Source organism: Dicentrarchus labrax, unplaced genomic scaffold, assembly GCF_905237075.1.
Source record: "Dicentrarchus labrax unplaced genomic scaffold, dlabrax2021, whole genome shotgun sequence".
NCBI lineage: Eukaryota > Metazoa > Chordata > Actinopteri > Moronidae > Dicentrarchus > Dicentrarchus labrax.
In genome coordinates, this window is record NW_026136714.1 from 4521723 (window position 1) to 4580314 (window position 58592).

The following is a 58592-nucleotide window of genomic DNA, read 5'->3' on the forward strand; positions in this document are numbered from 1 at the left end:
ATGGTCAACGCAGGCTGTGTAGTTGCTCTGTTGTCAGAGATGTGTCTCACTCTGCAGCATTTGTCAGGATTAGACAGGAGTAATCCCTAACCAAACTCCAGAGGATGTAATTTGGAGATATGTGCTGGAACTGAAACTGTGTCGGCTTACTCCCACAAACCCCATCTTCCACCCCATCTGAGCCATCTAACTCCTTTCTGCCAGCCCTCAGACACGTCCAATATTTTGAAATGGTAGAAAATGTAAAATATGGACAAAAAAAAAAAAAAGCTGGAAGAGGTAGAGCTGCCAAGTGCCCTTCAACTCACTTTCTCATCCCCCCCCTGAACAAACCCTCCTCCAGGCAGGTGGGGTGCTCATGATGTCAGGCCCCATCGCTGATATCCGTTCTAATATCCCTCAACACTTGGCTGTCGCATCACCACCCACCATTAAGTCATCGCTTGTGCCCGACACAGGGGCCGATCTGTGTGCTCTGGCCCACTCCCAGCCCCTGTGCCTTTATCACACCCCAACCTCTCTGTGACAGACAGGACTGATCTCCCCTGCAGCAACCCTCCACCCTGCCAGGAAAAGGACAGCAGTGGAAAAAGCCCCCCAGGGCCCACTGAGGATGGACTCATGAATCAAACATGCGCCCGAAGCTTCCTTCTTATCACCGAGGTCAGCCCAGGCATTAATACGCCATGGCTCGAGGGAGCTACCTACTGTGACCTCCCCCAGTTTCCCTGAACAGAAGGGCACAGTCCTCAGGAGCCGGTCCAGTGAGAGAGGGCCTCCCTGCAACACAGTCACTTCATATTACATCCACACACTGAGAGAGTGGACGACAGAGAAAGATAGAGATGAGAGAGAGCGAAAAGAGGTGCAGAAATGAAGCATGAAAGATCAAAGAGACAAAGAAGGAGAGGAAAAGAAAAACAATATTCCTTGGTGCAATGCTGGGCAGGGAGTAACATGTGGGTAAAATCGACTGTGTATACAGACCCTTTCAAACACCACCAATCTTCATTGGCCAGACGGGGTGTGATATATGTGACTGTCTGCCAGCGTAAATTAGGCAGTCCAGCCCGCTGTGTGGTAAAGCATGACGGGGCCGGACAGTGCACTAACTCAGGCGGCCTGGTGCCATGCACACCAGCTTCTCTCTGCTTTGCCGTGCCATAAATCACCAGCTGGGGGAAATGAATCGCTGTCCGTCCGAGCTGGATGCACCAGCTGGCACCGCCATCACCTGACCAGCAGGAGCCCATGCCGACACTGGAGCGGCTGAAATCAAGAAAAATGAGGCATGGAGGCAGACAGAGCCATACCCCTGCGCTCTCTCATTAGTCTCCTCTGGGCTTCCTCCACACTGAGCTCGTCTGAAGTGAAAGGGCACACAAAATATATTTCAGAGTGTCACCTGAGGGGGAGGAAAAAAAAGGGAAGAAATGATCACCCCTGGTCTCCTCACAAATCTATGTAGAACTGAACTGGCAGACAGTATTAGTGTTTCTGAACCCAGAGCTCTGGAAGACAGCAGGAGGGACTGCAGCTCAAGGGAAAAGTAGAGGCTGCGTGTGGGGGACAGCTTTGTGTTCACTCTTATTTAATGGAGTTATTTTACTGAAAGTAATGACTCAACCCTATTGGGACTTCCACTCTGCATTCAGATGTAGTTAACGGAAAAACATGTTGATGAATAGATTTTCACTTTTCAATATTGCTGAGTTGCTGCTGGAGAGCCCACTTATATGCTGACCGCTGCGATTATGAGAAGCTGTGTGGGCGTCAGAACTGAGGCACTCATCAGGAAAATGGGTTGAAATTACATCAATACAGCCACATAGAGAGTTGGAGAGATCTAAAATAATACATACTTGATTCTCCACCATGGACACAGGGCTGCTGTTTACCTCTGATGTCCCGAATTATGGATTCAAAGCATTTTTGCATTAATCTCTACATCACGTTAGAGAAAGCAACAACTTTTCCATGAGAGGGCAATCAAAGTCAGAGATGGATACATTTGCATTATGAAAATAGGGCAGTGTAAATGAACAGATGCAGGCTAGATTGACATTAAATTTGAGGCTTGTGGTACAACACTGGGCTGCTGCGAATGATTGGCAAGGCCAATTTCCTGTGAACCCCCACAGCAGTTTTAGCCTAATTTCATTGGTCCTGTGGAGCAGCAAGTCTATCACTGTCTCAGATATAGAGGATTAGCTCCTCTTTCCTGCTCAGATGAATTTGCCTGTCATGGCGTGGTGATGAATGGCAGGAAGGCTGAGGAAATGTGCTGTGGGCTCATTGGAAGTGGCAAGGTGAAGTCTGGCCTGGCAGCCTGCCCCAGGCTCGAACCTCACCGTGGTTGTGACCCCCCACAGATGTCCAGGTGTACGTTCACATATCGGTAGCCAACTCATCAGTCGGCTGGTCAGTCAGTAATAGACCACAGCATCAGTTTGACATCTGTTTTGACAAGGAATCCGATTTCATCAGCGTGTCTCAAGGTCCCCGGATACAGCAGATAGTGTCCACTGCTTCTCCTCCATTCAAATGAAAAGGGTATGTTTAAAGGTCAGGCGTAGTTTAAGCACCTGCACCTGCCTCCAGCTTAAAAGAAATACATTTTATCTTTTTCTGGGTAGCAGTCTATTAAAATTAAGCTCAGTTCAACATTTCAGTTTCAAATTTAGGAGATGCAAGTTATAGAAATGTGATTAAATCAAGCACAGTATTATTATACACTGGTGCAGAGATAATAGTTCTTTTTTCATCAAAGCATTCCCATCATGCCTCTGTGGATGCAGCTCAATAGCAACAAAAACAACAGCTCTCCATTTCCTGTCCTCTTCTCTGCAGCTGTTACTGTCACCACCTTCCACCCCCTGCCCGACCCTCACCACACCTCCTCCATTTCAGCTGTAATCATGTAGCCATGCAAATGCTGTGCACTGAGAGGTTCGTGTTGCCCTCTCCGGGACATCATTCCCAGCTGCCTGAGCCCTTGAGTTGACCACCCAGGGGAGGGAGAAGAGGAAGTCATTACTGCTATCACAGTCAGGCGCAGTCCCTACACTGCCAGACAGCCCCTCCAACTCATAAAGTCCTTGACGACTTCACTAAAACATCCAATTTCAGTCGGACCCCATTTATAATGACGAATAGAAATCAATCACTCCAAACCACTGCACACTCCTCCTGAATCTGTCTGCTTATTTGGCTGCCCAAAATGGCACAGGAAAAAAAAGGAATCTTTTTTTCCCTAACGCTGGTATCCTATCCACATCTCCGGGATATTCATAATTCATCATCTTCGATTCCTGACATCTGCCACTGATTGTGCCGACGGGTTGGCTGGAATTAGCCACTCCTGGGAGCGGCGTTAATGTGCTGGTGGGCCAGCACATGCAACCTGGCTGGGGAGGGGTTGCGGGTTGGGTGGAGGATTGAGGCCGGAGCGGCAGGAGCCTTTCACACTCCTAATGTGTAATTAGGAGCCATTTTGGAGTGCTGCCTTCCTCCACTGAAATTAGCTGCCTTTTATTAATCAGGCAGACCAGTTCAATGGCACGATGGGTCCCCCTATAATCTAACAGAAAATGTTGTTCTTAATTACAGAGGGGGAGAGACAGCACAGAGAGGGGCTGCAGCTCCTACATGATCCCCATGGGTTCAATTTCTGAACTGCAGAACGCAGGCAAATTTAACATCTACTGCAGCATAAGAGTCCACATACTGTGCTAAAAATAATAGTCAATATTATGTCAATCATTCTTCCAACCTGAGAATTACAGCCTATGCTTTTGCTTTACATAATGGGTATATACATCATACCAAGCATGCAGAGAGCAAACCCCTCACAGCTGCACAATCCATGAAACCATTTGCATTTGCCGAATGTCAGCTCCACTTGAATGAAAGATCATACATATTATGTGATTACAAGCACTGGTCCTCCTTTGGAGAGTTAAGTGCTGTGACCCTGACCACGCTCATCAGTGCCAATGCCCTCATGACTACAGATGAGGACTAAATACTTTAGTGTTCATCCTCAGTGGTTGTGATTTTTTCCCCCCTCCTTGCTACACATCTAATGGAAAAGATCACAAGTACATGAAAAGCGGTCCAGGCAGAGAAAAGTAATCACTGGATTCCTGATATGGATGTAATACATGATTGGCAACGACAGGATACTTAAAAATGTCTTCAGCAACTATTGAATCATTTTCTGCTTAAAACAGAAATCAGTAATCATCTCTTGAACCGTTAGAGCTTTTTGAATTCATTATCACTTCCTTAAAAATGAATACACTTAACTACAAAATACATAGCAATGAAATAAACTGAGAGAAACATCAAATATGACATTTAAATGTGGTCCATGTTAAAAGATATCTATAAGGTATTTAATATGACATTCAACAAGAAGATAATCAATTCAATGTTTAATACTAACTGAAATGTAATAAGATATATAATATGATAAGAATCAAAAAGCTGTCTTGCTTTAAGTACAAGGTGATCAGTTATTTTGAAAATCATCTGCAAGTCGATTTTTTAACTGCCACCATTTCATTAGCATTTTATAATCACATCATTATTTGTGTATAATCTGTACAGTATAATCCGAACACACTACATTACAGCAATCCTCCACACATCCTCCCTCAGACTGCTGTATTTGCTGCATCAAAAAGTGTCTTGTTTTCTTACATTTGTTTCCTGTCCTTAAAAAATCCTTTCTTCACAGATTCTGTTGGCTAATCAAAGAGCTGATTTGTTTCACAATTCTTTAAAATTGCTTCCTCCGCAGTATTATCCCCCTGTAAGTGAATGCAATCATGCAAAATGGCCACTTTTGTGTGTCTAGTGTTTAACAAAGCCTGATGCATATTTATGAATATTATTGTAGTGCCAGCTATCCCTATAATCTTCTTGGAAAATGCAGGAAATAAAACATGACAAAATCCTTAAAATGCCTACTTGACTATAAGGTTTTTTCTGATGACCAAGGACCCTAACAGCTGCTAAACAAACAGTCATCACACAGAGAGAGGATGATGAAGACCCCTTCTTGTCCCCTGATGGCACATCAGCAGGACGATCACAACACTGATGTCATCTCTTGCTGCAAGGCCGAGTCTGCTTAAGCATTCGACAGAGTGGCTGAATGAGAGGATAGCCTGCCACTCAAGCCTTATTGATGGAATCCAGAACAAAAAAATCTGATGCAGGGTCAATGAGTGAAGGTCCTGGCCTATCTCTGCTCAGCTTGAAACTGTGTCCAGTGGAACAGCAGCTGTCACAAAGTGCTCACACGGGCATGGACAAATGGGAATGAGAAATGGGGAAATGTCAACACAATTTATGGATATGCAAGGACTGAAGGCCAAACTGTGACTGAATTATACAACACCTTCTAAACATATGTAAACATATACAGGGGGCCAGAATAATTTAACTCTGGAGTTATCAATAAAAACAAATTACAATTTTAATCAAATAAGTAACCAATCATACAAAACCAAAGGTAACTGATCATTACTGTCTTATTAAGTCACAAACCCAGTGGTTTCAGTGGTTCAACTATTTCTTTCCTATTGAGAAATATAGTTAAAACCAAGACACAGTATTTTTAATATAAATATATGTCACAGAACGGTAATTGTACTGCATCAATATCCCATCTGAAAATAACTGATTCAATTAACCATGTTTCACTGTCAGTAGTGGAGGAAGTGCTTAGATCCTTTAATTAAAGCTGGAGTGCCGGACTTTAACATACAAATGAATGTCCGTTACATTTAAGCCCAAGCCAAACAAGCTCATACAATGCTGATTAAGCCTATCACCGCTAGGTAGTGGTGCGTTTTATCAACCAGCAATGATTGGGTTGCCAGAGCTGAACGGGGGAGCAACCGTAGCGACGGATAAAGGCTGTGAACCAGTGTTTTAGTCTTGGAACGATGTGTTATCAGACTTGTTTTGTATGTAAAACCTTACCTGAAAAGTAATTAGTAACTACAGCTCTTCAAATATTTCTAGTATAAAGTATCTGGAAATGGAAATACTCAGGTAGCACAAAGCTGTACTTCAGTACAGACCCTGGGTATTTGTTACTTTCCATCACTAACCATGGACCATGGTTGTGGAGGAAGTGCTCAGATCCTTCACTTAAAAGGAGCGGTGTGTAGTGTGTTTAGTGGACTTCAGCGGTGAAGCTGCAGATTGCAACTAACTGAACACCTCTCATGTTGGCCTTTGTTGATGCATTTTGATGTAGTAAGAAGTAGAGGAGATGCCAATTTGAACTTTTTTTATAAACTGTTGGGTAGATTACATCTTTAGCAAAGGATCATATCTCATAAATTAAAAATAAAATGTTTAGAAATAAATAAACTTTTATAGCTGTTTAAATTAATGTAATGGAGTAAAACACAGTCTCAATGTCCTAAACCCTACCAATCAGCTCATTCAAAGCTGGTGTTATCCTTCGTCTGCCTGCCCCCGACTCCCCCATTAATACCGATAACTGAATTTAGGGACATGTCCTACTTCTTTGTGTCTTATAGAAAGAAGCCACAATAATGGCAGAAGTAGCACTGTAGCAGTTGGAGTGTTATAATTAGCATTCAGAGTGAAAGCAGGATCATGTGACCATTGGCAGAGTTTCTAAGTTCTGGCCCAATGGACAGAGAGTAAACTCCACAGGGGAGTCCCCGGGGAGCGAGACATGCTGGGTTTGAGAGGGGTTATTGGACTGTGCTGTCTCTCTGACTGTGAGCCACTGGGGACCGGAGCAGAGGTGCCTGATGGTGCACTGAAGCCTGAGTGTGACACCTGGGCTGTCTGTCACGGCCACAAACACAGACAATGTGACACTTGACGGGATAGGAGTTGAGGCTGCAACACCAGAAGTCAAGACCCAGCTGACAGTAAGGATGAGAGGCGTGCGGTTCAACTAAATAATTTCCCCGACACACTTAAATCCAAGCCTGTTTGTCTCCTTCCTCCTTTCTCTTTCTCCTCCTTTCTTCAGTGTTCATGGCCCTTTAAATAAATCAGGGTCCTGAGGAGGCTGAACCCATCAATTAGAGTCGTCTGATGAGACTGTGTGTGTATTAATCAACAGTGTGAGGCGTGTGACAGGCTGAAAAGAGACTGGATGAAGGGCTGCAGTGCCAGGGAGCTTTAAGAGGAGCTCTGACGAACAGGCTCTTAAGATGAATTTCCCAGTCTGCATCACTAAACTAAACTGATATCCAATTATGTTTCCCTACATCGACAAGCTAACGGAGCAGCTGTGAGCAGCACAGTCTCGCAGTGTTAGAATTGGCCAGGCGCGAGGCAGAGAAGCCCAGGACCTTGAAGGAGATGTCACAAGGAGGCCGGAGTCAGCCGCTTGAGTGAGCGATGGTCCACACGCTTGCCTGAAAGCATGACATTGCCGAAGGGGGAAAAACACCATTTTATCATTCAGTGCGATTCGCACCCTCTCTCCCTGTCAAACATGCCATATGTCCCCGTCACAGGTCGTCTTGCTGGCTTATCGAGTGTGACAGGGCTATTCACACACTGCTCCCAATCAGACACCATCTCCTGCAGAAAAAAATCACCACCATAGCACAGTGACAGGCTGTCAGGCAGAGGGCACCAACCTCCACAGGGCCTTGGCTGAGAGTCTGCCCATCTGGGGGAAGGGGGCAAAGGCCAGGGGTTACGATGGGAGACACAACGCAGGCATCCACACATCCACACACCTCATGCACACTGAGACTGGTGACACTTTTTCCTTTGTTATTCAATCAGCGACAAGGCAGAACTGAAACTCGAGTTCATACGCACCAAAGCATCAAACAAAAGCTTTAATTAAAAGGACTAATAAAGCTTTTATATGTGAGAACTTCTAAGTTTAAAAACAACTCTGTTTCATGATGAGTCTACATGTTGCTCTCAGCATCATTAAAACAAGCAGCTCAGCTCACAGTTTATAAAACTCTCTCTAAGTGCTCTGGGAAAGTTGACATGACGTTTCAGTGGATGCTGTAGATCACTGTGACTGTGACTGTGAAACAGGTCATTTGCCTGACAGGAAACAAAAGTGGTATGTAAACCTCACCTGGGACTTTACATTGCGACCTGGTCACCAGTCTATTTTCCTAACCACTGGACCATACAAGCCTCTTATGTGTTATGCCAATCTGAGGCTCCAAGGCCGAGCAGAGGTCACTGAAATCCATACGTAGGGCACACAATCTCATAGCTTTGAAGAAGAAGATTTGCTTCTCTCAATGCACTTCTGGAGTCTGCAAATGTTTACTTTGATGCCAAAGAATCTCAGCGGTACTTAGCCACTTGGCTCCAAACACAATAACACTGCAGATGCTGAATATATTCACTAAGTGAGCAATCAGTTGCAAAGTGGGCTGAAAATTACACTTATCCCCCCCCCACCCCCAATGATGATATGCATAGAGAAATAAGTCAGAGAGCAAGAGAAGGAGCAGAGGGGCAGAGGGGCAGAGGGGGAGAAGTGGTATCACCTGATCGGTCTTATCTTAAAAAGCGGCGGGATGTGTCACCTCAACTCTTCAGAAAAAGAGATAGAAGCCTCCTGGCACATTTTTATATGAAAGATTTCTGTGAAATGATTGCTAATCTATGCAAAAAAGCAATCAGTGACTCATTCATAATGCATGAGCAATGAGATACCAATTTTGCAACGCTTTCGGATTATTAGATGTTATCGTGAATGCAGCAGATGAAATATGAACACTCCTACCTGTCCCATTGTAATTACATGACTGCAGTGGTCGAGAGATACACTGGGAGAGGGGAAAATGTGAAGAAAGAAACATACAGAGAGACAGACAGACAAGCAGAAAGAAACATCCATTACTATCTGCAGATAGCTCTAGATGGGAATATTTGTTTCTAACAGCTTTATGTATCCATTTGTGCATTGATTTATCAACCTAAAAGCTGTGGTTTTAAGTACATCTGGCTGACATTTTAATGGTCCATCAATCACATGGTGTCATGTGATAACAGTTTGAGATCATCCTCCTCCCAGAGCCTCTGAGGGGAAAAAAAACGAATCCAATAAATTGGCTGCAATCCCAGGGAAATGATGAGAACCTATTTCTAATTCAAAGCAAGTTCAAAGTATGAATGTTAGATAAGCTGCTTCTCAAATTAATGCAAATCAAATTTCATTTAGGATATTTTTGTTCTATATAGACCCTAATGCACTGAATATATTCCTGTGCCAGTTTCTAAACTACAGTTTAAAGCCTGACAGAATGAAAAAAAAAAAAATCACAATCCTTGTTTGGATTAGTGGCTTCAGATTAATAAATGCAATGTATTATTAAAAGTATAATGTATTTCTTGTACAGGAGCCATAAATGCATACACATAATAAACAAAAAGAAATAATTAAACTGATTTAACACATTTCCTCTTGAAGAAAAATACTCCCAAAATACTGGACATTTTTTCCCAATCAGTTCATTTTAACAAAAACAATCCAAACAGGCAGAGATAAAGTGATGAACTTTGACCTCCACAGTCTGATGAGGTTGTTTCCAACACAACTTCACCTTCAACTGGTCTCACATGAGACGGACACTGGCAGAATAAATCACAGGCTCTCTCTTCTTCCTTCTTCTGTTTAAACATTAAGGAAAAAAAACTTTTTTTTAACTTCAGTGTGGTGTTAACGTGTCTGGCTTGCACCTGGAAGCCTTGTGAAAAGAGCTGACAGATTTCATACTTTTACATTCTGGGCAACTTCGACACAAGGGATTTGCTCTTAAAACGGAGCACAGCAAGGATGAAGGGTGGTATAAAAATCAATGAGGCTTTTCAAAGGCAACAAGAAAAACCAGCGCCTTAGCCTGCAATTAAACAAGAGCGCTCCTGGCACTGAGGAATGACAGAGTATGTTGCAGGTGCCCTCGACTTCACAGAATCAATTACTGGATCAATAGAACGACATGATACAATTCCATGATGGAAAATGGGACGTGGACAGGGAGTCGCTCTGTGTCATGTGTGATGTTTACAATAATACAGCTCAAGCAGGTCTATACACTGTGGGCCTATTTCATAAACACGTCTGAAGCCCAGTTCTAGACCAAACAGAGCCTCCAGGTGGAAATATTTTGTCTAAGGGTGAGAACTGAGAGGAGGTTCCCCATCTGGGGGTTGGGAGCCCCACAAAAAGAAAAGACTGAGGGGTCACAAGATGATTAACAGGACAGGAAAGCAGAAAAAAAACATTTCTACCACACAAAATAAGATTTATTTTTTGTGCCTGTCCTCTAATATTGGTCTTTTTAGCTAAAGGCTAAACCTCACTCTGTCAGACAGTCGATCCACCTCTTGGTCCAGAATAAAATACCTCAACTATTAAAAAGGTCCAGCGTGTAATTTAGAAGGATCTATTGGCAGAAACTGAATAGAATATGTGTAGGTATGTTTTCATTAATGTATAATCACCTGAAAATAAGAATTGTTATGCTGTTGTTTCTCCTTCACACTTGTAAGGGAAGGTTGAAGCGATGGAGTTGCAATCTGCAATTACACCACTAGATGTCACTAAATCCTAAACCTTTAAATGGATTACCGTAAAATTCTGCAGAGATATTTATGGTCCCCACAGGGATGGGTCTGAATTACTTTATTATTCCAACTTTTCTTCTAGTGCCACCATGAGGTTTACATTTTTGGTCATGTGTGAAATATCACATTGTCATGACTCAACTACTGGATGGATTGTGTTGGAATTTTGCACATGAACTGTGACAGTTCTTACTTTTCTCTCCAGCAGCAACAACATTTTTTAATATCCAATATTTTTTTGTTTTTTTTGTCTAAATACTGCCAAACTTATGACATTCCCTCAGCTGTGCTTTGCGTTTAGTGGTAATGAGCAAAGCATGCTAAAAACCTAAACTAACCTACAGAACATGGGCATGTTTGCATCGTAATTTTGAGCACATTAGCATGCTTACATTAGCATTTAGCTCAAAGGACCACTGTGCCTCAAAGAGCCGCTAGCATGTCTTGTTTTCTTTTATGATTTACTGTATAATTTTACATCTTTGTGTCTTTCAAGATTATTCCAATATAATACGGCGGAAAAAAATAATTCTTCACTATTGGTAAGGGCTCCCAAGTGGACACTGCTTTGTTTGAGGAGCCTAAAAGGTTGAGAACTCCATGAAAAAGGTGTTAAACCAGTCCAAGATGGTACATTTTAAAAGCTGTATGCATATTGTAGGGAAAGTTTATCATTTACATTGGATAAACAGATGTATTTATCAGGAGCTAGGACTGAAACAAATTGATGTTCATCCCTAAAACTAAATCCTCCAAGTTCTTTGACAGCACCCTTGCACCCTGCTGTCTTAATTGGACCCCTGCTACTAACACCGTCCACCACCCCCCACTTACCAAAAGGGCAAACACCCCCAGGAGGACCATACAGCCCATCATGACTGAGAGGAGCTCATGATGTTGACGTTGCCTGTGTCAGTGTGCCGATATGAATGCTGGGAGAGGATGGCCACACAAATCTTCCCCGCTGTGGCCAATTGCACACCCCCTTTCGACACAAATATCATGACATAAATTATAATATACACACATGTAATTTCCCACAATAAGAACATGCAACACAGCGTGAATCAGAGGCCTTTATAATATGTGCAAATGCTCACTGCAGGAAGTCATATACAGAATCCCTGTTAGTAAAACCAGCGGCCAACAGCAACATGATATCTTGTCACTCAGGTCTAATTCTGTATTCAAACTTAATGGCTCCTGACAAGCATTTCACCAGTCGACTGAGAGACCAGAGGGAACGTGCCACAGTGAGCATGACCACTCAGCAAATTCACATTTAACATTTCATTCCTCCTGCTTGGACAAAATGAATTATACATCCTTGATTCATCCCACATTGATCCATCCAGACAAAACTCCCTAAACGTTAAATGTTAAATGATTTGTACGTCTCCTTCCTCACCGCTGGGACAGCACGCTGTTTTCACCGTATCTCTCTGATTCTGACATTCTCCCTCTATCCTTGACCCCCTTTCTTCACTCCCTCTGTTATCTGAAATAATCTCAGGGCCTCTTTAGATTCTATTCATCAGAGCAGAAAGAAGCAGGCGCTGACATTGATAAAAAAAAATACCATCTGTGCCTTGCAGGGGTAAAAGAAGTGAGAGAGAATGAGACAGAAAAGAAAGAGAGGGGCTTCAAATGAAACAGGCTCTGTTGTCTCCCTCTTGTCCCCCCTCGTCAATGCCATTTCAATTGAAAAGCGCAGTGGTAATTAAATTCCAGCAGGGGTTAGGGGCAACTGTGCGGCGCACTGACGGGGGGCTGCCCTGACATAAAGATGACACAATTCAAGAGGACAGAGGGGGCCAGGCGGAAAAGGAGGGAGGGTGACAAATGTTGTTTATTCACGTACACTGCCAGATTCATACTACTCAATCTTCATGACATTTAAAAAATAGAAAATGAAATGGATATTCAGACTCAACTGAATCCCGCAATGACCTTTTCCCCAAATCAGGGATATTCGAAACAGATCCGTCTTCTGTATCTGCGGCATGTGCAGAATATTTTGTAATGCTTAGGAGGATGAGCAATTAGGTGGAGAAGAATTTGGGAAAGCTGGTGTGTGTGTGCATATGTGTCAGCACAAATGTGTGACTCACAGAAGGACGCTGGTTGTTGATTCACATTATAGTGGCGCTAATCCAGAGGCTCCAGAGAGGCCACACACTCCTGCTGTCCCCCTCTCCCCATCCTCTATTGGCAAAACAACACAGCCAGTTAGTCTTTAACTGAGGAAATGGACAGCGTATGGCACACATTATTTTTAAAGAACATATGAACATATTTATAAAAGCGTGACAGATATTATATATTATTATCTGAGAGATTTCAAAGGAATAAATCACAAAGAATTCTTTGGTTTCAGCTTCATTTTGCATTTAAAGACTTTTATGTCAAAAGTAGAGCACAATAAAAGAGCGTTAGAGCATCAAAGCAGCATACAGTCTGTCTGGATAATAATAATTTATGTGCAAAGTGTCCTCAGAGTCTATATTGTTACCTGGACTAAGTTTGTTCAGACATTCTTGTTCATGAGAAAGCACAGTCACTTTCATAAACCTCTTTGTAGAACTGAAGGGACAAAATCTGAATAATAGTCACTGAGCTTCCAATGAACCAAAAAACAATTTAATTCATCAAACTTTTTCTCCATTAACATTTTCTGTAAAAATGAATACCACAAATGCCCACTTTCATTCTAGCGGTTATCCAACAATACTGCATGTTACACTGCCAGGGCTGATCAATTAATGACAATTATTTAATCCATTAAGGCTCTACTGCTTTAAACATTTGGATGAACCTATAAATTAATTGCTTCACTTAGATATTAATCAATTTACGAGAACCTCTTACCATTAATCCTGTTTCATAAAAAGCATTTGTGCAACTCTGATGCCATCTAGTGGACAAAGCGCTCAGTATATATAATATATAAGTAAACACTCCATGGGATTCTTCACCAAAAAACATTAAATCCTCTTCATCTTCCCAGTAATCTGTTAGAGACACAGTTTTTCAGTCAGGCAAATGTATAATTAACACTTCAGGAAGCTCTGCTCGGTGCGAAACTTTCCTTGGTCCACTCGGCTCACTTGATAAGTTGAGCCTACCTCAGGTCTTGAGGTAAGAACAAAAAGACAAACAGTTCGTCTGTCCTCTTGTTCAGCCACAGCCACAGTGTCAGTAACGGTTTAAAATCTCCAGAACTTCCTCCTTAACAGAGAGAGGAGAGTGCTGCTGGACTCCTGGCCCACCAATACTTGTTTCCCAGCAGTCAAAGCCACAGTCTCTCAAGTCCTGCACTGTGGTCTGGACTACAGAGGAGTCAGTTTCTAAAAAATAAACAAGTCATAATAAAGTCAGAGTGGGCTGTAGTTATACATTCTGCAACATGACAACACTGGAGCCAAAACCTCATCACTCAAGTCAATAAGCCACTCGGCAATCGGTGTGTTCCTACCAAACACCTGAGAACATTAGAGAAGAATGATACTGCTGCACAGATGGAAACAAATAAAGAGCATTTGGAAATCGATTTAGAGGATTTTTAATTTGTTACAATTTAGTATGCTACAGGCTGCCGGCATAGACAAAGACTGAACTTGCAGGTTCTTTGCTTGTTTGTTTGTTAAATAGAGGATGATTCAAAGTTTCCTTACAACCAATTGCACAGTAGTACCCGCACACCAAAGCCTTCGCCTTCTCATCATTTCCTGACACTCAAATCGGCGTTACAGAGAGGAAGAGCGAGGGAGCGTTTGAGGAAAACACAACATTTGGTTGTCAGCAGGAGTCTTGACAGTTTGCCTCATCAAACTTCCCTCATCAAAATGAATTCATTCAAGGCAGAGACAGACAGGGACAGAAACAGAGAGACGTAGGTTTAGTAACTCTAACAAAATACAATCTAGTACAGAGAGAAGGAATACAAGAATACAACTGCTGCATCACACATCGAAACTCAAACATTACAAGAAAGATTTGAAGTAAAACTATGATTAAGGCCTGCGGGGCCTATAGTGTTGAGCCTGCTGATCCAAAACGTCTCTCTTTGGGAAAGATATTTTTGAATATCGCCTCCTGTAAAGAGATGTTGAGCCATGTTTGGCCTAGTAATGACTATTTCCTGTTCTGGTGACTGTTTTGTGCTCAGAAATACAGACTTTAAAAGCTCTTTCAGTTTGTTTCTATATAAGCCTTTCCACAAGGGCAGACAACATTTTTAGAGTTGCAATTTAAAAACTGTTACAATTACAGTTATTATCACATTGTGCACAATGTCCACAGCTAAAGTTCCCTTTCAGAGACGGGAGTGCAGGAAGTGACAGTGTGACTTGATGATGTCTCTCATTTCTGCAGAGCAGCGATTTAAGCCAGTGACAAAACATGCCCATCGTTGATTTTTGTTTGTCTTTTTAAGGAGCAAATCTTCTCTTTCAGTTGAAGTTAAAAGGTAGCTCCAAACACCTCTATTTCTAAACTGTTCACACATATCATTTGATCTCGACATCAAGGGATTCGTTTCAAGAGGACCTCAAAAGAAGTTTCTGTGTCTGTCACAGAGTCTGTGTTTACTCTGGATATTACTTGAAGTCCTTGTGCATGTGGAATATCCAAACTAGCTAAAAGAATTTGTCTCAGCTGGTTCAAAACATCTTTGGTCTCTTTCACAAAAGATGGATGCTTGTTGACCACAAATGTGGATAGTGGCTCTGTTATACTGCCATTACCAGACACAGTGGGTCTGAAAGGAGGGTTATTAGGATTTTTATGTACCTTAGGGAGCACATCTATTACATGAGTTACCGGATTTGGAACCTGCATAAAGTCTAATGTTGTTTTTGTTATCCAGTTACAGTCCAATGCACGTTGCAACATGTTATCAATCTCTGACTGTCAATGCAGGATCACCTTTGAGGAGACGGTAGACGGAGATGTTGCTGAGGTGTTTGTTCATTGTAGACGTCAGTCTGTAGCGCCTCGTATGTCAGCAGGCTTGATTATGATATCTTTGTTGTTAGATTTGCCAAAACATGCCTTTGGTTCATTTCAAATCTTTCTTGCAATGTTTGAATTTTGATGGATGATACAGCAGTTCTTGTATTCTTGTATTTATGTCGTCTTTACTAGATTGTATTTTGCTAGAGTTAAACCTGGGTCTCTGTCACTCCCTTCACTTGTTTCTTGTGGCTATTTGAGTATTTATACCTGCTTTGGGTGTGGTCTGCTATAAACCTGTTTTAAATCAGGTCACCGCCTTGATTGTCTTGTACATAAGGGGGAAATATAATCTGAAGAAGGTCCATCAGAAATGATATCTTAATAAATGTAAATCTCTACAGACATTATTTGCTTCCATGTTGTGCCACCTTGTTTTCTACCTTTGAGCAGATAAAGTAAAATAACAAAAACCTTTTCCTCATTTATAGAAATATTTAAAATGCACACAGTTATGACATTCACAGTAGAGCAATTCTCCAACAGTACCTGGTCTCAGAAGGGTGATGCCACAGCCTCCTCCCCCTGCGCCGGTTAGCTTGCTGTGGAGCCCTTTGGCCAATGTGACCCGGCACAGTGTGTCCAGGGCAGGGTGCCCCACACCAATCACATTCAGATGGTGCTGGTTAATGTCAATGAGCTCCTTTAAATGATAAGACAACAGCTGTTGATATGGGCTGAAAATGAGAGAAATGCATTGCAGTGTACCGCAGTAAAGTCTTAATGACACATTTGTAATGCAAAATGCTTTACACTATCTAGTCATATTTTGTACCTCTAGAATATTGTAGTGCTCTCCTGTGATGGGCTCACTGGTCATCTCTGAGAGGACTTTCTCACAGGTGCAAGAAATAGCATCAACTGAGTCCAGCACTGGGGCCATGATAGAGGGGAACTACAGGAGAGGAAAACAATGCACAGTGTTTCTACTCAAAGTCATTACTGCAGACTGTGAGTAAAACAACAAGTGTCTTCCAGCACAAGTGTTTAAAAACTCTTTTTATGATGGGTTAGCTGCATACAAATAGACTGTAAAGTGGCAGGTTTGACTCTGGTTGTGCGCCAGCCCGATCACAACAGTGCTACTACACCATCCAGGCCTAACTATGTCTGAGACCAAAATCTGCACACCTGCTGGTGTCACCAAGGCAACAGCACACAGGGGTGCTGGCTAAGAGTTTAATTTCAATATTTTATGAAGGCACTCAACACCAGGCTCTGGAGTATCTGCCATGGAAAAGCACCGCCTATTATATTAATTACAGTGTCTGCAAGTAACACACGGGGGAGGAAGAAACCATTTAGTACCTTGTTAATCTTGTCCTTCACCCTGGCAACAAGCACCTTGGTGCTACGTGGTACTTTGGTGTTAGTGAGGAGGATTCTTAATAACGGCACCCTGGAAGTAAAGCAGACAGATCAGAGGGTTCATAGAGACACATTACCGTGGTGCCCTGCTGATGACCATATTTGTTTTCTGTGAGAAAATAAAATACACTACGATTTTATTAATTCACTGTGTACTTAAATGAAATTGAAAATTGTTAATCAGGGTCAATACCTGCTCAGTGGTATTATCTTCCCGGCCAAGAATCTCAGCATGCCACCTACATACAGGGAAATGTGAATCATTAAATAGATAATCATCAAATGGTAATGAACAGTGGTGGTAAAATAGTAAAAATACCATTAAAGAGTTCTGTGACCAGGAAGACAAAGGGAGGTATAACAACAAGAATATTGTACCGTATGCCAGATTATTTCAGGCCTCACCCCATGTTCCTACAGCGTTGTCTACCCCTGAAGGATTACCATGGATGATCATCTCCCCTTGGAAAGCTCGGCTGTTGATCAGCTCCAGGTCCTCCTGACACCACCTGCAATTATAAAGACATTAAAGGAGAACTTTGTAGCCCTGCTCAGACCCAACGTCTTCATCTCCTAAGCAAACACTGGTATATGGGAGGGACGTACAGCTGTGTGCCCAAAAAATGATTATACAGATGCTGTTTGTGATGAAGCAATCATCACAGGATTTGTAGCACAATACAGTACAACAACATCCTGCTGACGGTACATCTGAACATTAATCCGTGTCTCTGATTTTCCAAGAAAAGACCAATTTTTTTCCTAAAAGATCTTTATGTCATTAGATATTTGATTGAGATTTGTAGTTGGGATTTCAATTTAATCCAATGTCATTACCAAGAAACCTGGATAGAAACAATGACGTGAATGTATCTGAAATGTTACATTGTGGTAGGAACAAAAGCTGTCATTACTTCCTGCTTACGTCTGTTTCAACTGTTCATACAGATATTGTACTAAAAGAGTATTCATGTATTTATAATGAGCGCCAAAAAAACAATTACTTATTACCATTTCAAGTGACTAATATATGCAATTACCAAATTACAAACAATTAAAGGATTTACATGGAAAAGTACAGTATTTTAATAAAAACTCATTTCTCTGTAGGTGGTTTTGTGTTGATTTTTTGTGACATAATTATGCAGCCATTGGCTACAACACCTTATTTAAATCTAGTTAAATTATAAAGCAAAGCTGTAACATCATGAGCTCCTCAAATCTGTTTTTCTATTAAAGAAGCATAATGTTGTGATTCAAGGACTTTCATTCTCCGTAGGTAAGACAAGTAAATCAGGCCAAATAATTCTGTCTATGCACAAACTGCATACACAGCTCATAAAAGAGACCTTCCCTTAATGTAATGTTACCTGGCAGTGTGATCCCACTCTTTGAGAGGAGCTGGAATGGCTCCACTCGCACAGAGCAGAGCTGCAGCTAAACACACAGAGTAGGCAGCACTTGACCCCAGACCGGCTCCAGTCGGCAGCTCCGACCACACAGACACCGTCAAGCTGGGCAGCTCACTGAGGAAATAAAAATAAGAGCTGAGCTTCTGCATATACCACTTACTACTTGTTATTATTTGTTATTGAGAGATAAACAATTAAAAACAGTTATTTCCCATCACTTAATGTACATTTTCTATTAAAAAAACATCAAGTATTAAGTAAATAATATATCATATCCCCTTCTTTAAAAATCACATTAACTGCTACAGTTACACTGAATACGTACAAGAAGGAGGATATAAGGAGTGTGTAATAAATAGTAATCCATATACTTCTATAGGCAACAGAAACTTGCTTGACATTGCTGTCAATGTCTGTCAGGGAAGCTGCTTTTGGGCAGACAGGGGAATACTCTAAACTAATTGTCCGGCACTTCTCTCGAGGGAAAAACACATCCAGACTTGTTAAAGGCTGCAGTGTGGCCCGGTGCCAGACTCTCATTAGCGGCCATCCTGTCAGAACCCATCACCTCTCTCAGACACGGCAGCACCGTGTCAGCACCGATTAAACCTCCCGACAACCTGCAGCTCTAATGTTCCTGAGCATCTTCCCTGTTCACAGCTGCCGCAGTCGCTACAACTAACATCCGGCCTTTCTGTCTGCCTCTTTTTACTATCTTCATTTCAAGGTGGAGGTTTTCTTTTTTTAGATTCACTGAAAATGGCCCTCAACTACCTGAACACATCTACAGAGCATCCATTGAGCACATTTTGGCAAATAAAGCATTTCCAAAAGAGCTGGAATTACTTATTGATTATTTACTCAAAAAGTAAACTGTGACTGCATGAGAGCAGTGAGGGAGAAAAATCAGTGTAATAAACCTTCACATGGTGACAAATAAGTGTGACCTTTGTTTTATTATACTAGCTTTGTTTACATTTACAGCATTTATTTGAGATTTTATATTATTTTAATTTCAAAAACAAAGTGTTTAGCTTGTGCAGTTATCACAATGCAAATGTGCTTACTACATGCAGTACTAGGAAAATTAGCCCAGCCATAATACAATACAGTATATGCAGAAGTGTAGATATATACTGTGTGTGTCTTTGTGGAACACTTGTACCACCTGAAGGCTAAAATAAAATAATTAATAAGGTGTTTGGCGACACCTGCAGTTGCTCAACGTCCTCCCAGATTCAGTTTTTAATATATGTTTACAACCTGACAGTCTATACTGTAACTTTACTGTGTTGATATAGTCTGTACACACATCTATTACATGCCAGTGCATCCTGGGACAGAGTTCCCTCCTCTGTAGCTCCTTTTCTCAGATTTCTAACATTTTTTTCCCCATTGAAAGGTTTTTTGTGGGAAGGATAGCGGTTGTTTTATGCTGTATGGATTATAAAGCCCCTTGTGGCAAATGTATGATTAGTGATATTGAGCTATATAAATAAAACTGACTTGACTTAACAGAAATAAAACATTATGTCATGTTATCCTCCAGAGGACATTAAACACCAACAGAAACACTATTGAGCTTCTGTCTGTAAAACACAAAATGTTAGCTTCTCAAGATTTTTTGTAAATGCTTTTTTTTTTTATTTCTCCGATCTGCTGAGGTGCCCCACTACCCCTCTTCTCCCAAACCACACAGGAGGACAGCCCTGGAGAGCAAAGAACTCTGAGCACTTAATCATTTTTAATAATTCAGGAAAAAAATGCTTCAACATTTTACACCCCAAACTCTCTCTCACACATACGCGCACAATCAGTAGCTATAGAAAAAGAGGTGTACCAATTCTGCTGTGCCAAATGTGCACACACTATTGCTTTCCATTGCCTGTAGATAGAGCACATGGACAGGTCTACAGCAACATTTCGTAACTGTCACTGCTCTTACTTTTCTTGCCAAAGGTTCCCTAGATTGGACTGAAACTGCCAGTCTGAAACAAGTGGGACTACAGCTCTGAAGCTGGGCCTGGTCTCTGGTTTTCCATCGTATTGAAATTATCTGTAATGTGATTTTCTTTTTATTGTGTGTGTGTGTATGTGTGTGTGTGTGTGTGTGTGTGTGCCATCTGAGCCAACTGTCTGTAATAACATATGCTGAGAAGAAGCAGTATCTCACCCTGATCCAAACAATGAGATGTAGATGTAGAGGAAGGATAAGATGGCCATGTTGCACGTATCCAAGTTTGCATCGGCTACACCGACAAATTCACGCAGTTTCTTCACAAGTTCAGCATCGAGTCGTTTCACCTCCTCCCTCTTACCTGTTAACAAAATCACAACACCACACACAATTTGATCCGTAGGTGTATGAAAAAGATAAGATAGTGTATGAAATTAGAATACTAATAAATTGGTTCTGTGTGCTCCATCATCCCTTACCACAGAAGTGAGGAAGGAGCTGCCTCAGTTCAGACAGGTCCCAGCAGCAGAATGTGTCAATGTTTGGGAGGTTGATGCAAACTTTGCCAGAAGTCGTGGCTTTTAACTGTAAATATGTTCTCAGGTTCAAACTCACAGCAAGAGCCACCTGTAATGGAGCAGAGAACACAGACGTCTTCAAGTTTTAGCCCATTTGGTGCAATTTTCCACAGCATACACATAGTTTGTTGTCTATTGGATATGTTTTAGCTACTTTCCAGGTGAATTACTGGCTCTTTACAGTACAGTAGGAAAATCCACTTGCAGAGATCTGCCTGAATGAAAGGAAAGAAGTCTCTGAAAGGTTTAAAACTCAATGCATTAAAGATCTGAATTACCTTTCCGTGCACGACTGCATGCTCTCCGTGGAGGATCGCCTTCCCTGGAGCAGACACTAATACCTGCATCTCTGTAACAGTTTCCAAAGTACAAAAACAGTGACACTGACAGTGTTATTATTAGCTAGCTTAGCCACCTTTAGCTCCTGTTAATCCTCTGAAGCAGCAACAAGCGATCGATAACTCTGCCCCCACAGATCTGCGCTTTTAATGAAGTCTCCACGAATATAAGGAGTTCAATAAATATTCTTTAGGGGGGGGGTCAAAGTATAGGAAGGCGCTCTGAGAAGAGACTCTCTTCAACTCGCAGTTAAAAACACGGCTGACACGAAGGGGGCGGGACTAACAAAGGTTCGGCTTCCAGTATCCAATCAGCGCCGTCGCTGGTTGAACACATATTCTTTCGTCCAATCAGCGGCCCGCGCTCGGTGAGTTGACCAACCGGGCGATTAAAAGCGAAACGCCCATAAACAACGGCCACCACGGAGGGACAAAAAGTAGTACCATCGTTCACCTTTAGCTGCTAGCCTGTAGCTTCAACATGGCATCGTTTATTATCAAACCTGCCCACCTCCGCTGTGTGGTAAGGACAGGCAGGCTCATGAGCGAGTGTCGGACAAGGAAAACATTGTGTTCAGCCAGAAGGTAGTTTTTAAATCTGTTGTTGTTGTTGTTGTTGTTGTCATTCATGTAACTGTTATATAGCGAGCTGGGTTGCTCTTACACAAGGATCCTGTGTGATATAAAGGGAGTTTGAGCAATAGCTACTTTATTTATGTTGAGCAGGAGCATTGTTTGAAAATAAAACAATAATACTGTGTACCTGCTTTAATGGACCTTACATGTTGACATGAAATAATAATACAGGTGTTACCATTCAGGTCAAACAGAGTGCATGTAGGCTCACTGGGACAGAACCTTGATTATTATCATTGGTAACACCTGTGTTTACCCTACTGTTTAACTGTTTCTATGTATCAAATATATATTTAAAATAACTTCCTTTTTACCCAACAGTTATGCCACTGAAGGAGACAACAGGATACCCAAAATATACACCAAAACTGGAGACAAAGGTTGTTTTTTTTTTTTAACTTTACATGTCACAATAGTGTTAAAGTAAATAGTTCTTAAAAAAGTTGACTCAATTCTTGCTATATCCCCTGAAAGGTTTCTCAAGCACCTTTACAGGAGAAAGGAGGCCAAAGGAGGATCATATATTTGAAGCCTTAGGAAATACAGACGAGCTGTCATCGGCTATAGGGTGAAATGTCCGCTGTTCAAATGTCAGTTCCCTTTAAAACTTGTTCTATAATCTGCCTCAGCCTGAAGTAACCATGTTGAATTGTACATTTACAGCTTGGCCAGAGAATTCTGCCTCGACAAAGGTCACACATTCACATATCAGCTGGTCAAGGTTGGATTTTCTTGCTGTGTTTATTTCCTTCCTTCCTTCATTGCAGATATTTTACACCAGATATACGATTTCTTGCATTTTTAATTGCAGGTACAGTGCATCTTACAAGATGTGGGCTCCAATATTGCCACCCCTCGATCGTCTGCGAGAGAAAGTCACATGAGTATGTGTTCGCTGGCTAGTCTAATGCTGTAAAATAGTGTGTCTTGTGTGCTTGAAGATCTCTTGGGTTTATTTTTTCTGTTCTGTTTCTAAGCGAGAACAAAGTTTACTGCTCAGCCAATTGCAGACCTGGAAACCTGGATTGATGCATTTACAAAGGAACTCCCTCCACTGACCAACTTCATTTTACCAGTAAGCCCATTTGTGCATCTGTACGACACTGGGTTCTTCTGTGGTTCTTCCTGTTGCACTAACACTTGTGTTTGGTGTGTCACAGTCTGGAGGGAAGAGCAGCGCAGCTTTGCATTTAGCTCGGACAGTGTGTCGGAGAGCAGAACGAAGGTCAGTCGCAGCATGTTCCCGGCCTTGAATGACGTAAAATGACTTCCTTTGTCTTCTTTAACAGATTTTTGTTCTGGTTATAGTGTTGCTCCAATTGTGCGGTCAGGGGAGGCAGATCCAGATGTTGCGAAGTTTTTGAACAGGTCAGTCTGTTGCTTTGAAATCATTGAGAACACGGTTCCTCTATTAGTACACATCTCATACATTTCCCAACATTTTCACTCAGATTGAGCGACTACCTGTTCACCGTGGCCAGATACGCAGCCATGAAAGAAGACAACGAGGAGACAATCTACAAGAGACCTGAATGACCAGATTCTCACATGTGGAATAAGAAAAAGCCCTGATTTGTTTTTGGGTGGCTGGTGTTTCAGATATTTCATTTTTATTGTGAATATGAATAAATATGAATGAGATCCAGAACTGTTCTCATTTTGATTTCTTTTTAGTAAAATGTGAGAATATACCCGCAGTAATATGCTTAGCTGTGAAATCTAAATCTTATACCATTCAGTCAATACATGTACCTTCCGGTTATTATTTAATTGTTCACAGGTCATGTTTCCTCAAACACATACGTCCAGTTGAGTTATTGTGCTGCAGCAGAGAAACTTACAATTGTCATCACCCAGAGATTAAACAACTACTATGGATATTGCTCCGTCCTCCGTTAGCTGTGGCTCGGTTTTGTTCTCATGTATTTTTAATACAGACAATACATTTGCATGTGAGGAATGTTCAGGACTCGGCGCTCTTCCATCACAGCTCTGTTATCGCCCTCCCACACAGTCACAGGATCTGGCACCAACCCTGAGTCTTCTGGGACAGGGTGCTGGCCCATGTCATTAGAGACAGATTGCGGTCCTCATAGGGCGGATAACGCAGATAGGTTACACACTCAAACCGCGTGCTTCTCAGCAGGCATGATTTCCTGTGAGAGAAGGTGTCAAAGCTGTGGCGGCCATGGTAGGAGCCCATTCCACTGGCACCTGTCAAAATAAAGTGTTAGTTGCTATATTGTAGGTTATTCCACCAGTGTGTTTGGCATCATTTGTATTCTGATGGCGCCGACTTACCAACTCCACCGAAAGGCAGAGCCACCATCAGACTCTGCAGGACGCTGTCATTAGAGCAAAAGCTTCCACTAGACGTCTCACTCATTAGCTTTGAGATGACCTGCGTTGTCGGAAAAGGCCAACACGTGATCAAAATACACATCGGCTCATACAGGAGTTCATACAGTGAATACAGAGCGCCTTCACTTTGATGTCACACGTACCTTGCTGTTGCTGGAATATGCATAGACACAGAGGGGTTTCTCTTGCTTATTAATGAAAGCAATTGCCTCATCCGTATTGTTCACAGTCAGAACAGGAAGAACTGGGCCGAAAACGTCTTGTTGCATGATGGGATCTTGTTCCTCTACCTCTGTCAAAATCGTTGGGGCTTCGGAAAGAAAATAGTTTACAACAACATTAAATGTAATGCAAGTAGCACAGCTGCTTTGTGTCAGAGAGTCTTGCACAGAAGACGCTTACCAATATATTTCTCTGCTTCTACCACTTGCCCACCCACAGCCACCTTGCCAGATCTCCACAGCAGGTCTCTCGTACGGTTGAAAAGCTCTAGATTGACCATGCGGCCAAAACTGCGGGACTCTCTGGGATCAGAACCGTAGAACTGCATCAGGCAGCACTTCAGGGCCTGCACCAGCCGTGCTTTGATATCCGTGTGGCAAAGGATATAGTCAGGAGCCACAAAGCTCTGGCCAGCATTGTGAAAACGTGCCCAGGCGATGCGCTGTGCGGTGGTGGCAATCTCACAGTGTTGGTCCACGTAACACGGGTTCTTGCCGCCCAAAATCAGGGTGACAGGCGTGAGTGTGTGAGCGGCAGCCTGAGCAATTTTGCTTCCCTCCTCCCTGTTTCCTAGGCATTGACAGACAGCCTTAATGACTTAAGAATAATTCAATTAAATCAATACAAAATGGATTTTATAGCTAAGTTTATCTTTACCTGTAAAGAAGACGTGGTCAAATTTAAGTTCCACAACTTCAGGCAAGTCATTTGTGCCTGCAAGAATCACATGGAAGCATTCCTTGAGGAAAACAAGAATTTTAGATCAGATAATTGTAGGTCCTTAATGTCAATACAGTGTAAGTGCAAAATCAGAGTTTGAGAGTCAACTTTTTCTTGTATAACAAGAAGGTGGATGTTTCCATTCTCCCAGATTTGTCACATCAAACCTCTTAGTCTAATCTCACATTAAAACTGCCTTCTCTAAAAGCACACAGATCAAACAATGTCCTCTGATAGATAAAAAAATAGATCGATAAAAAATAGATAGATAAAATAAATAGATAGATAAAAATCTATTCCATTGAAGTATATAAGCATTTACTCAACCACTCTATATGAGCGAAAAAACCCTCAAAGAAGTTTTGCTGTAACTTGATAGACCAAACCTACACAATCCACCCTCCCTCCTGTTTAATCACTCACATTGTCCAAGTAGAAGGGGACGAGTCGATGAAGAAGCTCTGCTGTGTGAGCCGTGCACTCAGAGGGGCTGATGATTGCACAGTTTCCTGCACAAATTAATAAAATAGCATCAGTAAGCCTGTGTGAGGGGAAAAAACAGCTTGAATTAAACTGATTAAATTAGGTTTTTTGAGTCTCTGCACCTGCTGCAATGGCCCCTACCAGCGGCACCAGACACATTTGGACAGGACTACACCAGGTCCCCATGATGAACACCACCCCCAACGGCTCACTGACCACCAGACACTCATCCAGCGTGGTGGACTACGTCAATCAAGCATAAAATTGGGTTACAAGTGAAACAGAACTCTCGTGAGTGAACGTGGTTATCAGAGCACATGTTGACTAAAGAACTGAAAAACATTAGCCTACTTAATTCTTACAGAAAGGGCAACGGCAACTTAAATTTTAATCTGCTTTGGGGTCACAATACATTTCTTTGTAGCAGCTAGACAGAATGTTCTCTTGTGTAAATTCAAGAATAATCCCAATAACATTACTAAAATGTTTGGGATGTTTGGATTTAAAATGTTTTTTTGATGCTTTACAAACTTAAAGTCTCACCAGGTTTCTTTCCACATGCTGCGGTTGCATCCACTTCTTAAGGTTGCTGATGGCATGAAGTGCCTCGTTCTTGATGAGAATCAGTTCTGACACAACTGTCTCAAACCTTGGCTGGTTACAAAAATAAAGAGTTCATTATTTGGGCCATTAACAAGCACACACATTGCAGATGACTGCTTCCACCCCCTCACCTTATGAAGGTCCCTTCCAAGAGCATCCACAAAGTCGCACTCATGTTCCTCCAGCATCCGCACCACAGCCTCCAGCTGACCCAGTCTGAAGCTCTCCTTGAGGGTGCGTCCAGCTTGAAAGGCGACTCTTGCCCTCCCCAGCAGATCCACACACTCCAGAGGGTATGTCTTCAAACACGGCTCCCCCAGCCTGGTCCTGAAACAGCAGCCACATCATTAGTTTTAACACCACAGAGCAAGAAAAAAAACAAAACACATCCACAATCCATAGCTCATCACTGTACCTTCTGCATGTTAACCGGCCATTCCTCTGACAAGCAGCGCACACCCTTACTTTTACACTCATGTTTATGTTCCAGTAAAGAATCCACTGCTGGCCTTTCTGAATGGAGTTAGTGTGCAGCTAAGCCTATGCACCAGTGAGGTAAAAGCCCCACTGGCAGGGAGGAAAGTGAAAATCCTAACAACTCCAGCCAATCAGGTGATGCACATAAACTAACAAACCTGGATTCTAATAATCTCCAACCTAGGCCACTGCAAGGCATCATGAAGAGGTGAACCAAGGACAGCATGAGTGTCTTATTCACTGTCTCCAGTAACTTACACACATGAAAAAACATTTACATTACATTTACACACAAAAACTTTACATTGAATTAGTTTGCTTTTTTTGCAAGTTCAGTTACCTTACTGCCAAAACCTGAGACTGTTTAGAGGCAAAGCAGGGATTTCTGGCACAACTTCACCTACTTGTGCATGGAAAAGGGAAAAAGGCTGAAGAGATCAAAACACCAGCAACACTTGTAGTATAAAGAACAACTTTATTGTGAAACCACTGCGTTGTATTCATGCCATATACAATAAGTGTTGCTGGAGCCTATTGAACCTTACCTGCGCAGTGCTTTGAACCACCTGGCTGGAGAAGGGCTCGGCGGGCTGCTCATGGTTGTCCTGCAGGTTCAGGTGGCAGGCTGCAGGTGAACAGCTGCAACTCGTGTTGTGTTTGGGAAATCCTCACAGCAGCACCGTTCACCTCTCATGAAGAGTCACACAGTGCAAGGACCAGGACGCAGTGGAGAATATGGGTCAGACGTGCGCATTCACACCGTAATCCGCCATGCACACTTTCAGACAAAAAACCAGAAGATGTGGTGTTATGAGTCATTCTCAATCCCACAGCCTCCTGTTAGTGTTTCAAGCTTCAGTCCCATGCGCACTGTGTTGGCAGCAGGTGTTTGTAATACACTTAATTAAATGTTAAGAATGGAGGCAGCCAGCCAGGGGCGGATCTAGAAGGGTGGCACCTTAACAAAATGCATGGCCATCCCAGTTTGGTGTCAAATGCAACACATTCATTTAGATTAATTTAAAAAATAGTGTTAAAAAACAAAAACTAATCTGTTATAGTCATATTTTTAAGTGATAGGCTTAAGTTCAATAACATGTTTTTGGAAAAATGTCTTTAGATTTGTAAATAAAACAATTTAGTGATTTCTAATGCCACATTTAGATATATTTCTATTCAGTGCTTTGCTAATGTTAGTTAAAATGTCATCATTTAGTGGCTTTTCAATGCAAAAATGAATAGACACGATTGTTCCCAATTAAATAAACATATATATACACCTTTAAAGTCTCCATGCCACCCCATGAGTATTGCTCTAGATTCACCCCTGCAGCCAGCATTTAAATGGAAAGAACACTCATTGTGTTTTAAATGATTTAAAGTAAATGATTTATATAATACTGGTGTACATGATTTAACATTACAGGGGGAAAAAGTATCTTACACGTGGACAAATCTTTACTTTGGATCTCTTTTTTTTTTTTTTTTTTTTTTACACAACACACTCCACACTGTAGTGCAGCCAGTTTCAAAAGACATTTTAAAAAGAGATGGAAACTTTCACATAAAGGTGGGAACATTTCAAGGATCATTTTTATTATTTTATGTACTAAAAAGGGTGGATATTCAAAGTCAGCATCAGCAGTCCACTGGTACATTTAAAGCCTATATAGCCTACTCTTGACATCATTTTAAAACAGATGAGCGACCTCATCAGACAAGACAGACAAGCTTGTGAGGTATCTTTCATCCCTCTTGCACACTAACACACACTCAAGTGTAGCGTGTCGTGTAAATCCATCCGCAGTGTTTCCACTTCTTGCTTGAATAGATTAAAAAGGAGGAGCGCTGAAGCAAGATCCTCTGGACTGATTTGTCAGATTCGAAAATAGTTTTAAATCTCATTAGTAGACTGCAGGTTAATTACAACCAGTGTTATTTATATATAGATAATGGTTGCATTTTAATTATAATCACTTCTTCTGTTTTCACACAAGTTAGTGGCCATGGTATTACTAGTTAGACAATAATGACCAGCATGTTCTAAAGCTTGTGTTACTTATTAACAGAAGTATTCATACTCATTCATTACAGAAAACACTTTTTGCATAATAAAGAACTTGGTAAAGATTTCATATTTCTTTTAACCCTTTCTCTGAAAGGTGCAATCCTCTTTCTGGTGAATCTCTTCCTTAACTTTATCATGTAATGGAACCCTGTGTAAGGAAATATTTAGGCTTATAAGGTAACATTCACCCTCATGTCAAACAGCCAAGAGGTGTGCAACATTTCCATCCAAAGGAACATTAAATCAAGCAGTCACATTTGGTTGACGAACCAGTCCATGACATCATGTTGAGAGGTTTATACACCTCAAATTCTTTTCTGAATGGCTTAAAAAGTCCACAGAGATTGGAGGGCATCGTAGTAAAACCCTCCTCGGTTGTTGTTGTTGTTGTTGTAGAAGAGTGGTTGGGTTGCTGCGTTTTTTTGTTAGTAGGAGCAAAGAATAAGTCCAGGTACATAGCCCCCATTTCTATGGCTTGTTTCCGATATACGTGGATATTGGTTACAGTCTGACGTGTGAGAGCAAAGGGGAGATGGCGTAATATGAGGCACTCAGCGTTATTCAAAGGTGTAGTGAGAAATCTTCAGTCTTACTAGTGTTAAGTACAAAGATTAACATCATTGATTAACTCTTCAGGGGGGTTTTTTGGAGTGGAGGTCAAGCACAGATGTGTGACAATGAACAAATGTATCCGCTTTACTGGGCAGATACAAATAAGTGACAAAACATTTCCAGTTTTTGTTTACTCAGAAGTCAAATGCTACAGCAAGGATATCTTTTCAGCAGTTCCACTGCTTCACCAGGACTCAGGCAGATGTCAAGACATAAAAACCAGAGGGCTGGCATCTCTCTCAGGTGACTGCAGTGTCTTTTAGAGGGGAGAAATGGAGCCAGGTCAAAATGATTTACCTCAAATATGGGGCATAATGTAATAAACACAGGATCACTGTTGTGAGCCACACCTCCTCCATGGAGGTTGAACACAAGACATTGATTTGTCTTCCATTTATAAAAGATGCATTATGTTCAGCAAAACATTTTAACACTCATCCAATATCTGCTAAAAGTTGCTTGGCTAATGGAGTCCAAGCTTGTAAGTATATTAACAATGCATCGCTTGGTTTCACTCGAGTGAGTCGACCACGTGTCTAATGGCTTGCATTGAATCTGTATTGCTTTCCAGTTCGCTTAAAATGGGAGTGTTAGATCAGAGAATGATTCTGTTAAGCCTGAGAAACAGAGATCTAGCCACTGTATATCCGTATTTCATCAAGTTAAATACACGACATATTGAATTTTGGGAGTGGCAAAGGGAGATGCTAAAAATTGGATTGTGCTGCAGAAACAGCATCCCCTTTGATGTGAGGGAGTGGGCTGAAGTTGAGCAGAGCTCATCCAGTTTTAAAAAGAGACAAAGGGAGAGTTTGTAGGTCCTTAATGAGTCCCCTTTTGTCTACGTGATGCCCCTTTGATGTGACAGGCTCCAGTCCAGGTAAGCCGAGCCTCTTGCTTGTTTCAGGCTGCTGAACACAACCCTCCTGTGAAGATTGTCCTGATGCAACTGAGTTAGGAGAGCTCAAAGCCTGTGTTCATACTGATAGCATAGCGCAGCTTGTCACGCAAGATGCTTTTCTTGCTGTAGTTGGGCAGCTTGAGCAGGTTGAAGCACGTCGATGAAGTGGGAAGTCGACCTCCAGGCTCCTTCTTGCGGATAGTAAAAAAGCCCCTAAGAACACTGCCAAGGGTGTCTCCAGTGTCCTAAACACAAGAAAAATGCTCCATTAGTACAAACATAACACATTGATGCCAGCTACAACACAAACATAACTTGAAAGCAGCAGTGATTTCCTCCCATTTCATTCTTACCTGATCATCTGAAACTTCCACACAACGGATGGAGAAAGGTGGTTTGAGGTAGGCAAAACCTAGAAGAGGTGGCCTTGAGCAGCTGGTAACAAACTGTAAAGAGACATTTAAAAGACAAAAAAATAAGACAATTATGAACCACCTTGTGGTAGAAAAGAGTGATTTTGGCTGTTACAAAACAACAACAATTTACCTTAAGGAACATAGCCCTCTCTTCCGCAGTGAAGTCACTGGACAGGATGTCCCATAGCCAGATGATGACACGATGGCTGCTGTGAAAACCTCCATAGTAGACCGTGTGTTTCCTGAAAAAGAGAGAGGAAGACAACAAGGATGAGCATCTCTGTACACAAGAAGCATAGATGAAGGAAAGAGTCTGTTGCTGACTACTAAGGGAAACTTCTATCACAATATGTGTAAGTGTTGTGGTGGCACAGCAAGAAAAGAAGAAGAAATTAGTCAGTCTGCTCATTAAAGATGTCTGAAATGTCACATACTTGAGGTCATCCAGATCAATCTCAGCATTGTCTCCAGAGACGAGACGCTGAACCTCAGGCGTGGAAAACATGTGCAGCCACTCTGGGTTAATGATGCTGCGGAAGCCCCGAATGAAAGCTGCCGTTTGCTCCTTAATCTGCGTGTGCATCCGGAAGTGAGCCATAAGGTGGATGTAGCTGATCCTGCAGGAAATGGCAAAGTCATTTCTATTGAGTACAGCAACATTTTTAACTTAAAATGGGTCAGTACCCTATTATTTATTTATCTGGAATTAATTTACGTACTTGTTTTCATTGGTGACTGGCATGGTTTTCCCCCCAGGTATCAACTCATGACAGACAAGCTGTAAGGAAACACACACAAAGTAGGTTTTGACTTATGAATTTCAGGTATTTAACTACACTGTATTATATCTTCCACATTTTCCACTCTTACCTGCCCCATAACATCTTCATCATAGGATAAAGTCAGTCCTAGATCCCCTACATCTCCATCATAGCGCTGGAAAAAAAAAAAAAAAGGCATGAGATAAAAATGTGATAAACAAAATAAAAAAAAAAAGGTGGAATTATAGCTGACCTTGATGGAAGTGAGGTTTTTGTAAAACTCAGAGTCCAGCGAGGGCAGCTCGTCGATGGAGCTGTAGAAAGTGCTGTGGTGGTGACCCAAGACTTGACTGAGGAAGAAGGAGGCAAAAGGGACGTCCACAACAATGCCCTGCGTGTACAGAAGTTACAGTTACATATTTACTGAAGGTTTCCTAAAACACAATATTCAGAGTAGAGAGCAACAGATGAGGGCATTTCCTCAGAAAGCACGAATGTACCTCATAGATGGCTTTCCCGAGCATCTTCCCCACAAACTCAAACAGCTGTAAATGGTTCTCATGGATGTACGATGTCGGTGAAGGATACAGCCTTTCGTTTCCACTCGTAGTCTACGGAAAATAAATATAATATCACACAAAACAGTCAACATCAGCAGCATAACTATGCTTGTCTTTTTTTGCCTGACGTACCTTGAACAGGTTGAGAGCAGGATTGAACACTTTCTTAATGATCTCCTCAAGAAACTCTTTGAACACACCATCCTGATCGATACCAGCCTCGTCTACTCCCAGATCGTTGACAAACTTCACACGAATGACGCCTTTTATAGAATTCGCTGGTAATCGGCGGAGCTGGTCATATCCATCCTTAGGACGGGGAAAAACATGTTATTATGGAACAACTTGCAGAGTAGTATATTAAAAAATCTGATCAGTTGACACCATACCTCTAACATCCGTGAGCGACGAATGGTTATATGGGTGACATGTGGTGAAGCAGAGCTGGTCTCGATCAAGCCCAAACTTTCTTTTTCCTTAGTGACGATGTTCCTGAAAAGCAGCACCCTCTAAAATGAGAGGGAAAGTGATTAGACAACTGAAAACGACACTCTGGCAAATATGAAAGGATCCTGTTTACTTACATTTTTATGTGGAATGACATGTGGGATGTACTGCAGTAACAGCTGGGCTCTTTTCTTGCCTTTCTCCAGCTCTTGGAACAACAGGCTGGGCTTAAGGTCCCTGAATGCAACACATAGATGTTACAAAGATGTAATGGTGAGCTTTTAAATGTAATCACAAAGCAGCTTTCCTGAAACAGAAGGCTGATGTGTTTAGGGTTTTAACAGCTATTCAGTGTTTGTATTTACTTGCGCAGCCAGTGGTCATCAGGGGTGAATCGTCGCCTGCAGTCCCGTTCATAAAGCACCATCAACCAGCCATGAACACTGTGGAACAACTCCAATTTCTCTCCCTTAGCATTTTCTGTTAAACGCAAAATACAAAACTGTTTCAGTAAAAATATACCTTTTCCATTAGGTGCCATATTCATAACTTTCCAGATTCAGTGAGGCCACACACTCACCTAAGATGCCATCCCATATCATCTTATACACAAATGTGTTCAGAAATGAAGAGATAGTGTGGAGTTCTTCTATCTTAAAAGATGTTTGTTCTTCATAGACTTCAATGTCATCCAGAATTCTGTAACACATCAACAGTGCGTCATAAGATTTTGCTCCTACGTTGGGGGCGTCTTGTGCACAACACAGCAAAAATAAGTGAAAATTACGTGATGAGGTGGCGTGAGCAGTCACAGAAGAGCATGAGCATAGCCAGGAGCTGCTTGGACTCCTCGGTGTCATTGTTCAGGCACTCCATGAAGAGTTTGAGGCCTCCCTGAGGACCGAGCTCACAGATGAAGGCCCACAGTTTGGGCAAAAGGTCATCCAGATGCGTCAGACCTGCAGAAAAACAGAGAATGTACATTACTCCAGGAGGTTTCCAAAATGTTTGTATAATATTTACAAAAGAAGAACATTCTGGCACTGACCGGTGAGTATCTGGAGCCGTATTTGCGTTAGCGTAGACAGAGCAGTCTGGTAGAGCACACAGATGCTGCACACCTTCTGAACTTCAGCTGAGTCGACTCGCTTCCCCCCGACTGGTTTCAGGATGTTCCGTACAGAAGCTGACTTCTGAAAGGCCCGCTTAAAGAGGTCTGTCAAAACACAGACACACCAGGGATGCAGAGAACCTTCAACGATCTTTAAACTTTTTTTTTTTTTTTTTTTTTAAAGTCAACAGACTGTACTTGTTTTAACTTACTTATTTTATTGGAATAGGTTTGGGTTTATGACTCACTTTTAACTGGTAGATTGTTTTGGGACGTGCTGGGTTGCGGGGGTGGGGGAGTGGGCTCCTGACTCTCCAGCTTTTTAGAGAGGACGTCACTGAAGAGCGTCCGAATAACAGAAACACCCCACAGGTACTGAAGCTGTCTAGTGACCAGCGGCATTGACTCATTCAGACTGCAGAGAAGAGAAGGCAGAGGAAAGACAAAGACAAGCACACTTTTTTCATTAAGAACATAAATAATTGGGCTTTAAAGACATACAATATATATAATGGCTTAATATTCAGTCTAACGCTAACACCAGGCAGCCAGAATCCATCAAGCTCTTCTTTGTCTATAAAGCACAATTAGATTTTTGTGCCATAGAAAGAAATGTTGCCTCAAGAAAATGCCTCAGATCCTTCTTCAATCTGTATATTCTGGGCCTCCTGGGAACCCTTTTCTACGCAGTTTTCTGGAGAATATTAAGTTGTTGAAGTCATTCAAGTAAATCTAAAGTATTTCACTCACCCGTAGTCTACGGTTTGGGAGAACCAGCCCAGGACAGGGTGCCAGTGGGTAAGGTTGGACTTCTTTTGGGATACATATCTCTGGCAGTAGGACAGCATGTCAGTCAGGTCCTTCACAAAATGGTTGGCCTCCTCCTCAAGGACTTTCTCATTAAGGAAGCCCAAGTGAATCAGGTTGCCTATCAAACGAGAGAAAGATGTATAGCAGCCACAGCGGTAACGGTCGAACACAATTAGACTGCATCAATGAAAGCGTGAGCCCATATTCATCAAAAATACTATACCAAGTAAGCAGAGTGTGTGGCTCCCCTCAAGACACACACAGATGTCCAAACACTGTTCTTCCCGGCTGAGAAACAGAATGAACTTCCGCAGCAGGTCATGCGTCTGGATGGATGCCATACACTGTAAAGGCAGAGGAGATATTAAAACCTACTCTAATAGCTCAGATTATTAGACACAGTACCACTACGCAACAACGACATGTGATATACGACAGGGCTTTTACCTCGGGAGTAAGGACATTGAGGTGGTATACAACGGCTGGAACTGACATGATGTGAATGAGGAATGATCTTAGCAGGTTATCGGAGAAGTGAGCAGCCATGACTGGCCTGAAAAATAAGAGATTTAGTTTAAAAAAAAGGACAGCCACACAAAATCAAACTGGATTTAACAGACCTGTTTCATGTATAAACTGGACTTTCCAGCTCACCTTAATGACAAAGTGAAGATAGCCGTCAGAGTGCCTTTGGAGAGAGACGGTTTAGAGCGAGCCAATCCATTGGTCAGCAAGATCTACACAAGAAAATACAAGGTGCATTTTTATTAATATGACAGCTGGAACTGAAGGAGAAAATAGGTGTCAGATGACTTTAAATGTCTTGATAAAATTGAAAAAGCTGTGAGACTGAACCTGCAGCATTGAATAGAATCCCTTTTGATTGAGATGGCCCATAATATTTTCACAAATCCTCGTCAAAGCGGGTCTGAGAGCTTCTCCTAAAAGAATGAGTGGAAAATATTATGATTTTCATAACATGTCCTGCAATAACAAGAGATTTGTTTATAATAACAACCTCCGCCTGACTTGAGACTTACCCTTCCCTCTGACTATCCGCCAGGTTGAAGTGTCTGTGAAGGTCACTAGCATGGTGAGGTACAGTGTTACCAGTTTATTGTCCTGAAGTATATCAGGCTGAAAATCAGAAAGCAGACAGAGATAGGTATAATTAGAGGAATAGAAATAATATTTTTTTTAAAAACTTAACTTCTGCTTCACATCAAGACTAACCTTTAAATTTTTCAGTCGCTGACAGCAGGTCCACAGCACGTCTTTAATCTGTTTGAGCCAGGGGATGGTGAGGTCTTTGGAGAGAGCCAGGGAAACATACCAGACCTGAGGGACAAATATGAGAACAGTCACTGAGACAAAAATCCCATTAAAAAAAATGTCTGGTATGTGGAGGGTATAAACACATGCACACACTCACTTTAGGTTCATTCTCAACCTCCATGCTGGCAAGGATAGCGCGACAGAGCTTCTCGAATCTCTGTGTGAGGTGCAAAATTACAGTCATTAGAGTCACACAGTCCAAGACAAGTATTTAAACTACTACTGCTATGTTTGCAACAGTCTCTAAAAAAAATCTCCAAGTAACACAAACAGAAAGTATTATGAAAGTGAACTAACTTTTTGTTATTAATGTATTGATCTAAAACAGCAACTCACCATCTTATCCTCTTGCCGATATACGAACAGTAATTTCCGAGCAATTTTAAAAATTGACAGCGCATTTCTCTTTGATGTCCCAGTTTCAGAAGCTTGGAAATAGTCATCAACCTCTTTTCTGGGGAAATAATGAGCAATACGGGTTCTATTACCACCAAATATTCATTATTTTACTTAATGCAAACATACTGAACTAGTAAATCTGCAATAAATACAACTGGAAACTACCTTATTTGCTTCTGGAGTCTGCAGCGACAGAGAAATCTCCTGACCAGGGCTTGGATGTGGGTTGCTGCTTTCTCCTTGTCCTTCTGCCCCCTCCTTTCCTCCCTGGCCTGCCTGGCTTTGTCCAGGAACTCGGACTTGGAGCTCTGAGGTACACTGAACATTGTGCACCCTGGAAAAAGGAAGAATTAAACCCGCTGTATATGCAAAAAACTGCACACACTGATCATCATCCGCATGCTTGCGCTTTATGGACACTGCAACTCTCCTAATACTGCATCCTAGCAACTGCACCTCATCACATTGTTTTGAGTGAGCACAGTATGTGAACTTACCTGCGAGAAATGTCCGCTAATGGGAGATTTTTTGTCTGGCCTTCAGGCTCACCAGGCGCTATACCCCCTCAGTCATTTGGTTTGTCCTTGAGATCCAAAAGCAGCAGCAAAGCCAAATAAAAAGACGAAGACTAACTTGCCATCTCTGGAGCAGCGGACGACACAGTAAAGATGGAGCTGGGATAGTTAGCACACAGGGCTAGTTCGCCGCTTGTCGGCTTGATACTGACTCAAGGAGAATGTTTTCACACCAGTTTAGTGATAGGTATCATCGCTGCGGGGTTACGTTTGATCTCGTATCAATGACAGCCTCAAAAACACAGCGAACATACCGTTTCGAAATGTAAACAATGAGAGGAGATCCGTACATTGACTGCAGCCATTAATCCCCCCCCCTTGTGTCGCATTAAATGATTCCGGGTAGTGTTTTGTCTGTAAGTGTAATTCCTGATGTGAGAGTATTAATAGATAGAAGAGTCTGGAGTATCCCAAACTATCTTTGTTCGTGTTGTAGCAACAGCAACTTTATTTCTAGTGGTGGATAAAGCTTTTTGTCCAGTATGCTGGGTGTGTGTGTGTGTGTGTGTGTGTGTGTGTGTGTGTGTGTGTGTGTGTGGTGGTGGTGGTGGTGTGGGGGGACTGTTATCACTGTTACTCCTTCAACAGCGGAAATATGCAGGATAAGCTACTGTAATTAAAGCTATTATCTTTAACATGCTTGACTGGAAGTAGTGTGACATAAAAATGCGGCGAAAGGAGAAGAACATTGTTATTTATGTGTCTTTTTTTTTAACCGCGTTTTAAAAAGCACAAACTAAATAATGTGTACTGTCCCTTTAACTGGGGCACCAGGACGTTTACGTCATTTTTTTTATAACTGCGCAGCGTTACACCGGAAGGAAGTGGGTGTTAGCTGACTGACGTTAGCAAGCTACAATCAATAAGTCCGCTGCGGCTTCTATGGTGACTATATTTGTGTTTTTTATCGAAAGCTGAACTCAAACATGTTGTCAGTTTGTGGGTAGATAGATTTGTGTTAGTAGCCGGTGTCTTTATATGTGGATTTCCCCCCCGATTTGTTTTATAATCTAGGCTAACTTTAGTTAATGCTAACTAGCTCGCTCATTAGCCGCGCTGGCAAACATGTAATTTGATTACTAACTTAGTGGATTTAAGGGATGCGGGTTCAGTGTTTAAAGGGAAAAACCAGTCGGGATAAACAGTTATAACTCTAAATATTACTTAGTGCTTTTAAAAAGAGAGGTCAGCCGAATAGTAATAGTATGTAATAGTGTCTGAAGTCGTGTTTCTGCCCCGTTTTAACCTTTTTATAGCTTTATCGAGGCAACCTGAACTGAAAGGAGAAATGTTTATTTAACGTTAAATTGTACTAAAAGTGTGAAAGACCCACTGCGAGGTCCCTTATTCGATAAAGGACACTTAATAAACGTGTAATAATAATAATAATTATTGTTATAGACTGTTGTGTGTTAGCCAGAAAACACATTATTTCAATAAAGACAGTCGCCTCATGTTTTATCACAGATTTAGCATTAATAAAGTAAAAACTAATGTTCTTCCAGTGTCAGGAATAAAATACATGAGTCATACTGTTTTATTTAACTGATTAAAATGGTTAAAATGGTGATATAATACCAACAACAGATGGGTTTGGATTTTAAAGTGCTACAGACGAGTTAGGGAAATCAGAAAATATTTAAAGATAGACTAATGCGTTGTTGGATTTGGTTGCAAATAATCCTTAAAAAAAAGAGCTCCCTACATTAACATTAACATTGAGATGTGTGTTAATAATCTAATCTAACTTTTGCCACTGAGTGCCCCAATCCAAGTTATATCAGTGACATGAAGGTTTCACTTTTATGTTTTATCTTTTTCCGTACCAGGAAGAGATGTCAGGAGAGAGTGTGGTGAGCTCGGCAGTGCCGGCAGCTACAACCAGGACTACATCCTTCAAGGGCTCTAGTCCCAGCTCTAAATATGTGAAGTTAAATGTGGGTGGGGCCCTGTACTACACTACAATGCAGACACTAACCAAACAGGACACGATGCTCAAAGCCATGTTCAGTGGCAGGATGGAGGTCCTCACAGACAGTGAAGGTGAGCCAGTGATGGAAATGTGTACATTAAATTCAGAGTTTTATGTCCTCCCTGCACTCGCCTTGATCTATTACCAATTAATGTTTCACCATCTCATATGCACAGGTTGGATCTTGATTGATCGGTGTGGGAAACATTTTGGAACAATCCTTAACTACCTTAGAGACGGGGCAGTACCGCTCCCAGACAGCCGGCGGGAAACCGAGGAACTGCTCGCTGAGGCCAAGTATTACCTTGTCCAAGGCCTAGCTGATGAATGTACAGCTGCCTTGCAGGTACCGTCGCCACAGAGGACTTTATTAATACTTAATCTGTCTTCATATTATCAGAGTTTTTTGTTAAATTAACTCCACAGAACTATTACTAAGTCACATATGCTTGGAATAATTTCTGAAATACTTTATCATTCCACCTATTTTAATTTCGCTATATGTCAGACCTACTTTGCCCATACTGTATCTCTCACGCTACAATTCAGGATGGATGTGGTTTATTTTGAATATTTAAAATCAATTAAAGCATAAGAACTTTGTATGAAAATACAGTTGAAGATCTAATAATTTTTATTGTTCCTTTTCAACTTCTATGAGGGACAAAAAGACAAAGTCTCAGTATTTCTTGATGATAGATAGATAGATAGATAGATAGATAAAACAATAAACCTAGTTATTGTTGGGTTGGGTGTTGCTTCACCTTCATCATCTTTGCTACTCAGTTCCACCAGGTGGCATCCTTCCTCTTATCATATACTTTAAGCGTCTTGCAGCTTTACAGGTTTTTAATGGTGAAAAAAAATGTCTTTACAGAACAAAGAAACCTATGAACCCCTTTGTAAAGTGCCTTTGATGACCTCCTCCAAGGAAGAGCAGAAGCTTATTGCAACCTCAAATAAGGTATGTTGTGTTTTTACATAATGTGCAGAATTTCTAGTTTTCAGTGTCAAGCAAAATGTGTCGTCAAGATTTTTCTTTCAAAATACAAACTTCTTTGTCTCCACAGCCTACTGTCAAATTGCTGTATAACAGAAGCAACAACAAATATTCATACACCAGGTGCATCCTCTTCAACTGATACCAGGAGCTAGCATGTCGAATTAAAGAAAGGAAGGATCAAGTTGTCCTAATAAATAACCAACATGTTTTATTTTTCCTCCAGCAATTCTGATGACAACATGCTGAAAAACATTGAGCTGTTTGACAAGCTGTCACTGCGTTTCAACGGTCGTGTACTCTTCATCAAAGATGTGATTGGAGATGAGATCTGTTGTTGGTCATTTTATGGCCAGGGGCGTAAGATTGCTGAAGTGTGCTGCACATCCATTGTTTATGCCACAGAAAAGAAGCAGACAAAGGTACATATGTATTTGTAATATACCCATGCTCCTTTGTAAGCATAGAGCTACAGTATGTTGCTTTAGTTATTTCTCTAACGTCTTGTGTAACACTTCTCTCCTAGGTGGAGTTCCCAGAGGCTCGAATCTATGAGGAGACCCTTAACATCCTCTTGTATGAGTCCCATGATGGGAGGGGTCCAGACAACGCCCTGTTGGAGGCCACAGGGGGCGCCGCAGGACGATCTCATCATCTGGATGAGGACGACGAGAGAGAACGAATTGAGCGAGTTCGTAGGATTCATATCAAACGACCCGATGACCGCACACACCACCACCAGTGACCTTTCTCCTTCGACCCGTCAGCCTGTGTCTCCGATCCTGGACAGTCTTTGCACCACGCTTGTGCCTTACATCACCCAGCGCCTCTCTTGTCTCACTTTCACTCTTATTTTACCAGCTTTTTCTCCAGGAGACTACTACGAGACGAGTGTCAATCAACAGTGTGTAGTGGTGAAGTGATTTTGTGAGTGTTTGTTTGTGTGTCCGCTTGTCATCTTTGTCATGTGGTCCGACAGGCTGTAGTGTTTTACTCTCTGTTTGTTAGTCATGATAACTTCTATCACTGTATTCTGCTATCTTGCAGAAGCCCATAGACATGGGTGTTTCTACGCAGCACTGCAGGTGCCCAAAGTTTTACAAAAAGAATATAGTATTATTAGCATAAATCTTGTTATTTGAGGTCCTAACTACATTAAATCCAGGAGAACAAGAATTATATCACGTAAGCAGCTAAAAATTAATGTACATAATTTTTGCTTCTCCTTACCGTGGCTCTGACGGGTCCACTGTGTGGTGGATTAACTAGGTGTTGTACACTATAGAACCACATGGTGGCACTGTTTTACTCTTAGATGTTATTAAGGCTATTTTGTAGCCTGCAGATAATAGCAATTAAACCTTTTTAAAATGTAATGATTTTTGATACAGTTAAGATATCACAGGCGGATGCAACATTTCACTCTAGTGCTTCTGCCGTATTTAGTTTTAACATTTATGCATCTTCCCTTCACTCCACTAAATGATCATTATTATCAGTGTTGGGAACATGAGCTGTGACCTGAGGTGTTAAATGTACCGGGGTGATTGAATGATGGATGCTGAGGTTGAAGTGAATGACTGTAACCAGAGATCTCCCTGGCAGGAAGGGAATCCTGTCTACAAGCTTTTAACAGGGAGAGAAATTAGACCTGTCCTTCATCGCCACATTCATCAGAGAATGTACTGTTTGCACACACAATAGGTTTGAGTTGAAATATGTCTAACAATCACAGTACTTGTAGGTCTGTTGTACAGAAGTGAACATATATGTATGTTTTATATTTATACATACTTTATCACAAATAAATTTCTACAAACATTCTTTTGTTCTGTTTTTAATTCGCATATTCCCATTGTCAGTGAACATACAAAATTATGACACATATGGCTTAATTGTTCAAAAATCAGAATTAGACATTCTTTGAAGCAGTCCAGGAGTATTGTTGAGTGTTTTGTAGACCTAAATGTTTGATTTACAGTCCAACGTGAGCCTTTGTGAAACAGAATCATGTTAAAACCTCTCATGAGAGTTCAATACTCTTCGGTGGGAAAATATAAACCGTTATAGACTAGTATGTATGTATGTATATAGGAGAAACCTGTTGCTGTGAAACAAAACAAGCTCATGCAGAGTTCCTAAAGTATTGCTGTTTCTGGTCAGGTGTGTTTCCTGTAGAAATGTTGATCTCCCCTTAGGGGTCTCCTGATGAAATATGCAGGGGCTTCTTGTGTGTCTTCTCAACCCCACACATTTTACCGTGTCCTGGCTCGAGTGGCAACCTGCAGTCACAAACAGCTTAATTCAGGTTGTGTCTCTTTTGTGGGTAGATTCAAGCACGCTCTTCATCATAACCACACTCATCTCACCACCATGAGGTGTCCGTTCTTGGCCTTGTATACCATTGGTTCCTGCCCGGTGGTGAAGTCCACCGCACTCTCTTTACCTGCCTGGATTTCAATCTTGATGCTGAGAATCAACACAAACACAAGAACCTTAGCTCACAGCACATATCAAACCCAGTCTCTTCAGTTCTTTCTGAAGCACAGACTCACCTGCCCTGAACCACTTTGACTGCATTCTGTTTGTTAGCAATGACACAGAGTTTGGTCAAAAACTCAAACAAGTGGTCGCACTGCATCACAAGGTCCCCCTGAAACAATCACACGATAATAAACACACAGATGGAACCTACATTAATTTTTGTATTTTGTATGAAACTTTTTAAGAATCTACCTGGAAATCTTTAAAAACGTCTCTGTGTAAATTAGCTGTTTGATTCAATAATTTACATAATATTTTCTTTTCCTTCAATAATATTCAGTAGGGTAAAGCTGCTTTAACACTGAAGAAAGTGCTGTCTTTATCTCTGTTAATTTGAACAGGAAACAAGAACATCAGACATCTGCTGCATATCATATATCCACACACCTTCTGTTTAGGGTCCTCACATGTGATGTGGAATACAATGATGCTATCGGTCAAGTTACTGACCGAAATACCTGAAATACATAGATTACAGACACTTTTAGGCCATTATGAAAACATCCCTAGTGGCAGGTTAAATATATCAACCTGTACTGACCTTTGAGAGAGGTGTACAGCACTCTCTGCTTGATCTTGGCTTCCTCAATCACATAGGCAGCTGTCTGGGTGAGGATGAGCTGTCGTGGCCTTGGTTTGAAACCCTTCCTGTCATATTTGATTACTGGGATGCTGTACTGCAGAAATACAGAATACAACACAGTGAGTTGTGTTTGATTTGATGTTATTTCCTCTAGCTGCATAATTTTATTACTTTTTTGTTAAATTCAGTGTGTATAATTACCTTAATGTGCTCATTGCGAATCATCTGGAGAACCCTTATGTTTATGTCTTGTTCACCTAAAGATATTAAATGTGGTCAAAAAAATGATTGCTCAGAAGAAAATGTTCTTGTGTGAATGTATCTCATACTTACTGATCCTGGTGTCCACAAAAGGTTGAGCAACACTCTGTGGATAACTTTCCTTTTTGCCCTTGAAGATAGAGCTGGTAAGAAGCTTCAGTTGAAACTGAAGAGACAAACAATATAAAGTCAATCACTACAAAAGAATGTATGATGAGTGTTATATAATGTGTTTAAACGTATGTTACCTGTGCTTTTCTCTGGGGTGTGATGCCTCTCACATACTTCCGCACCATAAGACGGTAGTGAAGTTTACGCAGTAGTTCTGATGTCTGACAAGACAAAACAAGCAGAGCAAAAACTAAAAATGTTAGCTTGTATTTAACTTTTTGACAATTCATTTGATTAATCGTTGTACCTCTGTGAGCACAGCTGGTGGAGACTGCCAGGTGGTTTTGTCCAAAACGGTCTTTGGCAGAGTGTTTTTAAGCCTGTTTAAGTAATTTTGTCTCACAAAGGCCAGGTACTCCGAGTTATCTGTGCATTTTGCTTGCCCTCTGGTCATGTAACCTTTGATGAATCTAAAATTGGTTGTAAAATATTGCATTAGTGAGAAATGTGGCAGTAAGCTTGTAATGATACATGACTCATCTTCTTTCTTACTTCTTGATGACTTTTACAGCCCAGGCTCTCTTCTCTCTCTCCTTCCTAGCCTGCACTCCTCTCCAACAGGTTTCAATTTTTGTGGCTGTGGATGTAAAAATATAATAGAGGATGTGTTATTGTCCTTCCTCCACTTGACAAAACAGCATAGCACATCTTGTCTACATCAGGTGTTGTGGTATTTACCAGCTTCCTTCTGCTTTCTGAATTCTCCTTTTGCTCTGTAACCTTTGTATTTGGCCTGGAGCCTCGTTGCTGCAAATTCAGAGCACAATATTAAATCACTGTGCAACGAGTAATGACTAAAAACTAATAATAAACAGTTGATGTGCTCTTACCCAGTTCATGTTTGCATTTCTCATAAGCATCCTCTGTGGCGTAAAGTGTCCTTGGATGACGGATGAATATTTTGGTGCTATAACAAAAGCAAAAAATTAAAAAGCTTTTTGGTTACTCCTTGTTTAAAATGCGTTTGCTGTGTTGTGTATTTAGGAAGAGCTGTCCTCACCGTCCCATTTTGTACTCATATGGCAAGTAGCCCAGATGTTGAACCAACACTTCCACTCCATCAGCGGGCACTCCTCTCCAGTGAGGCCATGTGGCCGGGCACAGGGGTTTATATCTGCAGCAAACAACCCACTCAGCATATTTAAAATGCACTGAGAGGAACTACTTAAAGTGAGGTTTTTAATCCAAAAATCAATAAGGTCCAGGCTCTGTGGTCCTTCATACCTCTTTAGGAAGACGTCATATTTGCGTCTGTACGCAAAACCAGCTCGTCTAACTCTTAGGTGCTCCATCAGGCCCAGGTACTTCACCTGGTGCCTGATGAGTGCTTCGTCAAACTGACCTGTGTTCGGGTGAGAGAGGATTCAATTCAAACATTTCTTATTAAAATACGTTGCATGTGGCTTCTATTAATTGAAGTACCTGGCTGCTTGGACTCATTCGATTTTAGGCAGCGTATGTACCAGGCCTCTTTAGCCATGAGGATCTCTGTCAGCTTCAGCAGGCTGCTCTTAAACTGGGTCGCCACCTACAGACACAACATGAGGGTCATAATCCCCAACAGCTCATCTGTCAGATACATATGGCTTAATGATGACACAGTTTGACTGCCACTGACAGAGAAAAAAATGTCTCAGTGGTCACTCTATCAAGAACACTTGTTTCTTCTCTTTTATAATCTCGACACTGTGGAGATTTTTACTCTCAAAAAATCTAAAAATGTGTCTCACACATGTTTTGTATGGACTTTTGTCTTCTCTTCTTTTTTTATGTGGATATTAAATTGTTTCGGGATAAGTTCTGCTAGTTTGTATTATGTGATCTCCTAATTGCAGAGGTAGAAGCAAGTCATTGTTTTGCAAGGTAAGTCTCAAGTCTTTCCACTCAAGTCCCAAGTCAAGACTGAAAAGCCCCAAGTCAAGTCCCAAGTCCTAAACAATTCCTAATGTGACCATCGAGTAGATTTTGCATGTGAACAATTCATAGGTATCGTTTTTTCTGACTGGCACTCAGTAAGCAACGTTAGTTCTTTATGCTTGAATCCAAGGATGTGATTGCATTGTTTGAGTTCAAATTAGTAGGGGGTGCCAACAAAAATATGGTTGTATTTGTGGTTGGTCTTGGGGGGAGGTGACAAGTCTAAGTAAAGTCATGAGTCATTGGTGATAAAAGTCCTAACTTAGTTGCAAGTTTATTTTGATTTTGTGAGTCAAAAGTCATCAAATTTGGGAGTCGAGACTTACTCGAGTCCAGTGTCATTTGACTGGAGTCCACACTGCTACCTAATTGTAGATGGAGCTGTCATTTGTCTAAATATATGTCCTGCTTTTTGTTCACATGAATGAATATCATCGTATAATGTGGGTTAAAATGTTGCATCAAAAAAAAACCTCTCCTTTCCCATAATATGTAACATCAGTTTTGTTTGTGACACATTTGAAGGATATGAAGGGTCAAACATGGTCAGCACTCACTGTTTCTGGTCTTCGCCTGCTGTCTGGATCCACTGTGGCGAAGCACTCTCTGACTATGGCATTCTTAGACTGACAAATCAGCTATAAGAAGGTGAGGTAGCACATATAGATTATAAATTTAGCAATTTACCATCATATGTGATACTTAAACACTGTTTGATAATATAACAGAGTTGTCATTAATGTGCAGTTTCTTCAATAAGTAAAAAATATCTGCTGTGAAAAAGATCTATGAACTATGGAACAATAAATAACAAATGTAATCTTTGCAGACTTACATCTTTTATGTTTCTATACAACAGGTCATTGTTTTTGTCCAGGAAACCTAGAATGTCACAAAAAAGTATTTTAGTCAGTTGAAAACAAAATAAAACAGGTTTAGATGTTTGAGTAACAGGGCCTGACATTCTGGTTTCTTTTACCCACAACACAGTAGGTGACCTCCCCGGCATAATGCAAGAGACGGAAATCTCCCCTCTCCAGAGTCTTACGTGTCATTTTGTCAGCCAGTTTGTGCCTGCAGTCAAAGAGGTGGAGAGAGACAGAGGGATGAAGAGTGAGAGGCTTTTACAGACCAATCCTAATCCTCCGTCTCTATCGGCTCACTGTCAGCTCGCTCACAAGACGCCAGCCAGCAGAGCGTTGATGAATGGAGTTAGTGTCGAGGCAAAGCTTTGAGTTACATAATATCGTTTAGACAGCGTTTGTATTTAATTAAAACATGTGTTTAATTGCCAAATGTGCAACTCCAAAACACTGATCGTGTAAATATTTCAAAATGAAATTTTTTTAAGCAACTTTACATCTAGCATTAAGTATTCTGTAGGTGTGTATACTAGATTAAAATGAGGTTTTAATTCACGTGACAAAGTGAGGGTGATTTCCCATCTTGTCTTCCAGTCTCTCCAGGAAGGTGAGATCTGTGGCGTCTCCTGGCCTGAGACACTCCTCATCCTGCAGGATTATCATTAACACATGATTATACTTCAGCTCCTGTGTGTTTTATTCCAGTATAGTTCTATCCCAGTAAATACTCACCAGTATGGATATGATTCCTCTGTGTCTCTCCTCAACCAGGTCACAGATGATCTTGTTGTTGAAGAACTGAACTGGCTCCCACTGGGGGAAGAATTATAAAACATTGTTGTTTATTCAAGCAGTCAATGTAAACCTATTCTATCAGTGTCATTGATTCAGTGCCCCTCCAAAGTTTTTGTTTTGGGTTTACAAGATTACCTCAATATCCTCTGCTTCATATTCTTCCTGCTCAGCCTTGAGTGTCAATTGGATAAAAAGCTGCTGCAGCTTCTCATTGCAGTAGTTTATACAGAACTGCTCAAAACTGAGGAAAGAGGTCAAACATCATCACTCATAAGTTTGCAGGTTTCCCAATGTGCTTCATGAAGTGTGTTCTTCCTACCTGTTTACATAGAAAACCTCAAATCCATATATGTCCAAAAGCCCTATTACAGTCTTCCTTGAAGGATCCTAATAAAAATATAAAGTCAGTAAATACTCATCCTCACTGCTTGGGATTTGTCATTTGTTTTACACTCTTCTCCTCACCTTGTTCTCCATGGACTCGTTGATTCTGTTGACCAGCCAGGTGAATGTCTGTCCATAGATGGCTTTAGCCAGGGCATCTCTGGCATAGATGGCATGATCGATTGTGAATGGGCTGAGGACCTTTACAGAGAGACAAAAATAAAAGATTGAAAGTTTAAAATAGAAACACAACCTTATCATAAATAAAACTAAAGGACATTTTAACATGTGTTCACCTGATCTGTTCTGGCTTCAATCTTTCTGTATGTGAGTCCCTCTTGGAGACTCTGAGCATCAACTCCTAGTAGCTGCAGGGAAAAATATCATAAAGTGAGTTTAATTCTTCTTTTTTAAATGATCCTGAATATCTGAAGACTTTTTTATTAAAATGTTCTTACATTAGAGACCCAGCGCAGCTCTGTATTGTTGTTCAGGAGGGCATGGCCTTTGCTGTCGGAGTCAAACTGAACGTTCCCCAAATGGAGAACGCTTGCAACGATCCCAAACAAGTGCTGCACAGAATGAAAATTTGTTAGGCAATGCAAAGCAATTAATAAAGAGAGAGGGCTTTAAAATCAGAGCGTGAGCAACCGCATCCAACTTACATTAGTGTTAATCTCGTCAATGTTGATGATTTGCAGAGCATTTTTGACTGTTTTCCAGTCATTTCTGTCATTAATGGAAGACACAATGGCACACTCTCCCTGCCAGAAACAAGCAAACACAGATTGTGAAAGTGTACTATTGTCTTATAAATCTATTTGATTAAAACGGGGTCATTGTGCAGGGGCGAAGCTAGAGAAATATGGAGACTTTAAGGGGTAGCAAACAATCACATATATCAATATTTGCTTGGGAAAGCTGCCAAATGAAGATATTTTGACTAAAAAATATTTAATTATTGTGGCACATTAGTAAACCATTGAACAGAAATATCTAAAGGTAGCATTAGAGATCAATACCTTGTTTTCCAAATAAAAAAACCTAACCCTAACACCATAATAGTATATTTAAATATCATTAAATTAATTTCTATTTCTAACACATTATTTTCACAGTTTGACACCAAACTGGGGTGGCACCTTAGGTGGCTAGGAATTTTTTTTAGCCACCCCTCTAGATCCGCCCCTGACACAGAGTTACACATACTTGGGTTAGATAGTTGTAATGCTGGGCATCTTTCTCCAGGCCCAGCTCGTGCAGTAGATCATCCTCTCCTCCCTCCACTAGCTGGTAGAAGATGTGGAAGTTTCTCTCCCCGTGGTTCTGATGCACGACCCTCGACTTCTCCAGCAGGTAGTTCAGGATATGGCCTCCGACTGCATCCCCCTATGGGCATCATGATCCTAAAGACAGCAGCTCTACAACTTGCAGAAAAAAATATAGCCTATGGTCCAGTGGACGGATTTAAAACACCTTCTTAGGATAAAATATCTTCTTCTTGAAAGCTATTGTTGTATTTGTGGGTGTTGAGCAAGAATCTTTTAGACCTTTTAATGCTTCAAATGTATTTTTACAATGAACCTGAGCATTTAAATTATATATTTTACAGTTAAAACTTGTTATTTGTCTTTTTTTTCACATACTGTAAATGCACCTTGAGTATTTTTCCCCCTAATTGTTTGTAGCTGAGTAGGTTAGATTATTGTTTCTAGGTACATTTGTAAGAACTTCATGTTCTCAAAACAGGATAACTATATTTGCTTCTTATTAACATCCTGTTTTTTTCTTTCTGAATTATAATTGATTCATTTATTCCTTGGAAGCGCTTCTGTGAATCTGTCCCTTGATTCTTACCTGGCTGTCAAACTGAATGTCCATATACTTCCCAAACCGACTTGAGTTGTCATTTTTCAGTGTTTTGGCATTGCCAAAAGCCTGTGGGGAAACACCAATACCATGCAAGACTCATTAATGTTAGCTTTTTGGTATCTCCTTACAGTGGTATAATATCAGTAACCATCAAACCTCAAGCACAGGGTTGGACATGAGCATTTTGTCCCTGACGGTGTTTAGTAGAGTGGTGCTCGGACACGTGACAGCGTAATACTGAAGAATCTTCTTGGAGGCCTCTGTCTTCCCTGCTCCACTCTCACCAGAGATGAGGATGAAGTGATTGTTGTACTCTGTCAGCATGGTTTGGTAGGCGTTGTCTGCCAAGGCGTAGCTGTAGGGATGTTTAAGTCAGGTGTGTTAATGCTCACAGACACACACGTACAAAAATCATTTTCATGCAGATTATACACTCACATGTGTGGTGGAAGCTCAAAGAAGTTGACACCCATGTAGACTTCCATCTGTTTTTTATTGTAGATGTCCAGCTCTTTGTAGGGATTGACAGACACAAGCAATGTGCCGATGTAGGTCTAAAAGAGTTAAAATCATCAGATGAATTGTTAAAATGAATTTGGTGCCAGCAGGTTTTAGAAAAAAGTCCCTTCCCATACTCACATAAATGAGATCTTTGCTGAAGCGTTTCTTGAGGTTGCTGAGGAAGGCCGCCTCTGTGGTTTCATCCAGAAGGACAAAATCCTGGATACCAACTCGGTCCCTGGCAGTCAGGGCGCCCTCCATGTCCAGCTGACCCTGTGCAACAAGTTGTATCAACCGTAAGGCAGCGAAATGCACAACCAAAGAGTCCAAATTCCTAGTGTTTCAGAAGTTTTCTCTATTTCTAAAACATATTTCACATTCAATACTTCACAGTGCTTCATAACTGTAGGTGTTGTTGGGGTTAACATCTTCATAAATGAGTGTAAACACATTCTGCATGCATAACAATGATATTCAAAATTCTCAGCCATTTATGTTGACAAATGCGGCTGGTTGAATGAATGTTTGAATAAATGACTCCATGGGGGAGCACGAAGCTGAAAAAAGCACCAGAAAAAGCACAAACATGGTCCCTGTTAGTTCTATTGAAATAAGAGGTCTAGAGGTCCTATGTGTCTGAAGAAAAGCTCTGTGATTGTGCAGACGAACAGACAGAAGCTAATGATCGCTACACAGCACACAGGGACCTTGGCTGGCAGCCCGTAGTTCACTAGAGCTGACGCACCAACCAAACACAACACACTGTGCAAATGGACTCGGGGAGCCCAAAACAGCGGCACATTTAAGAGGCATAGTGGGAAAAATTCCACCAATCTGTTTTGCATTCTCAGCACTTAGACCAAAGGTTTTCACAGCTTTTGTTGGTTTTGTATTTTTTTTCTCTCTCCTTTGGAAGCAGAAGTCCTTTGATTCTCAACTCTCTCTGTAAAAACATTAAAAAAGATAATCCATTGGATCTAATTGACACAAAGCCCTCCGTCCCCCCTCCTCCCCTGCCTCTATCCTTCGCCTATGGCCCTCATTTCTTCTGAGAAAGGCCAAGTGTTTTTGTCCTGTAAATACCACGGAGCAGAGACAAAAAAGACGTCTTTAAAATGCAGTCTACAATCCATTACACAAATTCCCCCTGCATATCCATTCAGTAATTATTCATTAGAAAACATTTAACGTCACAGTGAATTTCACACTAGGCAGTCGAAACACAATAGAGGAGATTTGGCCTATTTTGGGGTGAGGAGTTGGGGAGGGGTTGGCTGTACAGAGGAAGGGTGAAGGCGAAGGAAGGGGGGAGGAGGGGAGCAGTATTTGTCTGATCTGAGAACCTCTGAAACGGGGCCGTCTTGAGACAACGGGACAGACTAAATAGTGCAGTAACGGTCTATGCCCCGCTGCTTGCTGTGACACTCATTTAGTGTGCCCCGAGGGCGAACAATAGAGGCTTGTTCTTAGCAATCCTGTGCTGTAATTTGGACTTCATTACTTTGCTCACACGGGGCCCCATGGAAGGATAGAGGAGGCTAGTCAGATGAGAGTGTTTTTTTCCACCTGTCAGGCCCTCACCCCCAATGCTCTCACCCCTCTCCTCAACAATACCCCTCACCCCGTGTCCCCACCAATAACCCTCACCCGACCCCCTTCCCATAGCCGAACCCTCCCCTCCTACCCTCCCAACCACCCACTTTAAGCCAATGAGACAGGTGAACAATATCATTGAAGGAACCCTTTTTTGGACGTCAGAATCAATCTGCCGATGTGATGGTAGTGGTGCTGGTGTGGGGTATCTGTGACACCCCCTTTCTTCATGGGAACAAACTTCTCTCAGGGCAGCACAAGCAGACAATATGCTGGGACAGCGTGACTTAGGGATCTGCCATACAGTATTACAAGTAATAACATGAACAGATAAGCTCCTGTCAAGAGGAGGATTAATGAATTCAGTGGTGATAATAATGCTAATGTTTTAGGTTTTCATTCAGGGCGCTGACAAAATCTAAGGGTTTGTTGTTTTCTATTCAGGTTTCCTTTGGTGTCCCGCAGGTATTTCTTTTTAAGAAAGCTGTCTGCAGCATGCAGAAGTGTTTCTAAAGACACTGTGCTAGAAAGGCTGAACATTGAATGGGCGTTCTCAGTCCAGGAGGACAAGAAAGTCTGAGTTGAAGAAAGCACCTGACTACACAAACAAGGTTCTCCTCATGCACGTGTTATTTGTAACTTTATATAATACAAACCAAGTGGATTGTAATTCTAGTTATAATTAAACAGCCCAATCTGATGCACAGCGGAAAGAATGATTATATAATGAGTCCACTAAGCCATTGTCAGATCAGGTGAATTGCCTTGCTACCTCAGAGCGCAACCAATTGTATTTTAATTAAGAGATGGTCCCGCATCTTGGTCTAGAGTGTCAGTGTTGCCTGAGACAGAGTGACCTCATCTTTGTGAGAAGAAGAGGTAGCTTTAAAGAGGGAGGGAGGGGGGTTGGGAGCCGCTGCTAAGACGCAGCAATTAAGTAACAAGAAAGTTTAGCTCCCTCTTAAAGAGGATTCTGTCTGATTATCTCATGTATTGGTAATATCTCCTCTTAACCCAAAAGGTCCTTATGAGTTACTCCAATGCTGTTTTTAATTGGGCTCACCCCAGGCTACTGACCAGGGCCCTGTTTCCCAAAAGCATCTTAAAGCACTAGACTGACATTAAGAGAAATTTGCCTACTCACGCTCTGGTGGAAAGTTAGATGAGAAGATGGATACCACTATCATATGTGTCCAATAAATGTGAAGTTAGTCAGCAGCCAGTTAGTTTATTTTAACACAAAGACTGGAAACGGGAAAACAGATGGCATATTGTCATTTTTACACTTCAAATATTTTAATTAGTGAGCGTTAGAGCTGCTGGTAGGCAGATTTTGTTACCTCCGGAAAGATCAATGGCTAGCTGTTCTCTCTCGTTTCCAGTCTTTGTGCTAAGCTAACTGGCTGCTGGCTTTAGCTTCATATTTAATGGGTATGACAATGGTATCCATCTTCTCAGCTAACTTTAATGTAATAAGCATATTTCCCAAAATCTCAAACCATTTTTTTGAGACTTACAAAGATGACTGTTTGGAAAAAAACGCCACTCAAAGAACATAAATTCACAACTTTGAAACTCTTTGACAGCACCCGTATGATAATGTATAGAAAATAAAATTATCTAACTCATTACATTTTTATAACACAAAAGAAAACCCAAACCTGCATTTCTGAAGTTGTGTTATTCTGCTGTCAGGTGCAGAATCTCAATGAGGAACCAAGTCCAGAGAAGTTAGACAAGAAGAACACGTCCTCCTGTGTCTGCTTGCATGGAGCCAATCAGTGAACCTGATTGTTGAGCGTTAGTGGGCAAAAGTCCAGCTTGTGAAATACTAATAAAAAAGCACATTTACTGTCCTCTTCACTGGTTTGTTTAGTGGCATATTCATCCAGTATGCTGCAGTAGTAGCACTGGTGATGCTGCACGGAGGCCTGTGAGCACATATGCTCCTCCACATCATCGTGACCCAGGCTCAGGGCACTGTGGACCAGGTGCTTAATCATTCATGTCGTGGGAGGTGGAGGGACAGAGAGATCTTATTCAGTGCTTACCTGGGTATCTACTGCTCTACTGAGTGTAACATAACGATACAGAAACAAGATCCAAACCACAGCAATCCAACTATCCCCCCTTTCTTTCTCTCCTTCTTCTCTGTTTCTCCTTTTCTCTCTCTCTTTCTCTCTCTCTCTCTCTCGCTCTCTAAGCTCCATTACATCACTACCAACAGCAATAAAGACCCCAGTCCTCCTTCTCCTTGCTGGCACAGTCTAGGTCTGGTTACTGATCTTTGATTAGATGGATACGTTACAGGCTAATCACCAACTGCTTTATTACTCGGTGTAACAATGCTGGTCAGGGGAGCACCATTGTTTGTGTAAAAGTGCCACTGGGTTGATGCCCAAACGCAATTACCTCTTTTTTTTGCTTGGGTGAAAACAATTATCGGATCCTATGATAGCATTCAAATGACAGAAGTGTGAATATGTTGGGGGCATTTTATGTGCTTGTAGAGAGTGGTGATAATGTAGACATGACAGGAAATGAGGGGAAAGAAAGATGGGCAGTGGCAAAGGGCAACAAAGGTAACTGGACTGACTTAAGGGGTCATTTTTGGGTCTAAGTCAGGTTGCGCAAATAATGATCATAAACATAATATAATCAATTTTTTAATCAAATTCAATTTAAACTACCATTCATATACAATTATTATGAAGTGCAAAATAATGGCAAAGATGTCCACAAATGTGTGCAAAGTGTTGATAAGAGGGCAGGTTTTGGGGCTTTCTTTGTTGTCTGGCTGCGAACAACAAAGATGATATAAAATGATGATATTACAAATGTATAGAACTACTTTTTTTGTTATATACGATGTTAGTAATGGAAAATACCTTCAGAATATTGTGCTTTCTTGAGATGACAAGCAGTGGCCCCAGGTCAAGTTGAGTTTAAGACCTCTGGCCTAAGTGATTAATGAAGACAATAATTTTTGAAGGTCCAATATTGAGCAGCATACATCCACTAAAAGTGCTTGTTTTTGCCACTGATTATAATTTTAAGTGTCTGACAACATTATGGAAAAACTACAGCGATAGACTTTATAGAGAAAAGGTTATTTTTTGTTTAACCAGAAACAGCAGTTATATCGCTGTGTTCAAAGGAAACCATTGACCAAAACAGTAATTTTACCTTATAACATCGTAACACTTCATTCACACTCGACAGATACAAAATAAAACTCACCAAAACATTGGTTCCATTGTTCCAACAATTACCAGCTCTGGTTTGGTGGAAATTCCTTTAATTCACCAAGTTAATTACTGTTTTTGTCAATGGAGTCGCTTTGAACACAGCAATATAACTGCTGTTTCTGGGTAAACAAAATGGACCTTACTCGTTCACAGAAAGGTCTATTCCTGTAGGGTCTTTTCGATTAATGTCAGACAAGTGGAATAACAATCTGAGCCTGTCAGTGGCAAAAAGCTCTTTTAGAGGACTTACAGTGCGCAGTTGCCCATAAGGATTAGGCACAGCAACCTTTCACAACAGCCAGCTGCACTACGCTCCCTGAATGCTGAACAATTTCCAAAATTGTCCCCACTGATTTCTTAGACACAAAAACATAGAAAAATAGGATCCTCCTTGAAAAATACCCAAGTTACTCTTTAAAACCATAAGCCACCAGGGTCCCCTTTAGGTTTATAACCAGCCTTCTACTTCAATTTCCACTTTGTCTTTATTGTACCTAAGGGAAGATTTGCCTTGCAGCAGACAAAACACAGAACACACCGACTCGAAAATAAAACATTATTATAAAGAAAGCTACATAAAACATATAATACATGTAAAACATTTGCTAAAACCAACCAAACAAGCTCACATAAAACAATGTAGACATCAGCCTGCTAGTATGCTCACAATGGGTTAGAAGGTATAATGTTAGTGTGTTAGCACATGGTAGCATGTTAGCATTTGATAGTTGTCGCCAAACACAAAATTAGATCATTACTTTAGAGTGTTTTTGGTGATAAACCAAATGGCAATCCATCCAAATATGTTGAGAAATAAAAACCACAAATGTCAACCTGCTTGTGGCGCTAGAGGAAAAGTCTGAGGTTACCAAAGTCATTACAAATTATCCTCTAGGAACAATGAATCTCTGTACAAAAGACTGTGCCAATCTATCTTGTAGAGTTTGAGATGTTTCAATGATTAACGGAAAACTTTGAGTCGCTGGTGGCACTATAGTGAGAAAGTCAAGGGATCACCAAAGTCATTAATTACTCTCTGGGGATCATGAACGTCTGTACAATAGTTGTTGAAATACTTTAGTCGGGACTGAAATGGTGGACTGACCAACATTGCCATCCCTAAACGCAGCACAAAAGGAAACAACTGCACAAGTCTTTACAGTGTGCAGTTTAAACACACAAAATGAGTTATTGCTTTGAGCTAGATGCTGAAACTGAGGAGTCTGGACTTTTCTACTAACACAAAAAGGGATACACCACTATTAGATTGGAAGTTAAATTTGGTAGAGGTATTCTAATTTCTAATGAATATTTTCTGAAGAACCACCACTCAGCTTTCTCTTGTGTACAAAAATGACCTTGCCTTAAAGTAGCTGCACCTTTTAGCGAGAGACTGGGTGGGTGTAAAAAATGTGTTTGCTTTGTAACCTGGTAACCACTTTAGAAAACACACACCCTCCAAGGTAACACAGGTGTCCATTTTCTCTTTCTCTGGTGACCTAAATTTGAGAAAAGCTCAGGTTTCAACCAATTAATGGAGTGATTAATGCTTGGGAAAGCTTTCAGTCAATTGCCTATGATGGGTGACCAGTTGAGTGTTCAACATATTTGAATTATTCACTCTCCACTCCAGAAAAGTTGTCAAGGTTACCTCTGCCATCGCCCCACCTCTCCCCCGGCCCAGCGGCCCAGCAATGCTTGTCCAATCTTAACAAGCTTTGTGCTACCCACTGGGCTCTGATTCAGCACGAGACCCGGCAAATCCAATTACACAGGAGTCAGAGAGGTTGATTTTCCCATTATAGATTCCATGCTGAGAATGAGAGCTGATGATAACACTCACATCACACCACTACTGCCCCCTCTCTCTCTTCTCTCCTTCTTATTTTGTCTCCATTTCACTGTTTCCCTCCCTTTATTTCTCCCTCTCTTCCTATCTAATTCCTCTTTTCCCAAAGACCTTCTTTCTTCCCCTGTCCCTTTCTTTGGATCTCTCCTTCTTTCACAGTCCATTATTCTAATTTTTCGGAGCAGCGTAACGAAGCCTGGGCCCCGTCATCATTTCAGTACCAAAATGCTGGGTCAGTGAGGTTAGTTCATACCACACTGGACATTTTTTCACCAAGATATTATTTCTGTCTTGCTTATAAGACGAGAAGGATATACAACATTAATATGTCCCTTTTTTTTTCATTCTGTCCCATATTTTAATGTATTGGGCCTTTAAATATTTCACTGCATTACACTAGATTTGACAATTTTCTTTACACAATACCTATTTACACACCAGGAATAAAATATTTGTCAGCTTGGATAACCTCTCAAAGGTCACTGCAAAAACTAAATGCACAGTAATTCAGACAACTTGACTTTCGGGGTGTCTGAGTGCCATCCTTAGGGGACACCGCATGCCTGCTGTGACACATTAAAAAGTTACTGAGAGCTCTTTTGGAAATGAGGCTCTTTTACTCTCAATCGGCTGTGAAAAAGAAGAGAGACTTTTGCTCCATCTTTACTCTTTAGGGCACAGAAAAGGACTGACCTCGCCTCAGACCAGAGGCTTTGGTGTTGACACAGGTCACTTAAGGGTCAATACCATTGACCTCTCTAAACTTTCAAGATATGGTTTTCTGTGATCCTTCAGGATAATAGGATTGTGAAGTCCAGCGGTCTGTCCGGAGAAGTCGTTGGCATGATGGGACCTGTGGGGGCAATACTGATCAATACTCAGTGTCAGTGTGTAAAACATCAGCTACTAAGCTCGATACAAATGGATGGCTAATGGTGAAAGATATATTAAAATCCTTTACTTAAAGGTCCAGTGTGTAACATTTACGAGGCTCTATTGGCAGAAATGGAATATAATATTCATAGGTATGTTTTCATTAGTGTAGTCTCTCCTACACACTCATTCCCAGGTCGTCAAATACAGATGTGAGCGGTGTTCAGTTAGTTGCAATCTGCATCTAGATGCCAATAAATCCTACACACTGGTTAATATATATATATAAACTATTTCATATATTGTTGGATTATATTAAAATGTATAACAATGCATTATATTCTGTGAACTGATCATAAGTTTTGTTTATAAAATCTCTAGTAACTAATAGCTACAACGGTCATTCAAATGTAGTGGAGTAAAAAACACATTTTCCATTGAATTGTAGTGGAGTACAAGTATAAAGTAGTATTAAATGTAAATATTCAAATTAAGTTTAGTACAGTCTGGTGATACAATGATAAGTTGAGCTCATTCCCAGTATCTAGCCATCCAGATTGTTTTTGGATTTATTTAAAGTTTTCTGTTTTAGGTTTTGGGTTTTGAATTCTCAGATGCTCAGACTGTTATAATACATTACCGGCCTTTTACACAGAAGACATTTTGTCACAGTAGAAAAAGCACAGATGTTAACAATGAAATGAATGAATTCTATGTAGCTGCTTCAGTTTCAGGTCCTGGTATTGTGCATGAAGAATGGATGCATCGTTAATGTTATCAATACCTGTGCTTTTTACTACTACATCTTAACATCTCTCCAAATTAAACTAAAACTGTTTACATGACTCAATGCTGCTAGGAATTATACGTTGCTTATTTTGTGTTTATGTTTTTTGTGTGTGATTTTTGCGAACTGACCCTTTAATACAACTGCCTGGAAGTCATTATGAAAACACACAAGTTCAGTTTTAAACTTTTTAATATAATTTTATAACATTATATAGAATAATTCCAATTCCCTATTGACTATAAAGACACCTTAATGCTGATGTTCCTGTGAAATGTAATCGTTGTTGTGTCACGTCTTTCCTCCGTGAAGGTGTAAGTACACTGAAACCTGTTGTAAGTCATCTCTGACTGACTGACCTTTGACAGGGCAACCTGAGGCCTGACGGTCTGGACGCTCTGCTCCGTCCGAGCTGAAGCTTCAGTGAGAATACAAAGTCTTTGGCAGGACACTGAAGCAGCGCCTTGGCTAAGCATGGCTGACAGCAGCTTCCTGTGTGCGACCAGAGGGTCACTCTGGGTGACGTGTTGTTCTGGGGGACACTGTGTCTTTGCCTGCAGAGGAGATTAGAGGGGTGAGCTGACCTCGTTCTCAGAGGG

General features: G+C 41.2%; 6 protein-coding genes across 7 annotated transcripts; 2 read left to right on the forward strand and 4 right to left on the reverse strand.

Moving 5' to 3' along the window:
• Positions 1-12995: 12995 nt before the first annotated feature.
• Positions 12996-21558, reverse strand: mvk (mevalonate kinase). Its single transcript, XM_051423294.1, has 10 exons — positions 21224-21558; positions 20847-20994; positions 20584-20728; positions 18369-18524; positions 17404-17507; positions 17192-17237; positions 16939-17029; positions 16406-16525; positions 16120-16273; positions 12996-13964 (listed from the first exon to the last, which is right to left on the reverse strand). Exons 1-10 carry the CDS (start codon positions 21290-21292, stop codon positions 13813-13815), a joined length of 1185 nt encoding a protein of 394 aa, XP_051279254.1. The 5' UTR covers positions 21293-21558; the 3' UTR covers positions 12996-13812.
• A 144-nt stretch (positions 21559-21702) lies between these two features.
• mmab (metabolism of cobalamin associated B) lies at positions 21703-23567 on the forward strand. The gene is made up of 9 exons (XM_051423375.1): positions 21703-21868; positions 22241-22299; positions 22394-22487; positions 22583-22640; positions 22731-22803; positions 22897-22994; positions 23080-23144; positions 23228-23287; positions 23371-23567. The coding sequence occupies exons 1-9, from the start codon at positions 21765-21767 to the stop codon at positions 23453-23455; spliced, it is 696 nt and encodes a 231-aa protein (XP_051279335.1). The 5' UTR covers positions 21703-21764; the 3' UTR covers positions 23456-23567.
• Positions 23568-23578: 11 nt separating this feature from the next.
• Positions 23579-27642, reverse strand: aldh3b2 (aldehyde dehydrogenase 3 family, member B2). Of its 2 annotated transcripts, none has more exons than XM_051423374.1 (10): positions 27331-27642; positions 26440-26635; positions 26249-26359; positions 25828-25948; positions 25646-25731; positions 25160-25241; positions 24683-25072; positions 24424-24590; positions 24221-24320; positions 23579-24133 (listed from the first exon to the last, which is right to left on the reverse strand). In XM_051423374.1, exons 1-10 carry the CDS (start codon positions 27381-27383, stop codon positions 23934-23936), a joined length of 1506 nt encoding a protein of 501 aa, XP_051279334.1. In that variant the 5' UTR covers positions 27384-27642; the 3' UTR covers positions 23579-23933. The 2 variants fall into 2 exon arrangements, with proteins under 2 accessions (XP_051279334.1, XP_051279333.1); XM_051423373.1 differs by lacking the exon at positions 27331-27642 and adding an exon at positions 26724-26992.
• A 718-nt stretch (positions 27643-28360) lies between these two features.
• ube3b (ubiquitin protein ligase E3B) lies at positions 28361-37240 on the reverse strand. The gene is made up of 27 exons (XM_051422051.1): positions 36703-37240; positions 36371-36539; positions 36143-36260; positions 35904-35963; positions 35705-35809; positions 35512-35608; positions 35327-35412; positions 35126-35208; positions 34919-35024; positions 34695-34815; positions 34412-34589; positions 33910-34076; positions 33599-33766; positions 33338-33509; positions 33131-33249; positions 32916-33030; positions 32688-32787; positions 32493-32612; positions 32236-32412; positions 32044-32154; positions 31797-31934; positions 31653-31718; positions 31502-31560; positions 31217-31399; positions 30913-31024; positions 30720-30812; positions 28361-30611 (listed from the first exon to the last, which is right to left on the reverse strand). Exons 2-27 carry the CDS (start codon positions 36529-36531, stop codon positions 30420-30422), a joined length of 3207 nt encoding a protein of 1068 aa, XP_051278011.1. The 5' UTR covers positions 36532-36539; positions 36703-37240; the 3' UTR covers positions 28361-30419.
• A 310-nt stretch (positions 37241-37550) lies between these two features.
• On the forward strand, positions 37551-41573 carry kctd10 (potassium channel tetramerization domain containing 10). Its single transcript, XM_051422054.1, has 7 exons — positions 37551-37665; positions 38610-38823; positions 38929-39098; positions 39630-39716; positions 39823-39875; positions 39979-40174; positions 40279-41573. Exons 1-7 carry the CDS (start codon positions 37663-37665, stop codon positions 40495-40497), a joined length of 942 nt encoding a protein of 313 aa, XP_051278014.1. The 5' UTR covers positions 37551-37662; the 3' UTR covers positions 40498-41573.
• Positions 41574-41579: 6 nt separating this feature from the next.
• Positions 41580-53150, reverse strand: myo1ha (myosin IHa). Its single transcript, XM_051422053.1, has 32 exons — positions 52898-53150; positions 49782-49916; positions 49581-49696; positions 49299-49497; positions 49128-49208; positions 48480-48659; positions 47936-48034; positions 47729-47842; positions 47567-47638; positions 47352-47471; positions 47206-47273; positions 47022-47127; positions 46824-46904; positions 46648-46739; positions 46208-46302; positions 46064-46110; positions 45786-45866; positions 44734-44839; positions 44536-44653; positions 44312-44425; positions 44142-44218; positions 43990-44058; positions 43804-43888; positions 43559-43721; positions 43389-43472; positions 43213-43306; positions 43081-43136; positions 42838-42973; positions 42684-42754; positions 42308-42405; positions 42122-42221; positions 41580-42034 (listed from the first exon to the last, which is right to left on the reverse strand). Exons 1-32 carry the CDS (start codon positions 52901-52903, stop codon positions 42008-42010), a joined length of 3090 nt encoding a protein of 1029 aa, XP_051278013.1. The 5' UTR covers positions 52904-53150; the 3' UTR covers positions 41580-42007.
• Positions 53151-58592: the final 5442 nt, after the last annotated feature.

What these genes read in the sequence shown, in the direction of transcription:
- mvk (XM_051423294.1), bottom strand. Translation starts at nt 21,292, where the DNA reads ATGCAGGTATTAGTGTCTGCTCCAGGGAAGGCGATCCTCCACGGAGAG. An exon ending in GAGTGGGATCACACTGCCAG is followed by an intron (nt 17,508 to 18,368) that starts GTAACATTACAT and finishes TTATAATTGCAG; the next exon opens with GTGGTGTCAGGAGGACCTGG. An exon ending in AAGATAATACCACTGAGCAG is followed by an intron (nt 17,030 to 17,191) that starts GTATTGACCCTG and finishes CTTTACTTCCAG; the next exon opens with GGTGCCGTTATTAAGAATCC.
- mmab (XM_051423375.1), top strand. Translation starts at nt 21,765, where the DNA reads ATGGCATCGTTTATTATCAAACCTGCCCACCTCCGCTGTGTGGTAAGG. An exon ending in TGACCAACTTCATTTTACCA is followed by an intron (nt 22,995 to 23,079) that starts GTAAGCCCATTT and finishes GGTGTGTCACAG; the next exon opens with TCTGGAGGGAAGAGCAGCGC. An exon ending in GTTGCGAAGTTTTTGAACAG is followed by an intron (nt 23,288 to 23,370) that starts GTCAGTCTGTTG and finishes ATTTTCACTCAG; the next exon opens with ATTGAGCGACTACCTGTTCA.
- aldh3b2 (XM_051423373.1), bottom strand. Translation starts at nt 26,785, where the DNA reads ATGAGTGTAAAAGTAAGGGTGTGCGCTGCTTGTCAGAGGAATGGCCGG. An exon ending in TTGGAAGGGACCTTCATAAG is followed by an intron (nt 26,360 to 26,439) that starts GTGAGGGGGTGG and finishes TTTTGTAACCAG; the next exon opens with CCAAGGTTTGAGACAGTTGT. An exon ending in GGTAGGGGCCATTGCAGCAG is followed by an intron (nt 25,732 to 25,827) that starts GTGCAGAGACTC and finishes TAATTTGTGCAG; the next exon opens with GAAACTGTGCAATCATCAGC.
- ube3b (XM_051422051.1), bottom strand. Translation starts at nt 36,531, where the DNA reads ATGTTCAGTGTACCTCAGAGCTCCAAGTCCGAGTTCCTGGACAAAGCC. An exon ending in AGCGACTGAAAAATTTAAAG is followed by an intron (nt 35,609 to 35,704) that starts GTTAGTCTTGAT and finishes TCTGATTTTCAG; the next exon opens with CCTGATATACTTCAGGACAA. An exon ending in GCGGATAGTCAGAGGGAAGG is followed by an intron (nt 35,413 to 35,511) that starts GTAAGTCTCAAG and finishes TCATTCTTTTAG; the next exon opens with GAGAAGCTCTCAGACCCGCT.
- kctd10 (XM_051422054.1), top strand. An exon ending in TTATTGCAACCTCAAATAAG is followed by an intron (nt 39,717 to 39,822) that starts GTATGTTGTGTT and finishes TTGTCTCCACAG; the next exon opens with CCTACTGTCAAATTGCTGTA. An exon ending in CAGAAAAGAAGCAGACAAAG is followed by an intron (nt 40,175 to 40,278) that starts GTACATATGTAT and finishes CTTCTCTCCTAG; the next exon opens with GTGGAGTTCCCAGAGGCTCG.
- myo1ha (XM_051422053.1), bottom strand. An exon ending in ACATTCAGTTTGACAGCCAG is followed by an intron (nt 48,660 to 49,127) that starts GTAAGAATCAAG and finishes TGATGCCCATAG; the next exon opens with GGGGATGCAGTCGGAGGCCA. An exon ending in GAGGTTTTCTATGTAAACAG is followed by an intron (nt 47,128 to 47,205) that starts GTAGGAAGAACA and finishes CTCTTTCCTCAG; the next exon opens with TTTTGAGCAGTTCTGTATAA.